This window comes from Cynocephalus volans, chromosome 4, assembly GCF_027409185.1.
Source record: "Cynocephalus volans isolate mCynVol1 chromosome 4, mCynVol1.pri, whole genome shotgun sequence".
Lineage (NCBI taxonomy): Eukaryota > Metazoa > Chordata > Mammalia > Dermoptera > Cynocephalidae > Cynocephalus > Cynocephalus volans.
The window spans coordinates 167281309-167351478 of record NC_084463.1 but is presented as its reverse complement, the minus strand read 5'-3'; the positions used below and the strand labels follow the sequence as shown (position 1 = coordinate 167351478).

General features: G+C 55.3%; 2 protein-coding genes across 3 annotated transcripts; both read right to left on the bottom strand.

The window, feature by feature from the left end:
* Positions 1-19519: 19519 nt before the first annotated feature.
* Positions 19520-39085, bottom strand: IFITM10 (interferon induced transmembrane protein 10). The gene is made up of 4 exons (XM_063095200.1): positions 39081-39085; positions 37921-38134; positions 36630-37076; positions 19520-20130 (listed from the first exon to the last, which is right to left on the bottom strand). Exons 1-4 carry the CDS (start codon positions 39083-39085, stop codon positions 19981-19983), a joined length of 816 nt encoding a protein of 271 aa, XP_062951270.1. The 3' UTR covers positions 19520-19980.
* Positions 39086-41616: 2531 nt separating this feature from the next.
* CTSD (cathepsin D) lies at positions 41617-52557 on the bottom strand. 2 transcript variants are annotated; one of them, XM_063093569.1, is made up of 9 exons: positions 52396-52557; positions 50056-50215; positions 48009-48132; positions 47146-47264; positions 45476-45693; positions 43312-43434; positions 42735-42879; positions 42562-42660; positions 41617-42461 (listed from the first exon to the last, which is right to left on the bottom strand). In XM_063093569.1, exons 1-9 carry the CDS (start codon positions 52461-52463, stop codon positions 42294-42296), a joined length of 1224 nt encoding a protein of 407 aa, XP_062949639.1. In that variant the 5' UTR covers positions 52464-52557; the 3' UTR covers positions 41617-42293. The 2 variants fall into 2 exon arrangements, with proteins under 2 accessions (XP_062949639.1, XP_062949638.1); XM_063093568.1 differs by lacking the exon at positions 52396-52557 and adding an exon at positions 52005-52150.
* Positions 52558-70170: the final 17613 nt, after the last annotated feature.

Genomic DNA, 70170 nt, shown 5'->3' with positions numbered 1-70170 from the left:
AAAAGACTCCAAATAGCCAAAGCAATCATGAGTAAAAAGAACAAAGCTGGAGGCATCACACTACCTGACTTCAAAATATACTACAAACCTATAGTAATCAAAACAGCATGGTGCTTGCATGAAAGCAGACACATAGACCAAAGGAACACAATAGAGAGCCCAGAAATAACTCCACACAGCAAAGCCAACTGATTTTCTACAAAGATGCTAAGAACACAAAATGGGGAAATGACAGTCTTCAACAAATGGTTCTGGGAAAACTGGATATCCACATGTAAAAGAATGAAACTACACTCTATCTCTCAGCATATATAAAAATCAACTCAAAATGGATTAAAGACTTCAACGTAAGACCAGAACTATAAAACTACTAGAAGAAAACATAGGGGAAGAGCTTCATGATACTGGTCTGGGCAAAGATTTTTTGGCTAAGTCCTCAAAACCACAGGCAACACAAGCAAAAATAGGCAAATGGGATTATATCAAACTAAAAATCTTCTGCACAACAAAGGAAACAATTGACAGAGTGAAGAGGCAACCAGCAGAATGGGAGAAAATATTTGCAAACTATTCATCTGACCAGGGGCTGATATCCAGAATGCACAAGGAACTCAAACAACTCAATAGCAAAAAAAAAAAAAAAAAAAAAAAAAAAAAAAAAAAAATCTGATTTAAAAATGGGCAAAAGACCTGAATAGACATTTCTCAAAAGAAGACATACAAATGGCCAGCAGGTATATGAAAAAAAATGCTGAACATCCTTGTAACACCAAGGTCAAGGATTTGGTTCCCTGTGCTGGCCAGCAGACAAAAATAAAAAATGCTTAACATCACTAATGATCATGGAAATGCAAATCAAAACCACAATGAGAAAAACTCACTCCACTTAGACTGGTTATTATCAGAAATATGGAAGATGACAAATGTCAACGAGGACGTAGAGAAGAGGAGCCCTTATACGCTGTCACACACTGGGACTGTAAACTAGCACAGCCACTAGGGAAAACAGTATGGAGGTCCCTCAAAAAATTAAAAATAGAACTGCCAAAGAATATATCCAAAGAAAACGAAATCAGCATGTCAAGGAGACGCCTGCACTCCCATGCTCATTGCAGCACTATTCACAATAGCCAAGAGATGGAATCAGCCTAAGTGTCCACCAGTGGACGAGTGGATAAGGAAAATGTGGTCTGTACACACACGGAATACTCTTGCATTAAAAAAAAAAAAGAAATCCTATCATTTGTGACCATATGGGGTGAACCTGGACGACTTAGGCAAAGTGAAGCAAGCCAGGCACAGAAAGACAACTACCACATGACCTCACACATAGGTGGGATCTAAACAAGGTGAACTTATACAGATAGAGAGTAGAACAGAAGTTACCAGGGGCTGGCAAGGGCAGGGGGGGGGGCAGGGGGAGGGTGGCCGACAGGTGCAAAGTCGCAGCGAGACAGGAGGAGTAAGTCCTGGGGCTTTACTGCACAACAGGGTGACTGTAGTTAACAACGGTGTATTGTATACTTCAAAATAGCTAGAAGCTTGGATTTTAAATGTTCTCAACACAAAAACACGATAAATGTTTGAGGTGATGAATCTGCTAATTACCCCGATTTGATCACTTTGTGATGTATACGTGTACCAAAACATCACATTGTGCCCCATAAATATGTACAATTGTTTGTGTCACTTAGAAATAAAATAAAAATTAAAAATTAAAAATATAAAACTATAAAATTTCTTCTTTAAAAAAACTTTTAAAGTTGGTGGAATGACATTACCTGACTTTAAGACTTTTTATAAAGCTCCAGTGACCTAGACGGTGTGGTACTGGCAAAGGGTAGACACATAGATCAAATGAAAGGAATGCGGCCTGGACGTCAACCCAGACTGAGGTGTCTGATGAGGGACCTTCTTGCTGAGTCCTCGCTTGGCAGAAGAGGGGAAGGGCGGAAAGGGCTACCCCAGCTCCTCCAGCACTTCCGTGAGGCACGCGCGAGGACAGAGCCTCACGGCTTAAACCGTGGTCCACCCGGCTTGTGGCTCACGACCAGCAACAGAAGGGAATGAACTATTGATACATGCGCACCCTGGACAATCTCCAGAGCATTATGCTTTGTGGAAAAGATCCAATCCCAAAAGTTTATGTACTATCTTACATCGTTTATATAACATTTTTGAAATGACAAAATTATAAAAATTAATAACATATTAGTGATTTCCAGGGTTTACCACCCAAAGTCCCTGTCGGGATGGAAATGGTCTGTGCTTTGGAATATCAGGGTCAGTACCCTATCCGTGATGTTGTACTACAGTTTCGCAAGGTGTTACCATTGGGGGAACTGGATAAAGTGTACATGGGATCTCCCTGTTTTATTTCTTACAACTGCATGCAAATCTATGGTTATTTCAAAACAAAAAGAGTAATATAAAAATGAATTAGGATACTTCTGCTTCTAGTCAAGATATGGTAACAGGGAATGAATTTACACTTATATATGGAACAACAACAATAAAAAAAGAAGGCAAAATTTTAAAAAAATTATTCTCAAGACAGAAGACAACAGGCCAGAAAGCACAGGGAGGTGAGCCCTCTAGTGCCCCCGGTTGCTGCCTTGAGCATGTCTCCAGGTCGTGGTGCAGGGAGAGGGAACCAAGGCAAAGCTCCCTGGATCCCTTGAGTTGGGCGTCTGGGAAGACCAAGGCAGACACAGCCTGCAGGACAGTATCAGAGAGTGGAGTGCTGCATAGAGAACTTGGGGATACGTGGAGAGTCCCTCCTGAGTATACAGCAGAGCAATGGGCGGCACGTACGTGGAGGAAACCGCCTGTAGCCAGGGAAAGAACCAACTGAGAGGACCGAAGGGAACTGGCCCAGCGCTCGCCCAGGGCTGGGAATAGGGACCAAACCAGCAGAAAGGCCAGAAAACCTCACAACTCATGAGGCATTGGGTAGATACTCCAGGGTCCTGTCTCCGTAGCGAAGAATTCTTCCCTTATACTAAGCGTCTTCCCTCGAATGATAGGATGAGTAGACAGAAACTGAGCAGGAATCCACAAGACTTGAAGGACGCTATTAATGAACATGATCCAGTCAGCATTTATAGAACACCCCACCAAGAGCAGCAAAATACATTCTTTTCCAGTGCATGTGGGACACTTACCAGGACAGACCACGTTCTGAGCAGAAAACAAGCCTCAACAGATTTTTAAAGTTCCAAGTGGTAAAAGCATATTATCTGACCTCGTGGAACTAAATTAGATATTCATGACAGAAAGGTATCTTTAAAATACCCAACATATTTGAAGACTAAATAGCACACTGCTAAATAACCCAAAGGACAAGCCAAAAAAGAGGTCAGACATTACTTCAAACTGAAAGAAAATGGAAGAAATCATGTCTGAATTTGTGTTCGCACAAGTTGATAGCATTAAATGCTCACATTTAAAAAGTTCTCAAATAAATTATCTCAGTTTCCGTGTTAAGTAACTAAATAAAGAGGGGCAAATTAAATTTTAAGAAAATAGAAAAAAAAATGAATTGAAAAGATCAGAGTGAAAAATCAGTAAAATAGAAAACAGAAGACGGATAGGGAAAATCAACAAAGCCGAAAGATCATTCTTTGAGAGCAATAAAATTGACAAACTCTTACTTAGCCAAGATAAAGAGGAAAAGAGACAAGACAAAAATTGCCATTGGAGGCCCGGCCCGTGGCTCACTCGGGAGAGCGTGGTGCTGACGACACCGAGTCAAGGGGTAAGATCCCCTCACCGGTCATCTTTAAAAAAAAGAAACTTGCCATTGGGGGAATGAAAAAGCACAATCACTGCAGATTCTACAGAGGCTAAAAGAACTTCAACGGACTAATGTGTTAATAAAGCTGACAACTTGATAAAATGGACAAAATTCATAGAATAACTTCCAAAGCTTGTACAAGAAGAGGCAGATAATCAAAATAGCCACCTATTCATTAAAGAAGTTAAATCTGACACAAAACGAAAACAAACCAACAAAAGACACTTCCCACAGAGGAAACTCCAGATGGCTTCATGGGTGAATCACACCAAATAGGCAAGGAAGGAATAATGCTGATTCTACATTGATGCTTCCAGAAAATTGAAGGGGAAGAAATGCTTTTAACTCATTCTAAAAGACCTAGAGTAGCCAAAATAACTTACGAGAAGGGGACTCACACTGCCTGATCTCAAGACTTATGAACCCACAGAAATAAAGTTAGTGTGGATCGACACCAAGATAGGCCAGTGGTTCTCACCTGGGGATGACGTTGTTCCACAGGGGACATTTGCACTCGGCAATTGTTATGGCTAAGCTGTGTCCCCCAAAATATATGTTGGAACCTTGAGCCCCAGTACCTCAGAAAGTGACTGTACATGCCCAGGGACCCAGGGCATGGAGAAGGGGACCGGACTACCCTCCCACAACCAGGCTCACCATGCCAGGGACCCAGGGCATGGAGACGGGGACCAGACCACCCTCCCACAACCAGGCACACTGTGCCAGCACCTCAGGGCCCACCCAAGGACCTGGGGCATGGAGAAGAGGACTGGACCCCCTGCCCCCAACCAGGCACATGGCGTCAGTGCCTTGGGGCCTGCCCAGGGAGCAGAGGCATGGAGTTGGGGACCAGACACACCCCACAACCAGGCACACCTCCAGTGCCAAGGAGCATGCCGAAAACAGCACCTCCATGTGGGTGGCCCACCGCAGCCTCCACAATAACTGTGGCTGCCATGAAAGCGACTAGACACCACAGCCACCATGCAGATGGTCCACCAGCCACTGGAGTGCATTGACACAAGGAGAGTCACCAGCAGGGACCAAAGGAAAGAACAGGATGTCCCTTTCCACAAAGCCCATTTCAGAGTGACAGAAGAAGCAGCTGCTCTGTGATAACATTGGGGGACCTGATCACAACTCTCAGCACTGGACAGATCATCTAGGCAACAAATCAACAGAGTAACCATTACTCTTTCAGAAGGAGAGAAGAAATCTAGGGTCATTAGAGGGGGGAGGGGGATGGAGAGGGGGGTGGGGAGAGATTGGACAAGGGGCATAAAGAATAAGTATGATTTGTAACAATATATATGCTAGTAATATTGATTTGATCAACGTATCTCAATGTTGAACCCCCAAAATATGTATAATCGATTTTGATTCAATAAATAAAATAAATTTTTTAAAAAAGTGACTGTACTTGGAGATGGAGTCTTTAAAAAGGTTATCAAGTTAAAATGGTGTCATCAGGGTGGGCCCTAATTCAATAGGACTGGTGTGCTTGTAAGAAGAGGAGATCAGGACACACACACACACAGAGGGACAGCCACATGAGGACACAGGGACAAGATGCCATCTGTAAGCCCAGGACAGAGGCCTCAAGAGGAACCAACCCTGTGACACTGGATCTCAGACCTCCAGCCTCAAGGACGGTGAGAAATAAATTTTTGTGGTTTAAGTCTCTCAGTCTGAGACACTTTGTTATGGTGGTCCTAGCTGACTGATAGATACAACGATGTCTCAAGATATTTTTGGTTGTACACTTGGGGGGAGGGGGTTCATGGCATCTGCACAGGGGCCATTGGTGCTGCTGAACACTTGACAGTCACAGAACAGATGACAGAGTTATCTGGTCGAAAGTGTTGGTAGTGTCAGAAACCATGAGATACATAAACAAATCAGTGAAACAGAACAGAGAGTCTGGAAATCAACCCACGCATAAGAGGACGACTGACTGCCCCACAAACGGCGCTGCAATACTTGGATGTCTGTGTGTAGAAGTGAACTCCAGACTCATACCTCACTCTGCACAGAAAGATCACGTCCGAATGGATCACAGATGTAACATAGAGTACGGGGGAGAGGCTGTGTGACTGTGCATTGGGCAAAAACGTCTTAGATATGGTGTCAAAAGCACAATTTATAAAAGATAAAAATTGGTAAATTGGACTTCATCAAAATTAAGAAGTTCTGTACTTGAAATACACCGATGGAGAGAAAATGTTTGAAAACATATATTTGATGAAGGATTTGTATCCAGACAACATAAAGAATTCTCAGAACTCAACAAAAAGAAAACTGATTATCAAAAATGGGCAAGAGATTAAAACAGACACTTCAGCAAAGGATGTCACAGATGGCACAGAAGCAGGTGACAAGATGCTCCACATCTCATCATCACCGTGATCAGGGAAACGTGGGTTAGAGTCACGATGAGATAACGCCATCCACTTTCAGAAAGGGAGCACCTGGAATGCTCATGTCCCACCGGTGGTGACGCAGAGTGGGACAGCCGCTCGGGGATCAGTGTGGGGTATCATCACATGACTCAGCAGTCCTGCTCAGACATGTATTCAAGTGAAATAAAGGTCTATGTTCACACAAAAACCTGCACACAGATGTCTATTCATAATGCAAAAGCCAGAGAAAGCGCAGGCCAGCCCGGCCTCGGGGACACAGAGGCAGCCACACAGGCTAGACGGGCGCCCACTCAGCTGCGGGCGTGGGCAGGGCAGCGTGGGCACGTCTCGAACCGTGAGTCCACTTGAGAGAAGCCAGACGCAGAAGGTTGTACGATCCTGTGTACAGGGCACTTTGGATAAAGCAATTCCATAAGAACAGAAGAAAGACCCGTGGTTGCCAGGGCCAGAGCTGCAGGGAGGGTGTGGGGGAGGCTTTCGTGGTGGTGAAGCTGTTCTACGTCTTAATTTCAGTGACAGTTACATGACTGTAGATTTGTCAAGAACTCAAAACTCAGAAATCACTTACGTGATTTACTGTCAATTGTACCTTATTATTTTAATGGGGAAAAATGTCCAATCCCAGGAGTGTCTTCCCGGCTCCTGCTGCACATGGCAGCTAGTCCTTGGGATCCTTTAGGTGTAGAGGACCTTTCCCACCTTATCAGGCCCCGCAGACCCCTGACCAGATCATGCTGGTATTTGGCAGTACTCACCTGGAGGTCAGGTGAAAAGACAAGGAGGAACCTGTCGCCTGTGTGAGAGGCGCCGACAGCTCCTTCCCCATGACGGCAGTGCCAGGTCCTCCCTGGCAGGAGCAGACCACGGCTACAAGCTCAGATCCAGGGGCTGCAGAGTCGACATCCTTGGGACATCCATCTACATGGCCCTGTCTCTGTTTCCAGGGTCCCAGGTTTCCCCTGTGCTCCACACACGGTCTTCCTTGGCTGAGCAGTCAGCGTCTCTGTAGCTCTGTGACCGTCACAGTCAGGTCCTCGGTCTGCCGTGCAGCTGGGTCTGCCTCCACTGAAGGAAGCAGGTGCCTCTCCGCGAGCTCCTGCCGAGCCCTCTGGCTTCCGTGCTCGGCCCCTAACTCCTCATTAGCAGCCCTCAGCATTTTTCACTGTCCTTCAACAGGGTGTCGGTGGAACTCAGAGGCAGCTGCAGATTCCGCCGTCTTTGTGGTCATTGCCCCCTATCTCTGCGTCGTCACACTGCCACAGGGCTCTGCTGCACCTGGACCTTCCCCACAGCATCACCAGGGAAAGCCGAGACAGTGGCGCCTCCACCTTGTTCCAGGGGCTGCTCACACCCACACAACAACCAGGAGGGTGACTTCCCAAATCCCCATCCTAAACCTGTTTTCTCATACACTCTCAGTACTGCTGCGCTCAGCTGGGTCCTCTGGGGAACAGACACCGAGACAGGATCCCATGCAGAGGAGTTTGTAGGAGAAGCGCCCATGTGGGAGAAACGGAGAAGACTCCTTGAGGGTTGGGGGAGCCACGAGGCCGTGGTGCAGGTCCGATCGTGCTATCTAGGGCAAGCTGGGCAGGGCTCAGGAAAGCCTCAGGGCAACGGCACTCATCAGAGCAGGGCCGGGTCTCCTGCACAGGGTCCCAGCCATCGCCTGGGGACAGCCCGTGACTTGGATGTAAGCGCAGGGTTGGATTTCAGAGCGCAGCTGCTGGGGCCTTTGGACAATGAATTACGCTCCCACAGCAAGGGCAGTGAGAATACAGAGGATTTGACATCACAATTAATAAACTTTACCTGCAAGTCATGTGAAGAATCTGGCACTGACATCGTAAACATTTCTTTCAAGGATGTGTGACGCATTAACAGAAGATTGACCATAAGTCGTGCTAAAACATTACAAAAGACTGAAATCACATTGCGAATACTCTCGCCCACAACGCGAATACTCTCGCCCACAACGCAATGATGCTACGATGCCACGAAAACAGTTTAACTGGAGAGTCACATAGGTGTGGATATGAAGAAATGTCATTTTAAATGTACTATGGCTGAAAAAACACACAATGTAATATGGAAAGTATGTTTAACTGAACTCTCAGGATGAAGGTTAGAAATTGCTAATATTTGACTATTTTTACCTAAGAAAGTAGCCATTGAAAGTGGTCTAACCAAATACGATAAAAACACTACATGTCAAAACTAGGGGAATGCTTTAAAGAATTGAGAGGAAAAAAGGGCTTAAATGCAAGTCGGTCTGACCCCGCAATAACTTTTTTTTTCCCCCAAAACACTGCCACTAGTGAAAAACCAGGGGACACCACGGTCAAAGATTAGGGTCTCTGTACCGGCCAGCCGCCCACCCTCCAAAAATTGTAAAACATAGAAACAAAACAACAAGGAGGCGAAATAATGTGTCCATTAACTTTAATATGAAAAATTATGATGCGGTCTGTTTCAACCCCAGGTACCAAAGCTATTTTAAGAAAGAGAAACGTGATGTAATCCAACAGTAGAAGCGACTGGCAATGAATAAAGCTTGTGCATAAAATGTCAGGTAATGCAGGTTTGTTTCAGCCGTTTCTTTTTCTACGCCATTTTCTTTACCAATTTGTCAAACAGCCAACTTTTTACCAATTTGTCACTGCTACTTTGCACTCAAGCTGGACTCAAAAAAATCATAGCAGAGAAAGACATCTAAAGGGTTACTTAGAGGCCAAGCACGAGCGCAATTTTAAACACAAATGTGATAGAGTTGTGGAAATGCTGCTGCTCCTGACTCGTTCCGTGCATGCACTTAAAGAGACCCATCAGGTTCGCGCACATGTGACACACGTGTCAACTGCGTGACATGATATTCTCCGATTAAACACTGCTGTGCCAGGTTAAAAAAGTGTATGTCTCGGGCCGGCCCTGTGGCTCACTGGGGAGAGTGTGGCGCTGGTAGCACCGAGGCCGCAGGTTCGGATCCTATATAGGGTTGGCCAATCTGCTCACTGGCTGAGCGTGGTGCAGACGACACTGTGCTGACGGTTGCGATCCCCTTACCACTCAAGAGAAAAAAACGTGTATCTCTCTCTGAAACCATAAGATAAAATATCACTTCTTATACTATATTTATCTAATGTATTTGGGGATGAAAAAGTTGATACATTAAACAAGAGGAAACTGTCCTAAAAGTAATGCAAACGTTCAATAGCCTTGATGGTGAAGAGTCATCAACTAGATAGTAGTAATGTCTTATTTGAAAATAAGAAAAGATAAAAATTCATGAGTGTAGTATTTAATGCAAGATATTGGAGATAGGAAAAAATAAAGACAACAAATAAATACTGAAAGAATTGAAACTAAAATTAAAATCTTCCTACAAAGAAAACTCTAGGGTCACATGGCCTCAACAGCTGTTATACAAAACATAAAGCATGAAGACAGAAACCTTCTAAATAATGTGAGACTAGCAAAGTTTTGACACCCAAACCTGACGCCAACGTCATGAAAAAGGAGCAGGTCTACCATGCTCCCTTGCATCTGAAGAAAAAACAACAACAACAACAACAAAAATAGCAGCATTTAAAAATACTATACAAAGTGAATGTTTTAGATTTAGTCCAGGCATGCACGGTTGTTTTGCTGTTAGGAAAAAATTGAATAATGTAATTTGCTTGATTTATTAAAGGAGGAAAACCACGTGATCAAATTAAAAATACAGAAACATTATTCAAAAATATTCAATAGTAATTTAATAAAACTGAGCCCTTTCTGCTAGAATGCATGTTCGTAAAATGCAAACTAGCTCAAAAGCAATTGGTTAGTAAAAGAATATCAGTATAACACAAGCATTAAGCTTTTTTAGACACACTCTCCCCAGCATATTAATGATATTAAATGATTGAGGCAAGCATTTTTTCAATCAAAGAGAAAGTCTTGGGATATATGAAGACCTTAAGAAAAAAGGTAGAAATCCTGTGGAAGGGGTTTCTTTTAGTAAAAGTAGTAGCTGGTTTAATGTCTTCAATGACTGATGCAACACCCACCACGAAAAACTCTCGGGAGAAGCTAATAGTACAAATGAAAAAGCTGGGAAGATATTTTCTGCTGGGTTAAAAAACATGACGAAAATGTCTACACTCTGGATGAGATGTTTAAATCTGGTGAAATTTGAAGAGGACGCCTGCTCGTTGAAAGAAGAATTACAGGCAGAGTTGAAGACTGAGAGGGGACGGTACAGGTCAGGTGGGCGGGACGGAGGGATTCGACTTGGCTATTTGATGTCATTTACTCCAGTTGCAAAGTTCCACAGGTTTTGAGCAGTCTGTCCCTAAAATCTGTTTTCCCACTAGCTCTGTTATTTTTTTAGTCCATGCTTTTGCAGAATCTAGTCTTTCATATTTATGGCATTATAGCAAGAACGTCAATATTATCACATTATGGACAATAGGAAGTTCCTCAAAATAATAAAGGATGACCACAGACACCTAGAACAAATACCACACAAAATGGTACAACCTGAAAGATTTATCTTTGAGATAGGGATTATTTTAAACAGCCTGCTACCTCAACTTCTACTTTACATTCTACTGAAGGTCACAGAAAATGCAGTAAGTCAAGGAAGACAAATAAAATGCATGTGGCTCAGAAAGGTAGAAATAAAACTCTAGTTGTTCATATGATAAAATGCTATAATTACTTATGTAGAAAATCCAGATGAAATTGCAAAAAAGATTATTGAAATAAAGAAATGCATTTGGTGAGGATGTTGGACACGCGATCACTCTTTAAAAGGCAGCTGTGTTTGTTTATTTCAGTAACAGACACTTCGAAAATAAAATTCAAGCTGTGACATTTACAGCAGCATAAAAATCAAATATCTACAAATAAACCCAGTCAGCCCTGTGTAAGTCTCTTCACAGAAAACTAGGAAGCATTTGCGGGGGAGTAAAGCGGGTTTAAATAAAAGAAAGAATATTGCAGGCTTAGAGGTTAGGGAAACTGAATATCATAAAAACATAAAATCTCCCAAATGTATTTATAGGTTTCATCGAAATGTCAATAGGCTTTTTTTAGTCGACAAGTTGATTCTAAAATTAAATGAACGTCACAGGCAGAATGGTCAGGAAATGCTTGCAGGACGACTTGGCCTTACTGCCAGGCTGCACTGACTGAGGGATGTGGTGCTGGGGCAAGGACACACGGAAGGCCCTGCAGACAGGCCCTGCACAGACCTGCACTCGATCCATGGCCAGGACAGCCCTGCAGAGCGAAGAGCTTTTCACAGAGGTGAGGCTCACCTGCCCCTCTCCAAGCGCAGGTGGGTTATACACCTAAACACGAAAAACAAATCAATAAAGGTCCTACGAGACAATAAAGGATTTTTTAAAATATAGGTAAGTTAAGAATTGTTAATGAAGAAGTCACCATTGAAGACGCCCACTTTGCTGAGATGTGATGCAGTGTATTACATTAGGTAAAAATGCTGGAACCTAGGAAACATATAGACTGCAGACGTGCACCGAAGAGCCATGAAAGCGGTGAGGACCAGGCAACTAAATTCCAAAGGCAATCATCATTTTTGTTGTTGTTTTTGGGCAGCGGGCTGGTACAGAGATCCAGACCCTTGACCTTGGTGTTATAGCAATGCGCTCTCCCCACTGAACTAACCAGCCAGCCCCGAGGATAACCTTTTCAGGTGGTTGATATAACGGGCCAGCGTGTTCTCGGGGGTCGACCTTGGGAGAGGGCCAAGGATCGGGCTTGGCCCAGGAGTTGGGATTCTCCAGTGGAGGTTTGCTGTTCTGCTGGGACTCTTGGGCGTTGTGAGGACAGGACTGCAGGGTGACGTGCAGGCTGGCTCTGGCCACTGGACACTGGCTGGGCTCTGGGGTGGCACAAGAGGTGGCTGTCGGGCTGAGGGAAATCTTGTGCCGTCTCATGATGCATAAGAGATTAAGTCCCACTGGAGAGATGGCCTGCCCCAAATGCATGAGTGGCCTGCCCCTCAGGACGTCCACCAAGACCGCCCCGTGTGGGGAGAGACCCAAAGAGCCAGGCTCAAACCCCTGAAGGGAAGAACGGTATCCGCCATACTTTAGTAGAAAGAGCTGCAGGACTTCCGAGCGCAGGCTCCAGAGGGTCCTGCCCCAAATCAGGAGCAAAGAGCGGAGAGAGTCTTACAAACCCTGGAACCCAAATCTCAACAAACTCAATCACACGAATTTCTCCAAAAGCTAACTGAGTTGAAGTTATCAACCCTTCACACTATCCACCTAACGGGAAAAGGAGAAAACATTCTCTAAAAGAAAACAACAATTTTAATTAACAAATTAATAAACAATTCTCAGCCTCTACAGTTCTTTTATGCACAACGTATGGAATGCAGACAAATAAATAAACAGCTGTGAAAAGAAGCAGGTAAATGTACCAATATCAAGAAAATAAGAGCTGATCTGCTGAGAATCTGCACACTGGAGATGTCATACATATACTAAAAGAACTACTGTAAATAAGTTAAAGAAAATAGAAAATAGAGGAAAAGATGAACGAGATGGATGAGAAGATAAATAATTTTACCAAAAAACTGGAATCTAAAAAACCAATCATATAAGCATTATTAAACTAAAAATTATGATATCTTAAATTAAAAATGCATTAGATGAGGGGGGCTGGCCACTTAGCTCCGCTGGTTAGAGCATAGCTTATAACAAAAAGGCCATGGGTTCAGACCCCCCTACTGGCCAGTTGCCCCCCAAAATAAATAAAATTAAATGATTTTTTAAAAAATGCATTAGATTAAAAAAACAATATAGCTGTGCTATTCCCAAATGCACTTTCTGAGAGTAGGTCCTGAAATATTTGCAGAAATTATATTCTAACGTAGCATTTCTCAAAGTGTTTGGGAATGACGAAGGCGTGATTAGATTTTGCTTAAAATGTACAATTTTTGGAAAATGGGTTTAGGAAATGTTGGACTAAGCAATACTTACTAGATTTCTAAACACCAGCCCTTTCAAGAATTTTATCAAGCTACTGTGCATTGTGAGTCTTCACTGAAGGGTTCTCAATATAGCCTTTTATTCCTTGACATCAGTCAGGGGCCCCAATCAGCATTTTCTGCAATAAACTATGATTCCACCCTTTAAAAACGGCACTGGGTACGTCAGCGACAGACTGCACACAACAGAAGACTGAGTCAGTGAATCCCAAGATGAACAGAAATACGAAAATTAAAGTGCAAAGGTAAAAATGTAAAAATCAGAAAAGAGCATAGTGCACAAGCAGAAATAAGTCAAAATGTTTATCACAAATATAATTAAAGTCCCAGCAAAAAAAAATTAAGTCCCAGGAAAGAGAGGCTTGAGCATGGAGCAGAACAATATTTAGAGAAAATGACCAAGTATCTTTCACATCTGATAAAAAAAATGTCAAGCCATAGATTCAAAAATGTAAGGAAAACTGGTTAGCGTTTATTGAAAACACCTCCACCAGCCTGGACCCATTATAGTTAAACTGCTGAAAACCAAAGACAAATCTTAAACGTAGCTAGAGAAAAAAAAAAAAAAAAAAAAAAGGAAAAAGACATCGTTTCAAGAGAATATCAATAAAAACTGACTGATCTCATCAGAAAGAACGGGAGCCATAAGGGAAGGTAATGACATCTTTAAATTTTTTAAAGAAAAAGATTGCCAACCTAGAATTCTAAAATCCTTGAAAATAACCTTAAAAATCAACGTAAAAGAAAGTCAATTTCACACCAGCAGGCCTGCTACAAGAAACACTTGAGGAAGATCTTTGGGCTGCAGAAAAATGATCCCAGATTGAATGCAGACCACCAGAAAGAATAAGTATGGGGGTAAATATGTGTAAAAAAAGAAAGAAAAAAGACTGGGTGTTTAAAACAATATATTACAGATGATTATAATATACATATTAGTAAAATATATGATAACAATAACACAAAGAACAGAGGGTAGATGTGGTTAAAATACTGTAAAATACTTAAATGCTTGTAAGGTTTGAGGAGTGGTAAAAGTACTATTTAATTGAGAATGTAATAAAGCAGTAATTCCTACCCTGAAAAGGTTAATACAAAAGTGTACGACTAAAAATCTAACAGAGATAAAAAGCATCGCAAAACAAGGTTGATCTAAATCCCACTGTGTTGGTCGTTTTATTAAGTGTTAAGTAGATTAGTCATTTTAATAGAAGCCCAGTATTGTCAATCTAGACTTTTCAAAAGGTGTTTATAAAAGACATAGTTAAAGGATATCGACAGGTTGGAATCAGTAAGGTGAGAGATTTAGCCGATGTAATTAGCCGCCTGAACAAAATAGAAATTTACGGAACACTATACCAGCAACTGGAAAATACATATTCCTTTCAAGTACGCATAGAAACCGTTACAAAAACAGACCAAATTCTGGTCCAAAGAGAAGTCTTATGAATTGTTAAATGATTAAAATCAAATAGTATATGTTCCTTGACAATTGTAAAATAAAACCAGATATTGAGAACGGAAAGATAACTAGAAAACACCCAAATGTTTGCAAATTAACAAAGTTTCTTTTTTTTTTCCCCTAAAAGATAACTGGTAAGGGGATCTTAACCCTTGACTTGGTGTTGTCAGCACCACGTACTCCCAACTGAGCTAACCAGCCATCCCTAAATGGGATCTGAACCCGTGGCCTTGGTGTTGTTAGCACCACGCTCTTCCCAGTGAGCCACGGGCCGGCCCCTCAAATTAACCAAGTTTCTATGTAATTGAAGATTCAAAAAAGAAATCACAATTGAAACCAGAAACTATTGAAACAAATGATAATAAAAAAATTATATCAAAACTTGTGGTATATGTGTGGCTTTAAATTCATTCTATTATGAAAGAAGAAAAGTTGAACATTATTGACCCAAAGGCTGGTGAAAGGCCCCATGTCCAAACACCCTCACACTGGGGATTAGAGCTTTGACATTTGAATTTGGAGGGACACAAACATTCAGTCCATCACAGCTGGAATATCACACAAGTGACATCCTATCAGGTGACATATGATTTCGTGTAGTCCCATTACTGATGACATCCACGTTGACTGTTTGGTCAGCATGGCGCCTGCCGGGCTTCTCCACCTGTGGAGTCACCCAGTTTTCCCTTTGTCATTACAGTTATTCTTCAGGGGACCTCGTGCTCATTAAACTCCTGGTGTATTTATTTATTAACCTCAGCGTGGCTGGTGGCTCCCTGTCTGTTCACTGGATCACGATCTTTACTGACACGTGATGCTCCATTCAATGCAGAGAAAAGTAGTAACCAAATGGAAGGCGTTGGTCACTGTGACTCTATCAAATTTGTAAACCTACATTTATGAAAAGATGCCACTCGGAGAGCAAGGACAGAAGCCTCAGAGTGGGAGAACTTGTCTGCAGCGCAAAGGACATGCACCAGCTGTAAGAGAACCAAAGCCACCAAGGCATCCACAGCCCTGTGGGACAGAGAGGCACCGAAACAGGCTTTTCACAAGGAGGAGCTCCGAGCTCGGTGGCCATCGGGGAGGCTGGCATGAAACCACCCAGAGACTCCACTGCACGCTCCTGAGCGGAGGCGCTGGGGACAGCAGGGGCACCGAGCTCGCCCCTCCCCATGTGGCGGAGGTGCAACGAGCTTCACCACCTGCAGCCGCACTCCAGGCCCACGCATGGGAGAAGCAGGTGCAGAGGCCTGGGGCCCGCATGCACCGCTGTGCCACCCTGAATGCCCAGCACGAAGCACCTGCGTCTGTAAACAGGAGAAGGACTGTGTGAATCGTGCTGGGACACAGCACAGGGTATTAGTCAGCATGGGGTTATAGGCTGTTTGGATCTGTTTCCCAAACAGGAACTTGTTTAGCAGGTGATGGTGCTAAGGGATGCACACTTAGATCATATAAACACGGGATTGGTTGCCGGGTGTTGACCGGTCAGGCTGGTGGGCTCCAGCTAGGGAGGGGTGGTCAGGAGGGTCAAGCAGGGTCTTCTGGGGGCCTCTCGCTGTACCCTTTCTTGATGCTTTATGGCTAACTCTCCGGATGACTGCTTTGTGAAAATTCACCATGCCGTAAATTTTTAAAATTTTTGTTTTTAATTGACTTTTCTGCACTTTCCTGCACGTTATAATTCACATTTAAGAAGATTTTTTTTAAGGGAATTTTTTTTTTTCACAAGGGTCATGAACACCTGGGTGTTCATTTTGGGTGAAAAGTCATCCGTCTGTTGCTGCTTTAAAATAATGTCTTCCCGCCTGCCAGCTGCCAAAAAAACAAAAACAAAAACAAAAAACTCTGTCTTTTCTCTCTGGCAGCTTTCAAGTCTTTACTCTCTTTTTCTCTGGTGTTTTGTAGTGTCACCGAGATCTGCGTGTTGTTTGTATCTCTTGGCCTTTGTTGGTCTTGAACCCGTGGACTGGTGTATCTTATCAGTGGTGGGAGCTTTTCAGCGTGTTTCTACGGCTTCCACTTCTGTCCCTCTCTAATCTCCCAGGACAGCATCTTTTCTGTCTTGGTTGTAAACCACCCTTGACCACCCCTCTGGAGTCTCCAGCTTAGCAGGTGGATATGGAGTGAGGGTTGGGGAGGCGATACCTGTCCTGGCGGGTTCTCTTGTTCTGAGGTCAAGTGGGACTGAGCGAGTCTCAGTGGCCCTGTGGCTTGTTGTGGTCAGAGTCTCCTGCCACTCCCTCACACCCCTGCCCATCTGAGCTAGTTGCCTCTGTTCTGTGGAGCAGGAAGGCCCCTGGGTCCACTTATCACCTCTCATTGAACCCCTGTGGCATCCCGAGAACACACGATTAAGAAAGAATAGTCTGGGTTTCCGGTGTCTGAAGAGAGGCATTGGGCTCCACTACCGGCTGCAGTGGGCAGCGGGTTTGGCAAGTTCATGGGGGCCATGGGAAATCCGGGCTGCTGCAGTCAAGGTGAGAGAGGCTGGGGGCTAGCTCCACAGTGCCCCCTCCCCAACACACACACACACACACGCAACACAATTGCACACATGCACACACACTGCACTCACACACACAAATGCACAGCCAAGCTTGACTTGCAGACCTCCTCCCCAATACACACACACAGCATACACACAGTCACACACAACACACACACACGCACACACACAGTCACACACAGGCACACACACACACAGGAACACACACACAGAGTCACACACAGGAACACACACACACAGAGTCACACACAGGCACACACACACAGGAACACACACACAGAGTCACACACAGGAACACACACACAGAGTCACACACAGGCACACACACACAGGAACACACACACAGAGTCACACACAGGAACACACACACACAGAGTCACACACAGGCACACACACACAGGAACACACACACTCAGAGTCACACACACACATACAGTCACACACAGGCACACACACGTACACACACAGCCAGTCTCGGCCACTGACCCACTCCCATTCAGCCACTGGGTTCTGATCCCTTTAGACTGGGCTGTGGGCTGCGTGTCACCAGGGCATGGCTAGGGCAGCATGGGAGAGAGGGCCAGCAGGGAAAGTCACCCAACCCATGCCCCAGGATACAGAAAAATACAGGACAGGGAGGGAGTGAGAGGGAGGTTCCCTCGTGCGCTCATACAAGCATTTATTGAGCGTCAGGTGCCAGGCACTGAGCAAAATCAAATAAAAACGGGGGCGTGGGGAGAGCGGAGGCCAGGAAGGCAGACACAGACCCCGAGGCCAGAGCCCCATGCAGGAGGCGTGCCCGCCTGCTGCCGAGGGACGTCGGTGAGTCTTCACTGTGGGCCCCACCACACGAACGCCGGCCCCTGTCCTGGTCCCAGTGGTGTGGCAGGCAGGAGTCTTGGTAGTGTGGCTGTCTGTCCACACTGCCCACGTGGAGGCAAACGTCTCTGGAGCGAGGGGCGCCTTTGCCCGCTGGAAGGTGACCTGTCCTGTGTCCCCGGCGTGAACCCAGAAAGCCTCTGCCAGGCCCCGCACATCCCAGAGAAAAGCTGCTGAGGACCTCTCCTGGTACCTGTCCCTGGCGGTCAGCTGGAGCTGGCATCAAAGGCTTAAGGAATAGAGCAAGGAAAGCATTTCTCCCTCCACTGTCTCCCGTTCCAGGCACAACAAAGAAGCCACTTGGAGGCTAGGGTCAGCCTGTGTCCTCCAAGTGCCCTGGGACCTAGACTCGGGACCCTCTTCCAAAGCCCAGAAGCCTCTACCTGTCATATTCCAGCCCCGTCTCTTCCAGGAAGCCCCCGGGCTTGGTGGGAGCCTCAGAGCCCCCGCCCTGCAGCCTGTCCCCCCACCCTCCAAGAGGCAGCAACCCAGCCCATCGCCTCCCTCCCTCCCATCCTGCCACTGCCTGGGGCCAGGGGTCAGCACCTCGAGAGCCCCCACCATGTCCCCACCATGCCCCCTCTCCCGACCCTGATGCCCTCTTCTCTCTGACCCCCGAATCCTGCTCTGAGGCCACACCCTCCCTTCCACTCTTCCCCGAGCACCCCCTCCGCCTCCTGCCTGGGCTGCAACCCACATCCAGGGCGTCCCCGCAGCAGGGGCTGACCGGCCGCCCTGCATCTCCTTTGCAGCCTTCTGGGTCAGGATGGAGACTGGATCCCGCTCACCGCAGCCCACCACCGTGGGGTCCCACCCCTGCACCAGGCCAGCGTGCTGCGAGCATTGACCCCCAGCACAGGCTTTCCCTTCCACAGCCAAGGCCCTATGTCCACGTGGACAGCGTCCAGCACCCCATGCTTGACATTCTCATCTGGAAAGAGCTGTTCCAGACCAGGCGTCCACAGCCTCCCAGAATTGCTGGTTCCGGAGGTCCGTGCCGCAACCTCCCATCTGTAGCATAAGTGCCCGTCCTTTCAGCTCAACACACAGCACTGGGACCCCTGGGACAAAGGCCATCTCTGCACTTTACAGACGAGGAGGCAGGAAGGAGCTGGGGAGGGAGCTGCGGGGGCCTAGACCCTCTCCCCACCCAGAGCTTCCTCCTGGGTGGATGGGAGGTTTCCCTCCTCTCACTTCCAGCCAGCGAGGACAGCTCACAGTGCTCCCCCTCTCCCTCCACAGAAGCTGCCTGATCCTGTAAGGGACTGTGCTTGGGGTGCCCAGAGCCTGCCTCGGCCAGCCCTGTTAGAAGACGGCCTGCGTCCCAGAGCAGATTTTCTCCTGCAAAATCAGCCGTGACACAGCACCGGGGGCCAGACCAGCAGGTGGTGCCCGAAGGAGGCTCCTGACTGTCCCATCGTGCCCTGCCTGGGGCGTGGGACAGAAGGCTGGGCAGATATTTTATTGAAAGGTCGCAAATACAAGAGCTCTTGAGCAAGGGCACGGTCTGGGGGAGGCAGGGGTCAGGGAGGACAGACTGAGTCCCCAGATGCTGGCAGCCCCATCCTGGCAAGCTCCCACATAGCCCTTCTGCTGGCTGTCAGGTCTGAGGGGCCCCAGGAGGCTGGGAAGGGCACGTGAGGGCCAGGGGCAGCGGCTGAAAGCCAGGGAGCAGCAGCTCAGGAGGACACCTGCGGCCTGGAGACACACGGGGTGGGGGGCTGGGTTGGACGAAGCTTGCTGCCACCTGCCGTGCACAGCTTCCGATGGCTTGGGGCTGGGTCACAGCCTGGGGAGCCCAGGGCAGGAGCCCTGCTCTGCCCAACCTCCCGGCATCCTGCGTTTCAGCGATCACAGAAGTAAACGTGTCTCAGTGCCTGTCTCCACGGCCAGGGGAGCCACCAGGCCTCAGTAGTCAGTGAGCGGGTACCGCAGGAAGATGAAGACGAGGATGATGCAGGAGGCGGCCAGGGCGGAGCTGGTGATGTTGAACAGCCGGGCTGTCTTGGCATCCTCCACCGCTCCGTTCAGGTCATTGAGAAGCTTCTTGTCCCGAACCTGAAGCCAGAAGGAGGAGACGAGATGCGGGGTGAGTGGGGGGATGGGGGCCAGCTGGGAGGGCATCAGAGCACAGGGTGCTGGCAGACAGCATGGCACCCGTGCCAGTTTCGAGTTTGACAACAGTGCTGTGTTCTGTAAGAGAATGTCCTTCCTTGCGGGAACTGTCCAAGTGCACTGAAGTGGTTAGGGGAATAGAGTCATCGTGTCTGAGACTCATGATCAAACACTTTATAAATAAACAATATGTATTTGTTAGAAGGAAGAAACAAGTACGGTAACATGTTAACATTTCAGACATCTGGGTGAAGGGTATATGGGGTTTTTCGCTTTGTATTGTTTTGAAACATTTTGGTAAGTCTGAAATTATTTAAAATAAAAGAGGAAGTGGGCCTCAGAGAGAGTACCATTGTTGGTGGGTGGGCTGATACAAGCATGTCCTAATTTGCTTGGTCTCGCCTAATTTAAAATCAGCTGGGATGCCCTGAGAACAGGTGCTATGAACAGGCTGGACAGGCAGCTGCCCCTGTGGGCTCTGGGAAGTGCCAGGAAGTCTTGGGGAGACAGTGGGCAGAGATGGACCCAGTTTCAAGATGCGACCCTAATCCAGGACGAGTCTCAGGATCTCCTCTCTGGAGCACTCTGTCCTCCTACAAAGTCCAATTACGTGCAGGTCTGAGCAAGCTGCAAGAAGAAACCGGAACCCAGCAGGAGAAGAGAAGAAGGGAGAGTGAGGGAGACAGAAAGGAACAGAAACTCTTTGCACTAACAGATTGTGGCTGGGTTAAAGGAAGGAAGGGGGGAAGATGGGTGATTGGACAGATGCCTGCATCACTCAGTGGGAGGAGTGGAGTGGAGAGGAATAGAGTAGAGGGGACTGAAGAGGAGTGGAGTAGAGAGGAGAGGAGAGGAGAGGAGTGGAATGGAGAGGAGTGGAGTGGAGAGGAGTGGAGAAGAATGGAGTGGAGTGGAGTGGAGTGGAGAGGAGTGCAGAGGAGTGGAGTGGAGTAGAGTGGAAAGGAGTGGAGTGGAGGGGAGAGGAGAGGAGTGGAGGGGAGAGGAGAGGAGAAGAGTGGAGTGGAGTGGAGAGGAGTGGAGAGGAGTGGAGTGGAGTGGAGAGGAGTGGAGTGGAGAGGAGAGGAGTGGAGTGGAGAGGAGTGGAGTGGAGTGGAGAGGAGTGGAGTGGAGAGGAGTGGAGTGGAGTGGAGAGGAGTGGAGTGGAGAGGAGTGGAGTGGAGTGGAGTGGAGTGGAGTGGAGTGGAGAGGAGTGGAGTGGAGTGCAGTGGAGTGGAGTGGAGAGCAGTGGAGTGGAGAGGAGTGGAGTGGAGTGGAGAGGAGTGGAGTGGAGTGCAGTGGAGTGGAGTGGAGAGGAGTGGAGTGGAGAGGAGTGGAGTGGAGAGGAGAGGAGTGGAGTGGAGAGGAGTGGAGTGGAGTGGAGTGGAGAGGAGTGGAGTGGAGAGGAGTGGAGTGGAGTGGAGTGGAGAGGGGAGGAGTGGAGTGGAGAGGAGTGAAGAGGAGTGGAGTGGAGTGGAGAGGAGTGGAGTGGAGTGCAGTGGAGTGGAGTGCAGTGGAGTGGAGTGGAGAGGAGTGGAGTGGAGAGGAGAGGAGAGGAGTGGAGGGGAGAGGAGGGGAGAAGAGTGGAGTGGAGTGGAGAAGAGAGGAGGGGAGGGGAGTGGAAAGGAGAGGAGTGGAGACAAGTGGAGTGGAGAGGAGTGGAGAGGAGTGGAGTGGAGTGGAGTGGAGAGGAGTGGAGTGGAGTGGAGTGGAGAGGAGTGGAGTGGAGTGGAGTGGAGTGGAGTGCAGTGGAGAGGAGTGGAGTAGAGTGGAGAGGAGTGGAGTGGAGTGGAGTGGAGAGGAGTGGAGAGGAGTGGAGTGGAGTGGAGTGGAGAGGAGTGGAGTGGAGTGGAGTGCAGTGGAGAGGAGTGGAGTGGAGTGGAGTGCAGTGGAGAGGAGTGGAGTGGAGTGCAGTGGAGAGGAGTGGAGTGGAGTGGAGAGGAGTGGAGTGGAGAGGAGTGGAGAGGAGTGGAGTGGAGTGGAGTGGAGAGGAGTGGAGTGGAGTGGAGTGGAGTGGAGTGGAGTGGAGAGGAGTGGAGTGGAGTGGAGAGGAGTGGAATGGAGTGGAGAGGAGTGGAGTGGAGAGGAGTGGAGTGGAGAGGAGTGGAGTGGAGTAGAGAGGAGTGGAATGGAGAGGAGTGGAGTGGAGTGGAGACAAGTGGAGTGGAGAGGAGTGGAGTGGAGTGGAGTGCAGTAGAGTGGAGAGGAGTGGAGTGGGGTGCAGTGGAGTGGAGTGGAGAGGAGTGGAGTGGAGAGGAGTGGAGTGAAGTGGAGTGCAGTGGAGAGGAGTGGAGTGGGGTGCAGTGGAGAGGAGTGGAGTGGAGTGGAGAGGAGTGGAGTGGAGAGGAGTGGAGAGGAGTGGAGTGGAGTGGAGTGGAGAGGAGTGGAGTGGAGTGCAGTGGAGAGGAGTGGAGTGGAGTGGAGTGCAGTGGAGAGGAGTGGAGTGGAGTGCAGTGGAGAGGAGTGGAGTGGAGTGGAGTGGAGAGGAGTGGAGAGGAGTGGAGTGGAGTGGAGTGGAGAGGAGTGGAGTGGAGTGGAGTGGAGTGGAGAGGAGTGGAGTGGAGAGGAGTGGAGTGGAGTGGAGAGGAGTGGAATGGAGTGGAGAGGAGTGGAGTGGAGAGGAGTGGAGTGGAGTAGAGAGGAGTGGAGTGGAGAGGAGTGGAGTGGAGTGGAGAGGAGTGGAGTGGAGTGGAGACGAGTGGAGTGGAGAGGAGTGGAGTGGAGTAGAGAGGAGTAGAGAGGAGTGGAGTGGAGTGCAGTGGAGTGGAGTGGAGAGGAGTGGAGTGGAGAGGAGTGGAGTGGAGAGGAGTGGAGTGGAGAGGAGTGGAGTGTAGTGGAGAGGGGTGGAGTGGAGTGGAGAGGAGTGGAGTGGAGTGGGGAGGAGTGGAGTGGAGTTGAGTGGAGAGGAGTGGAGTGGAGTGGAGTGGAGTGGAGAGGAGAGTAGAGGAGTGGAGTGGAGTGGAGTGGAGTGGAGAGGAGAGGAGTGGAGTGGAGTGGAGTGGAGTGGAGAGGAGTGGAGTGGAGTGGAGAGGAGTGGAGAGGAGTGGAGAGGAGTGGAGTGGAGTGGAGAGGAGAGGAGTGGCGTGGAGAGGAGAGGAGTGGTGTGGAGAGGAGAGGAGTGGCGTGGAGAGGAGAGGAGTGGAGTGGAGAGGAGTGGAGAGATAAATTGGAGGGCGAGGGGAAGGGAGGAGACAGGGTCCCTTTTGATCTCTTTTGATCAAAGGAGGGAGGAAGGACATTTATGCCTGGATGGAGTTCTTATTCTGGTGGTTTTGGAGGGAACTGACATGTTCACCGAATTTGCGTACCTTTCTAAGAGCAGCATGTGTCACTCACTTATTTAGGTCTTATTTGATGTTTTTGTTAAAATTAAGATCTTCAATTTTCTCCAGTAAGAGCTATTATATCTTTTGTGAAATCTATTCTTAGTCTATTTATTTTGGTTTTTCATTATATGTAAAATTACATTTCTGATTTTTGTTGATGTATAAACCTTCGATGCCCTCTTGTAGATTGATTTTGTACCCAGCTAAACTATCATATTGTGATAGCTCACAACGTTTTCTTCAGCATAAAGCATATCTCCTGCAAATAACAGCATTTCTACTTCCTCCTTCCAGTCTCCATTCCTGGGCTGTGCTGCCTAGTGGGTGAGGCCAGAGGCCGTGTCCACAGAGTCCAGAGATATGCTGACTAGATTTGAATCCTGATTGTGCCAGTCTCCAGGTGAGACCTCAGGCAAGTTCACGAACTTTTCTGCACGTCTGTCGTCTCATCTGTAACAGGAAGATAATAAAACGACCTGCCCCAGAGGGTTGTTGAAAGGACTTAATGAGTCAGTGGATATAAAGCATTTGCCCAGGTCTGGCCCAAAGTAAGCTCATATCATGGAGGCAGAGGAGAGTTCCAGAATAACACCAGCAGTGACGCTAACCAGCAGCCTAGTCTCATTCTTGATCTTAACATTCACCACTAAAGATAATGTTCATCGTATTAGCAGAGGCCTCTTATTGTGTTTAAAAATGTTCATGAGATGAACTTATGATTTTTTCCCTCTAACTCATTAATGTAGTTGATTACATTCATTCATTCTCTTCACGCACAGCTCTGCATTTCTTTTTTTTTTTTTTTTTTTTTTTTTTAAAGATGACTGGTAAGGGGATCTTAACCCTTGACTTGGTGTTGTCAGCACCACACTCAGCCAGTGAGCTAACCGGCCATCCGTATATGGGATCCAAACCCGGGGCATTGGTGTTATCAGCACCGCACTCTACCGAGTGAGCCACGGGCCGGCCCAGCTCTGCATTTCTAAAGTAAACCCTTGGTCGTGATTTATTTGTTGGATAATTGGAACGAGGAAACGAGGGATGTGAGTCATGGGATGTTTAAAGTGGGTGGATCCGTGGGGGGAAGAAAGCTGGAAGGAGATGGGTTACTGAGTCTGGTCGTGAAGGACGGTAAGAAAGAGGAAGGCTGGAGAGGTGACTCGACTGGGGACAGGCATGGCTGGATGGAAAGCAGAGTTTGTGGGTGTACGCTGGATGCATGCAACAGAGAAATGGATGTGGTAACGGGTGCCGGGTGGAAGGAGAAGCTGGATGGATGGTGAGTGTACGCTGGATGAGTGGGTAGGGAGGTGGATGAACTCATGAGTATATGCTGAATGGCTGGGACACGTGGTCAGATGGGCACGGGCACGTATGTCAGATGGGGGTGGGTGGACAATGGCTTGGCAAATGTATTGTTGGATGTGAGAGACACATGTGCAGATGACTTTATGAACATATGTTGGCTGGTTGGAGCACGTACACAGATGGATATAACAATGTACGCCGAATTGTTGGGACAGGTGCATAGGTGCGCATGCTGGATCGTCGGGGCAGGTAGGCAAATGGATTCATGGTTGTATGTTGGATGGGCGAGACAGGTGGATTAGAGGGAAAAAGGGAGCGTTGTTGGCTAAATAAGTTACAGTGTGGACCAATGGAAGGTAGATGGATAGACAGACTCGTTAACTCATCCAACCAACCCATCGATGCTCATTCAGTGTCTGCTCTGCTGTAGCGGCTGCTTTAGGGCCGGGGTGTATAACAAGAAACAAAACAAAGCCCTGTTCTCATGGAGTTTATACTCCACGGAGAGGATGCAGAAAATATATACAATAAATAATAAAATACATAACGTGTCAAATGTGCTAAAAAGAAAACTGAAGAGGATACGGGCAGCAGGGAATGCTGTAGGAGGTACGACGTTAGCTCTGGTGGCCAGGGAAGACCTAGCTCGGTAGGAGACGTTTGAGTAAAGGCCAGAGAAATGTGGCAGACTCAGTCACATGTTCGTCCTTGGGGAAAGTGTGTCCAGAGAGCACGCAGCTCGCAGGTGGGGTGTGCCCGGGCGCCTGGGAACCAGCCAGAGGCCCGAGTGCTGAGAGCCGAGCACGGCAGGGGAGGTGAGCAGGACTAGGGTCGGAGGGACACTGTCTACTGGCAGACGCCAGGGCTCCTGGGTGACGTCCAGAGGGATGTAGAGCCAAGAGAACGGCATGATCCCACATACCTTAACACTCTTTTCTTCTATTTACTTTAGATTTAATTCGTTCTTTATTTGGAAACTTAGGTAACTTATCTCAAATCTTTCTTTTTCTTCTTCTTTTTTTTTTGGGGGGCAGCTGGCCGGTAAGGGGACCCGAACCCTTGACCTTAGTGCTGTCAGCACCACGCTCTAACCAAGTGAACAAACCAGCCAGCCCCTATTTTTATGTAAACATTTAAAGCTATATGAAAAATCTCTTCTGTGTACTGATTTAGCTGCAGCCTACAAATTTTGGTGTTTTATTTTCATTCGATTCAAAATAGTTTCTCATCTCTCTGTGATTTTTAAAATTTGTCCTGTGGATTATTTAGAGATGTGTGCTCAGTTCCAGCTGCAGTGCCAGGAACAGACTGAGGGGAGGGCAGAGGCTGGGCAAATGCAGAGAAGAGGGTAATTTAATAGTCCAGGTGAGTAACCGGGGCAGGTAGCAGCAGCAACGATGGTGAGACCTATTCGGTTTCTGGATATATGTTGAAAGTAGGGAGCGGATGTGGACCGCGATAAAAAGAGTGACACTTGAGACCCCTTCAAGGCTTTTTGGTTGGATCAGCTGCAAGGGAGCTGTGGAAAATGGCAGGAGGCATAGGCCTGGGGGTCGTCAGGCAGCTCGGTTTCTGACTTGCTAAGTTAGAAATGCCTTGTGGACATACAGCTGGACATTCTGAGCAGGCAAACTTTATGAGTCTGCAGTTCAGGGATAAGGTCTAGGGCAGAGATACACCTGTGAGCGGCAGCCGTGAGATGAGACTGCACGGACCACGAAGGGAGAGTCAGCAAAGAAAAGGACAGGACCGGGGCTGAGCCCCGGAGCACCCAGCGTTAAAATACAATCAGAGGAAGGGCCCGAGAAGAGCGGGCAAAGCAGAAGGGACACGGGGCGTTGGAGGATGTTGGACGGTGGAACAGGCTGGGGACAAAGGCGGGACGCGCCCGGTGGGGAGGATGGATGGGTGCGCGGTGCTGCGGGTGAGGCAGTGGAGGGATGACTTGGGCACCTAAAAAGGAAAGAGGGAGAGAGCAGGAGAGTGGACAGGCTGACGGCCGGGTGGCTGGCTGAGTCTAAGCAAGGGAGGCAGGACAACGAGACTTCCACGAGACAGACAGACCGACGGGTGGACGGATGGGCAGTTCTCTCATGAGTGGGAACACGATTGACTGCACAGACTGGTGAGCACGTGAAAGAGAGTGGGGGACGGAGGGTGCGCGGACAGATGAACTGCCGCTGGCTCGATGGCTGGCTGCTCAGATGGCCCTGATGTGACCACAGGCACAGGAGAGGAGCGCAAAAGGACAAGCAACGTATGAGTGGATGGATGGGCCACGCTATGTTCTGAATGTTTGTGTCCCTCACGAATGGGGTCGGTGACCTCATAAAAGAGGCCCCAGGGAGACCCTTGCCCCTTCGGCCACATGAGGACGCAGGGAGAAGCCGACAGCCTACAACCCCGCGGAGGGTCTTCTTCAGAACCCACCTGCTGGCACCCAGACCTCGCAGTTCCAGCCTCCACAAACGTAAGAAATAAACGCGGCCTGTGTAGAGGCCACCTCGCCCAGGGCGATTTGTCACAGCAGGCTGAACTGACGGAAACAGGCCGCTCAATGTGGAGGCGAATGAACGGGAATCTTGAGTAAGGGAAAGGAAGGAACAGAGGGGTGGAAGCGGGTGAACGGTCAGACGGTGGCGGACGTTGGTGCGGCAGGTGGATACATCGCTGAGAAGGAAATGCAGGGCGGGAAAGGTCGCTGAACGCACGTGCTGGGCGCGGGTGATGAGGGACGCGGTAAGGAGGGCGGGCGGACGGCCAGAAGGAACGCAGGGCTGGAAGGAAGGACAGAGGGACGGACTAGAGGAAGCGCAGGGCAGTGACTGGAAGAAAGCGTGTGAGAAACTCGGTGGCGACCTCAAGGAGGCTACTTTGTGTCTCTGTGCCTCAGTTTCCCCATCTGCAAACAAGGACATGAATAGCGCCTATTCCACAGGGTTTTTGTGGTTATTCATTAAAATATAAATAAAGTTAAATAATGGGAACAGAGCCTAGAATAGACTAAGAGCTCAATAAACGTGTGTTATGGGCCGGCCTGTGGCTCACTTGGGAGCCTGGTATCAGGCTGGTCCCGATAACACCAAGGTCAAGGACTCGGATCCGGGTACTGGCCAGACACCCAAAAAACAAATAAACAAAGAACATATCTGCCATTGTGTTGTGGTTATTTGCTGCTGCTGCTGGTGTTGCTCCTACTGCTGCTGGGCGGGAGTGGGTGTCTCCAGGGGAGGCAAGAGCGTGGGACAGACGGCCGGGTGCACGGGTGGAAGAAGGGACAAGTGAGCAAGGCCATGGGGGGAAGGAAGGAGGAAGAGGCGGGTGACAAATGGGTGGGAACACGGATTCAAGGAGTAAGCGAGTGCATCAGGACGGTGCAGACTGTGAGGGTGGGACGGCGAGAGGGAAGCGGGCGGATGAGCCACGTCCGGAGGCACAGGCGGGCGGGCGGGCGGCTGCGGGTGGAGGCCCGAGTGCGTGAGCCACGGGGGACGAGCGGGTGCCGAGTGGGGTACGGGGCTCTCCTCCCAGCGCCTCTGCTGTGCCGTCCTGACCTGCGTGAGCCGCTGCTCGTTCTTCCAGCCGATCGGGTGGGGATCGTCCGAGTCATCTTTGGGTTTTCTCTAGTTTCCCTCACCCCTTGTCCAATTCATCAGGATAGTCTGTTGACTTTCCTTCAAAATATATTTGTGAGTGGCCAGTCTTCAGCTGTGCGCTCCTAGCACCCTGGCCCGAGCCGTGGCCACCACGGCTGCCTCGCTCCGGTCTCCCGGCGCCCCACCTCTGAGTCCGCAGCGTCTGTTCTGCACACAGCAGCACGAGTGGTGCCTTCACGCAGAAGCCACCTCACATTGACCCTCCGTTTAAAGTGCTTCAAAGATTCCTCTCACCCCCAGTAAAATCCCCGCTGTGGTTTGCAAGTGCGCCTGGCCTGACCCCTCAGCTCCTCTCGGGTCCCATCTCCTATGTCACTTCCCCATTCCAGCCACGCCGGCCACTGAATCCGACCCTGCTGCACGGCCTCTGCAGGACCTGTTCCTTCTTCCCGGACACTCTTCCTCGGATCCACGTGTGGCTACCGCGTGAGCAGCTCAGGCGTGCACTCAAATCTCATCTCAGCAGACAGGACTTCTTTGCCTACTCTATATGACATGGCACGCACCACCCCATCTCCCTGACGGTGCTTCAGTAGCCTTCACGGTTGACACTGCCACCTGACGCATGTCACTGTGAATTTTATTACTGCCCTGCTCCCTGCTGGAACGTCAGCTCCTTATGGCTAAGGACTGTGCATTGCTTGTAGCTTACCAGGCATTGGTCAATTAGTTGCCGCATGTGCAGCAAACGGATGGGTAGTGGAAGGTGCTGGGCGTTTGGATGAATCGATGATTAGGTGTTGAGTGACAGTTTGATGCACGGCTGTGATGTGGCATCACCAGCGAGAGTAGGGAGGGGGGATGAGGGAGGGCAGGCCTTGCGATCGACCTGAGGGAAGTGGGTAGATGATGGAGGGAGACGGGAGCGGGGAGAAGAGAAGGTGGCACAAATCCACGACAGGCGTGCGGATAATCTAGACAGAAGGAAGCGGTGGTGGGAGGGGGACAGGTGAGGAACAGCGGAAGGAAGGGACGGAGTGACGCTGCGGGAACAGAGGGACCGTCGGGGGCTGAAGGAATGTGCGGGGCAGGTAAATGGCAAGAAAAGGGGCAAGGAAAGGTGGGAAGGTGCGTGGCTGGGCGGGCAGGCGGTGGACGGGCTAACAAGGAGGGGCTGTTGATGGGTAAGACTGGTGGGCAGAAGAATCATTAATAAATACATGAGGGGAACAGTGGGGTACACAGTTGGAATATGAGATGTACAGGCAGGTAAGTGGCAAGAACGGGGAAGCTGGGAAGAAGAGAAGGTAGGTAGATGTATCCACATCAACGTGTAGCGGATGAACCGATGGACGGGGCACCTGGACAGGTAAAAGTGAGGAAGGGAGAAGGGAGGGGCAGGAAGAAGAAATAGGACAGGGATGGTTAGAGGGACACACAGCTGGGGAAAGGACAGATGTTTAAACAAAGCTGACGGATGCATGTGCTGATGGACGGATGACAGGGTCAAGTCACACATGGGGCAGGTGAATGGGCAGAGGTGGTGGTGGCAGAAATGGAGGAGGATGAACGTGTGACATGATGACGATCGGGGCAATGACGGGGGTTAGGAGAGGAAACGACCGGGGTCGGGCGCTGTGCCGATAGCGCCACCCGCTGACTTCTCGCAACAGCACGTGGAGGCGGGCACCTTCCCGTCGCACAGGAGGAGACTAAACGCAGGTAGACGCAGTTACTCATTCAAGGTCCCACCGCTGGTAAGTGATGTGGCCGGGACTCAAACCCTTGTGCTGAACCAGAGCCACCGTGAGCCACGGAGTGTGCGGCTGTGTGGGGTACACAGAGGTGAAGGAGACAGACAGACGGAGCGAGGGGAAGATAGAAAAAATGACGGACAGATAGTAGGTGGTTGGCCGGACGGATGAGTGATTGGTGTGGGCAGAATTGGAAGAGGGAAAACAGGAAGAAGGAAGAAAAGGCAGATTATAAAGAGACCAGTGGAGGGTGCAAAGATGAATGGGCTGGTGGGTGGGCGCGTTGGGGACAGATGAATGACTTGCTGTGTCGGTAGACAGCATTCAGGAATAAACTGAAGAGGCAAAGGCGATCAAAAGGGAGGCAGGCAGGGAAGGGAAGCAGAAGACAGGTGGAAAGACGGACACGTGGACAGATGCACGCACGAGTGAGTGTGTGGACAGGCCGGTGGACGGACGAATAACAGTGGATGTGGGGAGCAAAAATAGATGAATGATGGATGGATTCATGGACAGGTGGACGGACGGTGGGTGGATGGGTAAGTTAGCAAATTCAGCACGTGAGGTGAGAGAAAAGAGGGAAGGGACAAAGGGGAGGAAAAGCAAGAATGTGGGCAACGTAGGTAGCTGGGTGCACAGATGGTTGGATAGATGGATGGATGAGAACAGAGGGGAATAGGATAAAATGCTAGTGGACAGATGACACTGACGGGTGGCACGAGCTGAGGGTGAAGAGAAGAGATGAACAAGGATGCATGTGAGCAAAGGTACCTGCTGGATGGACGCAAGTGATGCAGCCAGAGCAGCAGTGGGAAGATGGGAGAGGACGGCGGGAAGGACGAATGGACATGTGCAGTGCATGGAATTACGCCCCCCCCCGAAACTCCCTGAAGCTTGAATTGTGTCCCCCAAGTTTTATGTATTAGAAACTTGGCCCCCACTGTGACTATTAAATAGGGTGGCAAATCCTATTATGGTGATTGAAAGCTGGGGCCTTGAAGAGGTGATTGGATTGCAGGACCATGCAGTAGTGAATGAATTAATAATGGTGGTCAGGGGCGTGGTTCTGAGGGCTTTAAAAGAGGAGGAGAGCCTGTCTTCCTCTCTTTCTGCTCTCTCTGCTTCCACCACCTTGCAACATGAGACCTCTAGGTCACTGTCGCCACCACCAGATGAACTTTGGATTTCCCAGCCTCAAAAACTGTAAGCAATAAATGTCGTTTTTCTTTATAAATCACCCAGTCTCAGGTATTTTGTTATAAGCAACACAAAATGGACTAATACAATGTGTCAACATGTCGGGCTAAAGGATGGATGAATGAGTATATTGACAGGTAGGGCTGGTAAGTAAAGCAGGGAAACTTACTGAGAAGTGGGGTCAGAAGATTAGTTTAGTGGATTGATGGATGAGGTTGGTGGGGGTAGGATAGGAGAGCAGGAGAAGGAGGAAGAATCATAAAAGACTGTGTACAAACATGGATGAGTGGAGGGTCAAGTGGCTCTTTGGATGGGCTGATGGGAATGAAAGAGGATGGATTGATGCATAAGGGTGGGTGGGTAGGTGGATGGATGGATGGATGGATGGATGGTGCTGTGGACTGGATGTCCCCCCCAAACTCACTGAAGCTTAAATTGTGTCCCCCAAAGTTCCAGGTATTGGCCCCCACTGTGACAGTATTGAGATGGTGGGAAATCCTATTATGGCGATTGAAAGCTGGGGCCCTGAAGAGGTGATTAAGTTAATGGTTTAATGGTGGGTGTGGTTCTGAGGGCTTTAAAAGGAGAGCACATGAGAGTCTCTCTGCTCTGCCATTTCTGCCATGTGAGACCCCTAGGTCACTGTTGCCACCACCAAGACCCTTACCAGATGTGTTCCATGGACTTTGGACTTCCCAGCTTATGAAACTGTAAGGAATAAATTCCATTTTCTTATAAATTACCTAGTTCCAGGTACGTCATTATAAGCAACAGAAACAAACTAATACAGATGGATGGATGGATGTATGGGTGAGTGGATAGATGGGTGGGTGGATGGGTGGATGGATGGATGGGTGGATGGGTGGGTGGATGGATGGTGGATGGGTGGATGGATGGGTGGATGGATGGATGGGTGGATGGATGGTGGATGGATGGGTGGATGGATGGATGGTGGATGGATGGGTGGATGGGTGGGTGGATGGATGGTGGATGGAATGGGTGGATGGGTGGGTGGATGGATGGTGGATGGGTGGGTGGATGGGTGGGTGGATGGATGGTGGATGGGTGGATGGATGGGTGGGTGGATGGATGGGTGGATGGATGGTGGATGGATGGGTGGATGGATGGATGGTGGATGGATGGGTGGATGGGGGGGTGGATGGATGGTGGATGGATGGGTGGATGGATGGGTAGATGGATGGTGGATGGATGGGTGGGTGGGTGGGTGGATGGATGGGTGGATGTATGGTGGATGGGTGGGTGGGTGGGTGGATGGGTGGATGGGTGGGTGGATGGGTGGGTGGGTGGATGGTGGATGGGTGGGTGGGTGGGTGGATGGATGGATGGTGGATGGATGGGTGGATGGGTGAGTGGATAGATGGGTGGGTGTATGGATGGATGGGTGGATGAGTGGGTAGATGGATGGTGAATGGATGGGTGGGTGGGTGGGTGGATGGATGGATGGGTGGATGGGTGGATCAATGGACAGATGGATGGATGGATGGGTGAGTGGACAGATTGGTGGGTGTATGGATGGACGGGTGGATGGGTGGGTGGGTGGGTGGATGGATGGTGGATGGATGGGTGGGTGGGTGGATGGATGGATGTTTACATGGATGGGCAGATGGATGTATGTACAGATGCAGGAAAAGTGCTGGTATCCTGAAAGAAGGGAGTGGGCACATATGGAAATATAAAAACTTATACAGACCTCCCGCTAATCTATTCTTTCTGACTTCTCCATCACTGAGAAGTCTAAAAGCCTGCTGGGCTCAGATCAAGCAGCTGCCACGACCTGGCTACATCTGCTGCCCCTCTCCTGACCTCCATCCCTGCCCTAGCTCAAGCCACACGCTCTTGCACTCAGGCCACCAAGCTGGGACCTAACTCCTTTCTGCCTCTAAGCTTTTCTTGTCTCCTTCCTCCACACTGGCTTCAGATTTTACAGCTCTGATCATATCTTTCTCTTCTGTGTCTTCCACATGATGAAATCCAAACCCCTCACTTGTTTTTCCAAATCCTTCACTGCATGGCTTCAGTCCGTCTTTCCAGGCCTGTTTCCTTCTCCCCACAGACGACGGGGCCCTGCTGATCTCCCCAAATTGCCCACTTTTGTGTCTTGGTTTGTCCTCTTTTCTCCATCTGGAGCCCCTCCCTCACCTGTGCTTCAATGCCCAGTGACAATGCCCCCTCCTCCCAGGAGTTTCCCACTCCTGACCCTCAACCGCACTCAAGCTGGGACTGAAGCTTTCCTTTCTTGAAACACCGAGATGCTTACTCCATCCAGGCACATGTCCTCTGTCCATCCACCCACTCGATCAACATTCTTAGAGCCCTACGTTGGTCAGCCTGCCTTGCTCACTGCCAACACCAAGATGAAAGGATGGTTCTGGGGGGCTAGGGAGACATAACTGGGGCAGCAGAGCCTTTGGAGGCTTCACAAAAGAGCACCACGTATCTCACAACCGCTCTCCAGGCTGAGGGAAGAGAATCCAGCTGTGCAGGTGGCTCACGGTGCACTGCAGGATGCCTGGGGCAAGGGTGCTGGGTGAGGCCAGGTAAAGGGTTGAAAGTGGATCTGAAAGGGCCCTGAATGCCAAGCTGAGAAGTCTGGAAATTCTCCTGCCAACAAGGGGGGCCAGCGCTCATCGCAAGGCAGCCTGTGGAGGCTGCATGAATGGGGAATTGATGAGCTGTCTCTGCCTGGCTCGGACACTGGGCCGAACAGAATAGGCTGCATTCTGTGCTGCAGACCCAGCCTGCGCTGGATGGAGCTGGCCATGTGGGTGAATGGACAGAGTGGGGTGGGCAGGGCACAGTGTGTCCCACTGAATGGCAGCCCTGCCCCACTCATGTGTACTAGATTGGATGTCATTTTGTTTCCATTTGTTTTGTGCACAGATGAGGGAGCAGGGCCCAGTGTGGTAAGGGAGCTCGCCTGTCCCCAAAGCTGAGATTTAGCCAAACCTTCTGACCCTCAGCCGTCCAGTGCCCTTGGAGGTGCCCCCGCCTGGTTGCACATGGTATGAAGTGCAGCCCGTCAGAAGACGTGCAGCTGGAGGGACAGGTGCATGGATGCCTGGCATGGGAGCTGGCGCCAGCCAGTTCTGTCCTTCTGGCTGTCTGGGACAGAGGCAGCTCACCTTGCACCCCCCTCCCAGGTAAGCCCCAAAGCCTTTCTGCCCTCACTGCCTCCAGGAAGGACACAGGAGGAGCAGCCCTGGAGAGAGGCGTAGTGAGTGTGCTCTGCGCCTCAGAAGCCCTAACCTCATACCACCCCCTGCCCAGCATGAATCCGTCACCATCCAGAAATGCCTGACCTACCTACAACCAGCACCAGATGGACCTGCCCATGCCAGCCTGCCACAGCCTGAGCCAAGGGGGAGGAGGGGACAGCTTTCGGGCAGGAGCCCAGGCAGCCAGACCACGTCTGCGGGTGTTGGCAGGGCCCAACAAGAGGGCACCAAGGAGGCAGAGCTCTGCCAGCACGGCTTCTGCTGCCCCCCAGCCACGCCCTCTGCTCGGCATTGACCTGCGGAGCTGAGGTAGAGGCTAGTCTGGATGCCTATGCCCCCCATCCCCAGGGACCCCTCCCTTTGCTCAGCACGTGCACACACACTCATGTACACACACACGTGCACACACTCATACACACATTTGCACTGCACACACGCACACTCACATGCACACATACGTGCACCCACGTGTGCACATTCACACACATTCAGTTACACACGTGTGCCTCCACACACAATACACTCATAACACTTAATCACATGCATGGCTCCACACCCACACGCACACACTTGCACATCTGTATATACACTCACGCACACACGCATTCACACACGTGATCGTTCACATGCATTCATGTAACGCACACATGCACATGTATGCAATTACATTCACACCCACACATCCACACTCATGCACACACCCCTGTACACATACACACGTGCACGCACACACAATACAATCACGTGCACACACTCAATTATACTCACCCACACCTTCACACATACGTACTCACACAAATGTAGAGAATCATGCTCACACATGCACACACATATGTACACACACTCACAAGCACACTCACAGACACAGGCCCCTCATGGGGGAGCCCAGGGCTCAGCATGCAGGCCTGAAGGAGGTGTGGAGGGGGGGACGAGGGTGCTGCTGAGTCAGGAGGGCTGGGAGCAGGTGGCCAGGTATGTGATGCTGGGCCAGGGTATGGAGCAGGGGTGGAGCTGTCCCCACGTCCTTCCTCTCAGGTCAGCCTCTGCCCCAGCTCCTTCTCTCTCTGCAGCCCCCGTATCCCCACCTGCCACCCCGTCCCTGGCTGGGCCGCTGTAATCAGTGGAGTGCATCTGGCCTTGGCCATTCAAGTCTGGGCTTGGGAGAAAAGTGATGATCTGGCTAAATGTGAGCTAGGCTCGTCCTTCCAGAGTGGCAGGGTGGGGAGGAGGGCACCGAGTCCCTCCCCCCTCATCCCCCCACCAGTTGGGCTCCAACAGCCCAGGGCTGTGCAGCCCTCCCACATTCACCCAGGGGACGCCCAGCCCAAAATGGAAACCCCCTCAGCCTCTCCCATGCAATCTCGGTCCACTTCTCTCTGCTTTGCCCTCAGGGAGAAATGGGGGTCTGCCTGCCTGGCACCCTGCTGTGCTCCCAGCCAGCTCCTCTCACAGCACTGAAGGGCTTCTAGAATTGTGCCCACCCAGGGCGCAGGGTGGGCCTCCCACTACGTGTATGGCTGTGCGTGCAAGAGCAGCTGGCACCGGGTTCCCGGAGAGAGGTTTAGATAAAGTCTCGGGGAGGGCCTGGCTTCACCTCCTGCAGGTACTTTCTACAGAAGAGTACCTAGCCTCTCCAGCACCAAACCGGCTCCACCCATATGCCTAGGGGTGGCTGCTGTCCAGGCCTAACTCCCACATCCCCTAGCCAGAAAACGGGACTCTGAGCCCTGAGTCTCCCCCCGTCCCATGACCCCTCCTAAGCTGATTGTGCAGAGCCCCTGGTCCTGATGACCCTGAGCCCTGCCAAGTCACCCAGAAGCATCCTCAGCTCAGGAAAGGGAAGGCCAGCCCTCCCCGCTGGCCCAGACCTAGCCAACACCCCTGTCTCTCTGGATCCCACACATATCCCTGAGCCCCTCAACTGCACCTGCTCTACCGTGGGCTGCTCTGAGAGGGAGGGGCAGAGCGACACCCACAGCACCCTCACCCCGGGCCCGGTCCCCACCCTCTGCCACTTCCCAGGCTCACCTTGAGGGAGTAGGCCAAGGCGATGAAGCCCAGGCAGCAGAAGTTGAGGTAGACAAAGTTGAAGATGGACCACAGGTAGTAGTCGTTCACCTCGGTGGTGTCCGGGTAGACCTCGATGACCGTTGTGGGGTTTGTCATAGTCTTCTTCTCGGCCAAGTGCTTGCAGGCTGGGGGGGCACCGGCAGCCCGCACGCTGTCTGTCTTGCTGCTCTTGGACTCCATGGGGAACAGAGTGGGCGCCATGGGGGGTGAGGCCGAGGGCTCAGGGGCCGCTGGCGCCTGCAGTGCCGGGGGTTTGGACACGCAGGCGAAGCAGCCCTTGGGCGAGCCTGCGGGGGGCCTCGGAATCCAGAAGGCCCCGTCCAGGGGGACTCGGGCTTCCTGGGTGCCGTCCGTGGTGCTGGCCGGGGCTCCCAGCAGGGCTGGGCACTGGCCGGGGCCCTGGGCCTGGAGGGAAGGAGACAGTACGAAAGAGCTGGGCTCTGCCCGCCCGGCAGCACCCACCACCCTCGCGCCCTGCTGCATCGCCCCCGCTGCCCCCGAAGCAGCCCCAGCAGGGATGGAAATCCCCACCCAGGCAGCCAGCTGCCAGCCTGCCACCTGCCTCCCCCACCCGCCCGGGCCGCCGCGCCACTGCCCATGCCAAATCCCTTTGCAGCCAGCCTTGGCAGGCACATGGGGCTTTTCATCACTTTGCCATCTGCGCACAAACATCCACCCACGGACACACACCACGGTACCCCCCCCATGCACACCCAGCCAACCCCGACTAGCACGCTGTCGCAATCAACGGGCGCCCCAGCACCCCGGCACCCTGGCGCGCGCACAGGGCGTGCAGACCCACAGCAGCCCAGCCCTAGCCCCCGCCTAGGCGAACCAGCAGCTCGCTGGGGCGCCCGCGCACACACACGCGCCGCCACACCAGACACACGCCCGGCACCACCCGCCGGCTCTCCAGACCCCAGGCTCACCCGCGCGCTCACGGTCACCGCCAGGTAAACAACGCCCCGCGCAGCCACCCAGGCTCAGACACAGCCAGAGGACGCTCACGGGTGCGGGGCTCCCAACCCCCGCGCATCGCCCTCACCCCACCCCCGGCCTCCGGAAAGCGGTGTCGGGGACCCCAAGCCGCCCCCTGTGCCACCAACAGACGCTCAGTGACACTCTGCGAAACGAACACTTCAACGGGGCACCGAGGCGCCCGCGCCCTGCGCCCTGCGCCACCCCGCGTGCCCAGCGCCCATGCGGCCCGGGCCGGGGCTGCCGCAGCCGCGGGACGGCGCGTCCTCACCTGCTGGCGACTCCTCCGCGCGCGTCCTTCCGCCGTCCCCCAGGCCGCGGTCCGTCCGGCGATCGCGCCCCGGCGGCCCGAGCGCCTCCGCCTCCCCGCGCCGCGCTCCCCCCGCAGCGGCCGCAGCCCGGGGCCTGACTCACGGCGGCGGCGGGCGCGACACCTCCCGCCCCTCCCGCCGGAGGGTGGGGCCGGCCGGCCGCAAGCCGCGACCCTGGCGCGGAGGGACCCCTACAGCGCCGCCGTCGCCTGCCCGAGACAGACCCTTCCTCGTCCCTCTCCAGCGCGGCGCTCCGCCCCGGCCCCCAGGATCCGCCGCCCCCTGAACCCCCTGTCCCCGAGTCCCTGCCCCTCCCGGCCTGTTGAATCTCCCCCATCAGACCCCTTGCCTCTGAGTCCCTCCCGGGTCCTGGTGACCCCCGGAAGCCTGTGCCCCTTACCAAGCCCCATCCTCACGCCCAGACCAGCCCCACTCTGCACTGTCCCGCCACAGCCCCCAGGCTCCCCAATCGCAGTGCCTCTCTGAGTGAGACACGCCTCACCGAGCCCTGCCTGAGCGCCCGTCTCTGCACAGTCCTGTCCCTAACCAAGTCCCCTGGAGGCCACCCTTCTGCCCCTTCCCTCCTGAGCCCGCCAAGTCCAGGCCCTTCACTAAGCTTCAGTGACCCCCACTCTGCCGCCTCCTCTCTGAACCCACTTCCCTAAGAATTCCTGCCCCCCTTTCCCCAAATCCGACTCCCACCAAGCCCAGGCCCAACCCTTGCTAACCCGCTTCACTCACCAAGTCGCTCTCAGAGCGTGTGGCCTCTGTGTTCGGCCTGTCCCTGCACAGGTGAGCCAGCAAGCTCCCCTCTGCCCACGGGGCCACAAGTCCAGCTCCAAGGCCCCGGTCCCTCGCTGAGGCCCTGGACACTAATGACTTTTTCCCTGTACCCCTGTCCACTCACCTGCCATGGCCTCTCTGAGCCCGATCCATTCCACCTGTGCCCCAGTCCCCTGAGGATGTCCTGCTCCCCGCCCCAAATCTACCGATGCCTCAGCCCTTCTCAGACCCCCCCACATGCTCACTTGTCCCCAGATGATCTTCCACCCTCATAAAAGTCCCGTGAGTCCTCTCCCCGCTTGGAGAAAACTCCAGCCCTCCCTCCGAGTTCCCTCACCTCATGTAGGTATCCTCTCTGAGCTGGGTCCTTTTCACGAATCTACCGGCCCCCACTGAGCCCCGGACCCTCTTCCAAAGCCCACCGGAAGCCCTGGTGGTGCACGGCAGCCGTGTTCCCCAGGCACCTCTCTCCAAGCCCCCAGCCTCCTGTCCAAGTCCGGCCCTTGCTCTGAGCTCCCTTCTCCTCTGACCCTCTCAGTCTGGTCTCTGTCAGGTCTGTCCTTGACCCTCCCACCTCTCTCTGAGCCAGGTTCTTCCCAGGGACCCCTTCCCAGCTCTGAGTGCTCGCTGGCCTGGGCCTGAGCCTCTGGTCCTCTCCAAACCCCTCTCCCTCTGAACTTCTGTGTTCTCTGAGCCCTGGGCCCTCCTCTGAACCCGTCACCAGGAGCCCTGCCCCCTGTCCAAGCCCCTCCCCAGCTGACCCCTGGCACACAGCCTTATCCGCGGAACATCAAGACCCGCAGCACGAAGCTGACCTGAACCATGCTGATAAAGTCCTCGCGGAGCAGGATTCCCAAACACCAGGAGCCCTCCCTCCCGTCTCCTTGGATACCCTGGCCACACCCCTCATGAAGCCCAGCCTAGGTCCAAGGGCCCACAGACAGATCGTGGGCGGATGGGGGTGGCCAGGAAACCAGGGTTCAGCCCTCCTCCCCCAACCCACTGTTCCATCCCCAGGGGCCTGGCACAGGGGAGCCCAGACCCCGTGTCCTCAGGCCAGGCCTGATCTAAGATGCCCTCCCTAGCTTGTATACGTGCTGGGCCACCTGCTTCCCTTGGCCAGACACCACCTCCTTCAGGCCCTCACCTACCACACAGCCTCTGCCTGGTGCTGCCCTGGGCAGGCAGGCCTCAGGGGCAGCCAGGGAAGCCCAGTCTGCACCGAGGGTCAGTGGGTCCTCAGGCAGCAGGGAGGCCTTGACGACTGGCAGGGGCTGCTCAAGGTCACCAGGCAAGGCGAGGGCAAAATCAGGCCCCTCTCCCTGCACCAGACCACCATGGGGCTGCCTCTTTCCAAAGCCCCCAGAGCCCACAGCAGGGAGGCCTCAGGAGCCCCTACCAGCCTTCACTGTGAGAGGGTGAGCACAAGGGCTGACCTGGGGAGGCTCCTGAGAGCCCAGCCTGCAACGAGCATCACTCCAGGCAAGGGGCGTGGCCCAGAAAACACCCAGAGAGGGAGCCAGGGCCCTGCGGAGGGAAGCCGAGCTGGTGCTGTCGCTGTGCTGGGCTCCCCTTATGGAGAAGCGTCTGCTATCGGGTCACCCAGCTAGAAAACCGGAGGCTGGATTTGAACTGAGTCGACTCCAGGATCAGGGGGCTCAGGACTGGCTGGCCAGACACCTTCTTGGGGCAACCCTGGGGCAGCCGCCCAGCCTGGGCTCTGGGGCAGGAGCAGGAGAGCACAGGAGCCTCAACGGAGCCAGCAGGCCAGGGCAGGGAGCGGGGTGGGAGTGAGAGTTGCCTCCTGGCGGCTCTGCCCTTCCGGCTTCTGTGCACAGAGCACGTGATGACACTGGTCTCCCCACATGCCCTGCCAGGCCCTGCAGAGCTCTGCCCAGCTCTCTGCTCGTATTTCAGACCAGGAACACCGGGCATATATGTTTCCAAGCCTCCTGGCAATTCTGGGTAGATGTTCCCCAGAGACTGTGCCTCTGGGGCTCAGTTCTGGAGCGCAGTACCTGGAGCCCGAGACAGCACCAGGATGATGACAAATATCACACTTGCCCTAACTGCTGCATCTGCTGGGGTGGAGGGAGCTCTGAATAAGACCCCAGGGCACTGACCTCCAAGGGAATCCCCCCCCCTCCCCACCAAATGCTCACACTCCTACTCATCCCTTTAAACCCCACTGGCTGCTGCTGCTCCCACCCATGCCCCCCCTGGAACAAGACCACCCCAGGAGCTGGCCTGGATATCAGCGACTGCAACCACTGTGGCCTGAGGGACCATGGCAGGCCTGCTCCAGTGGCGGCTTTGTTTGCACAGCATGAACCTACTTCCAAGGGCTGGCAAGGAGGCAGCCCAGGTGGGAGGCAGGCTGCCCACACTGCCCAACTCTGCGCAGGTGCCTTCTCCTTCCTAGGCCCAAGAGGGAGTGCAGGGAGAGCCAGAGATTGCATGGGGTTGCCATCTCGTCCCAGAGATGGAATGTTCTTTGGAAAAGCATAGTGGGCGCTCGCCTGGACCACCCCCATGAAAACCGCGCCTCGACGCAGGCGCTCACACTAGAAACCTGTGCTGAGTCCTCACCTTGCAGCCTCCAGCCAAGGCCACATCCTGCTGGTCACTGCACCAGACCTTGGAATGAGCCAGGCCCTGCCAGCTGACAATTTAGCCATGAGCCAGACAGCAAGCTACTCCCTCAAGTCCCTTGTGCATGGCAGGGAGGCCGGGTCTGAAAGCCAGGCCCAGGGCACCCCAAACAACCCTCCATGAGCCTAGCTGAGTCAGACTCTGCAGCACCGGCGTTGCACCAGCCTGTCCCAATTTAGAAGCACCCTCCCCACAGAGCACAAAACACGCCAACACAGAAAGAGGCCTAAGCAGCTGTATTTCCACGTTGACTTCAGCCCTCGGCCGCCCAAGAGGCCAGCAGAGATCAGCCACAGAGGAAGGCTGGCGCCTTTCCCCCGCTCTTCTGCCCCAACCCCCAAGTCAACAAATGTCACCCTCCCCCCACCCCCATGGGGTCAGGCACTGGAATGACCCTGCTGGCTTTTGTCCCCTCTCACTCTTTCCAGATCCTTCCTGCTTATCCTCAGGCCTTGGCAACCCCTTTCTCAACGGGTGGGACAAATGGACGGTGGGGGCAGCAGAGCCTGGCTTCAGCCTAGGCTGGGCAGAAGGGCCCTCGGGCAGGGCAGGTTTCTGGAGGAAGCTCCAAGAGGTGGCAGCTGCCTGGTGCAGCCCAGTGGACACCGGGGGATGGGGCTCCGGGGGTGCTCATCTGCTAGCAAGACCCAGCTGGGCCTTCCAAATGAGGGAAACAGATCCACACACCCCATCAGCCTCTGCCCTTCCAGAACACAGACAGGGAGGGGAAACCACAGAACAGAACAACGGGCCGGGCCACGGCCTCCAAGAGCCTGGGCAGTGGGCAGCCGTGCAAGTGTGAGTGAGTGGGGTTGGGGGGACCGGGCTGGGGACTGGCCGGCCTCCTCCTGCTGGACTTTGCTCCAATTCTCTGCCAGCGGGTAGGTAGGAGAGCATGCTAAAGCCTGGCGGCCTCGGCGAAGCCCACCCTGTTGTTGTCGCGGTCAAACACCGTGTAGTAACGGCCAATGAAGACATCACCCAGGATCCAGAGTGGGCCAGCAGGTGGGGGGATGTCCATGCCCATGAAGCCACTCAGGCAGATGGTCTTCCCGCCCTGTGACACCTGGAACAGCCATGGCAGTCACCACCGGGGCCCACCCCCACCCCCAGGCCCACTCCAGGGGCGCCCAGGCCACCCTCCCCCCAACCCGTGCCCCACGCACCTTGAGCGTGTAGTCCTCTGCGGACAGACTGTAGGCTTTGCCACCCAGCTTCAGGGTGATGGGGGGCAGGCTGGACACCTTCTCACAGGGGATCATGTACTGGGGGGAGGAAGCGGCTGTAAGGGCCACAGCCCTGGGCGCCCACCCCCTGCCCCAGCCCCGCCCGCACTCACCTCACCCTGGATCAGCGGTATGGCGCCAATGGCCTTCTGCAGCTCGCGCACCTCGTCCACAGGGCCCACCAGGAGGGAGGTGCCCGTGTCCACGATGGCCTCGCAGCCCCCCTGGCACAGGGTCAACCCGCTGCCCACGTCCATCCTGGGAGAGAGAGGGCATGAGTCCCCCACCTGGGCAGGGATGGGCCCTGGGGCGCAAGTCACCTGCAGTCCTTGCCCTGGCTGGGTCTCCTGCAGGAGCGTAGCCCAGATCAGCCAACGCAGCCCAGCTTAGCAGACATAGATGCCTTCCCTCCCCTCCTCAGGGCTGTCAGGCCCCTGTGGGCCATGAGTGGTTGGATGCAGGGTCAGAAGAAGAGACTTGGAGAGACAGAGCAGGCGTCAGACCTGCAAGTGGCATGAGGGGCACAGAGGGCTGGTGGGGTGCAGGGCCCACTGGGCCCCATCCTGATTCCCACCATGTTGTGCACCTGCTGGGTGGGCTGGCAGGTGCCACAGCCTGGGCAGGGCCCGGGGTCCCTGTGTGCTATACCCTCCTGCACAACCAAGGGGGCTGCCCACATCTACCACTCACTGGTCAAGGCGGACCTGCCAGTAGGCCTGGCGGGTGACGTTGACATAGGACAGGGAGCCCTTGTAGTACTTGGAATCGAAACCGCCTAGCATCAATTCACCTCCAGGCTGCACATTTGGGTCCCTGGGAGGAAAAGGAAGGAAGGGGTCAGTTGCCTCCCCATCCCCAAGCACAGGAGGCCAGGAGGTCAAAAGGCAGGCAGAGGGTGAGACAACCATGGAGAGCTTCCTGGAGAAGGAACCTTCCTAGACTGGCAAGGCTGGAAGACCCAGAAGGGAAAGGAGGAACAGAACTTCCTTCTGCCAGGGAGGGGCTCTGATCCCACACCCTATGTGGGCTGCTTGGTGCAGGCCCAGCTCATCCCCGCACAAGAGATCACACTCTGGCCGCCCTCGGGTTCTCCTGGTCCACCAGGAGCCAAGCTTCAGGCTGGGACAGCCAGAGTCAAGGCTGTGGGACTGATGGAACGAGTGCCAGGAGCCCAAGGAAGGTAGACCCTGTCTGCCTGGAAGAAAAACCGAGGCTTCCAGAAGGAGGCAATGCACGCCCTGAGCCGCTGAGAAGGCCTGATCCTGCCCCAGGGTCTTCGCACCCACTGCTCCAGGAGAAGCCCCCACCCGCATCCCCCAGCCCCGTTGGCTCCTCCTTCAGATCTGGGCTTCTCCCAGGGTGCCTCAGGTGGGAACACGACACATTTCCCTTACTGGGATCTGCAGCCCGTAAGGCCTGGGGTCCTTAAACTAAGGGCGAGCCAATTCCAGTGGGCACTGGGAAAGCTCTCCCCACCTGGAACTTTCTGCCGTCCTGCCAGGGTGTCCCCACACTCAGAAGAAGCAGGCCTGCCTGACTCTGTCCTGCCACCTCCACCAGGGCCTGCACCCCTCTCCAACCTTGGTCTTCTGTCCCCACCTCTGAAATCCCAAGTGTAGAAACCTGATCAGCACCCCCGGTCCCTCTGCACCTCACCCACGCCCCACCCACCAAACCTGCTCTTCCGAGCCTTCGGCCCAGAGCCCATCGACCCCGAGACCCCACCCGGCAGCCCCAACCTCAGGCCCTGCCAGCCTGCTGGGCCCTCCTGCCCAAGTGAGGAGACCCTCTTCACCTCACTTGCCTTGCCGGTGCCCCTGCCTCCCCTGTGGCTGTCCCTCTGCGTCCCAGCTGCCAACTGCTAAGAAGTAGTTACTGCCCAAGCAGGAGACGGGAGAGAGGCCACACCACAAATGCCTTGGGGTCAAGGGGAAGGCCCTGAGATGCCAGGTGCCCAGGGGGCATGTGAGAGGGAATCCCACCAAGGCAGCCCGGTCAGCCCCGGAGGGGAGAGTAGAGTGCGGGCTGTGACCAGGAGCAGCTTAGGGCAGGAGGCTGCCCGCTGACCCTGCGCCCGCATCTGGAAGCAGAGCTGGGCAGTGTCACTCCCTCCCCAACACCCGTCGCCCCTCATGTCTGCAGCTCCCACTGAGGACCTGCAGCACCAGCCTGGGAAGAGGAAGCCAAGTCTAGAGAGGGCCACCTGACCACGGGTCGCCTGTGCTTGGGCAGCAGCTGCTGGGGTGGGGTCACCCTGAAGGAAGGGGTCCCCAGCATTCTAGAGAACAGCCAGCACCTGCAGACGAGGACCACAAGACCACTCTCCGTGTGGCGACCAGTGCCCACAGTCTTCCCCCCAATAGCACCTAGCAGGCCCATCCAGGATCACCTCCCTGGGGAAGCCCCCAGCCCCTGGGCATATTCCCCCAGAGCACCTGTCACAGATCAGGATCACAGCCACATCCCCCCAAGGTCATTGGCAGCCTGTGGGGGCAGGACCCTGTCTGCCTGTCGCTAGACCCAGGGAGCATCAGGCAGAAAACACCAGGAGGAACTGCCATCACCCCACCCTGACCCCCAACCCCTGACCCAGGTCCAACTCCTACAGGAGGGAGGCCCCAGCAGACAGCACCTCCTCCTGGGAGACCCTGCTGGAACACAGCCCTCCTAGGGGCTACATGCCTCTCTGTCAGAGGGCAGCCCACTCCTGCCTCCCAGATGTCCTTAGGTCAGGGGTCAGGAGCGGCACCAGCGCCTGCAGGGAGGGCATGGGCAGGCAGCAGGGGCAGCACAGCAACTAGGGATGATGGGAGGCTCCTGGCCCAATGCCCCTCACCCTGACGCCAGCACCCACCTGTTCAGGTAGAAGGAGAAGATGTTGTTGTCCACTAGCTTCTGTCTCATCACGTTGTCGAAGACAGGCAGCACATCGTTGACCGAGATGCGGGGGTACGCCATGCCCAGAATGCCATCAAACTTGGCCGCAATGAAGGTGATGCCCGGCTGCTTGGTGGCCTCCCCAAAGACCTGCCACTGCACTCTGACACCACGCACAGCTGGATTGCAGGGCACCTGCGGGCCACAAAGCCAGCTCAGTGGACAGCCCCTGCCCCACGACGGCAGGAGATGCAGAGAGTGCCCCGAGGAAGGGCTGGAAACATGGAGCCGGATACTGCAGGGGACTAGCTGGGGATGGGATGCAGGGCATGGGTGGGTGGCATCTCCTGGGAGGGAGCACAGAGGGGCAGGCTCCTAGCTCTGCTCAGCTCCGGCCCCTTCCCCTCCCCTTCCCCTAGTGCCAGTCCAGTCTTGGTCCTGCCATGGGCTCTGGGACGAGAGTCTGGGCACCCTGCTGACCCTGCCCGGAGCGGCAGATTCCAACCACACTGCCCCCTGCCCCAGCCTGGGGCCGCAGCTGCAGAGAGGGAGGCCAGAGCAGGATGTGGGAAAGGGCAGGTTGGGGGAGGCTGGTGCCTGACAAGGGCCCGGGCTGAGCAACATCCTGTTGAGGACGAGCAGGGCCCAGAGCAGAGAGAACCCCAGGGAGACCCCAGCAGATAAACCTGGGCAGGAGGGCTCAGAGACAGGGGGACACGAGCGGCCTTCAGGGCAGGCCACTCCAGACAAACAGGACACGACCGAGCCCCTGGGCCACACCCAGCAAGGACTGTTAGAAATAGGCTGGAGAAAGGGGCCTTCCTCACGGACCCCCAGCCCTGCAGGAGGGCTTCGCTGCGGTCACCTCTGCTCAGCAGCCCCCAGAACTCCTGGACCCCTCCTGTGCCCAGCCCACCTGAGCAGCAGACAGCTCCATGGCAGGACCAACTCAGGCGGGGCCCCCAACAGCCACCCTTGTCACTTTCCACCTCCCTCCCACTTCCTCTGTGGCTGTCTCCCCGCCAGCAGCCCCTTTCCCCTCCACCCACTGACTGCAGGACCCCACCCATGCCTGGGCCTGGCCATGTACACCCTGCCGGCGCCTCAACCCAATGCGCCCAGAATGGAACCCAAGCCTCCCCACCGGCACCTCTGCCTGCAGCTGCCCAGCTGGCGGCTGGGGATGAGGCATACCACACCACTACCCAGGGCTGGGGCCTGGACCCACCTGTCGCCCAGGCTACGGTGACTTCTGTGTTGAAATCCTTACCCTATCGGCAGACCCCTGCCCCGGTCGTCTCTACCTGCTCATGGTACCCTGACTTCCAGAGAGTCCAAGCCCTTCCAGCCCTTCTGGGGTTTCTGGCTGTCCCTCGGCCTGCACTCATGCCAGTCCCGCTCCTAATCTCCTTCCTCACTCACTTCTTTACCACCGAGTGCACGAGGCTCTTCCTGCCCCGGGCCTTTGCTCGAGCCTTGCCTGCCTAGCAAGGCTGCCTCCTCCCCTCCAGCTCTCAGCTCACTGCTACAGGCCATCCCAGGAGCTGGGGTCGGGCTGGGGTGCCCACACATGAAAGGAGGGTGAATCCCTGACCAGGGTGAGCACCCCCGGGCCCCAGGAGTGGGCAGGCCCTGAGAGGGACTCACCGACACAGTGTCCTGGCTCAGGTACCCGGAGAGGCTGCCCGAGCCGTAGTGGATGTCAAAGGTGGTGCCGTTCTTCACGTAGGTGCTGGATTTCTTGCTGTTGTACTTGTTATGGATCCCTGCCCCAGGGAGGGAGGGGCTGGTCAGCCTGGGCCCTTGTCACAACCCAGGACCTACAACCCCCCCCAAACTGCCACAGAACCCAGCCCCCAAGATGCTTCCCAAGGTGTGATGTGGCAGTGCCTGGGGGCCCACCACACGAGGGGTCCCGGAACCATGGACTGTGACCGGAGAGCTTCAGTCTCAGTCCAGACCCCAGCTCATCCCGGCCTCAGCCACCACAGCCCCCGGCCCTATGAGGCAAGGCTGTGCTGGTATGAACAGGTTCACCCGGAAAGTAGCACTGTGGGGCAGGACAGGGGACCTGGCCCATCTGGTGTGGCTGAGGCAGGAGCAGCGTGTTGCCTAAGAGGGCCCCTGAGGCCGGGCCACCTCCAGGTGCCAGGCCCACCCCTGTGTTCCTGATGTATCCCTGCCCTCCAGCTATATCCCAGAGGGGCCAGACTTGAGACTGCAGGTGGCTGGCAGGCCCCAGCATCCCAGAGGGAAAGCGTATACATGTGCACGGCCTAGACGGTGGGCTGTGCGGGGGTCCCTCCCCAGAGTCTCCCCATCCCTGCCGCTCTGGCAGCCAGAGACCCCTGAGCATGACTGAGTGCACGGGGGAGGCAGGGTCAGGGCAGTGCAGAGCCTGGCCAGGCCCCCACGGCAGGTGGACATCCTAAAGGGTGCGGGGCCCTGGGCCTTCCCCCTGGCCACCCAGCAGAGGCGTGGGGGCAGTGGACAGGCAGGGGAGCACTCACAGCAGGCGATGTCCAGCAGTTTGCAGTTGACCGAGGGGACCCACAGGTTGGATGAGCCAGTGTCGAAGACAACTGTGAAACACTGGGGCGGGGTCCCGATGCCGATCTCCCCGTAGTACTGGGCCTGGGCAGGGACAAGGCCTGTCAGAGCCATAGGGAGGGTGCCCCGTCTCCTTGAAAAGGCCCCCGGCTGTCCCGGGAGCCAGGCCTTGAAGGCCGAATCTGGAGGGAGGGGCTCTGGGGTCCAGACCTCTGTTGTCATGGCCCAGGAGCTGTCCACTTCCACCCGCCCCCGCCGAGTCTGGTTGTGGCTCTTCCCAGGACCCAGCCCTCGGTCCTTATACCCACAGGTACTGGATGTCTCCAGAGCCCTTGCTACAGCTGCCCACCCCAGCCTGATGCATGGAGAGGTTGGGGAGGGACAACCACATTTGACAGATGAGACCAGTGGTCAAGCCAGTGTGGAGACAGACTTGGCCCTCAACCTGAACCCTGGGCGTGGGAAAGACCTGCCTGCAAGGCCCTTCTGCTGTCAGGGGTCCGAGGTCCAGGAAGAGAAGTGCCTTCCTCCTGGGGCCTCAGGCCTTGCCCTGACCTTGTCCCACAGGGCCACGCCTGGAAAGCTCCCAGGCAGAGGGGTCCAGCTGACTAACAGTCCTGGCTTGGGGTCAAACACCACGCCGCAACTCTGCCTTACCTGCCCTGGGCCTCAGTTGCCCCCTGAGGTCAGAGGATGTGGAGGTCCTGTAGTTCAGGGTCATTTGGGTCCTGGCTGCCTGGGCACCCCCTTCCCTGGGAGGGAGCCTGGGCCACTGGTTGGCTGCAGGGTTCTGGCTCCAGTCCCACCCAGTGTCTCTCCGGCCACTAAGCTCCAGGAAGCAGTGGTGGCTAACTCATGACCGGACAGAAGTGTCCAGATGGGGGGAGGGGGATGACTCAGCAAATCTCCTGGTGAGTGTGTATGTGTGAATGCGTGTGCATGTGTGTTGAGCATGTGAACACGTGTGGGTGTGTAGGTATGTGTTTATGCGCATGAACACATTTGTTTATGTGTGTGTAGGTGTGTTTATGCACATGTATGTGTGTGCGTGTATGGGGTGTATGCATATGCACTTACATGTGTGAATATATGCACGTGTGTGTATGAGTGAATTTATACCTGTGTGCATGCATGTGTGTGGTGGGGGATCAGGACTGGTCAGCCGGGCCCCAGGCACATGGTCCCCCTTTTCCCCCCCGTCAGGTCACATGCCTGTGAGTCTCAGGCTTCCTGTCACAGCCAGGCCTCAGCCCAAGCAGGACAAAGGGTATGGCTGCCCATCCCATCCCCAGCAGGCCATGGGCCCAGAGTGGGATGGCAGTGAGGGCTTCTCGAGGCTTAGGGCAGGGGTATGAGAATGGACAGCCGCAGAGATGCCAGGTTCTGGCCCAGAACCCAGCCCTGGAGCTGGGACCAGGCGGACCAAGCCCCAGCTTCCTACGTGGATTCCAGAATGTTCCACGACTGAGCCTGTTTCTCTACAACAGGGCTGCTGACTGAGGAGAAGACAGTGAGGGCTGGCAGGGTCACAAGGTCCCAGACTGTCCAGCTGGACAAGCAGGGAGACTGAAGCTCCAGGGCCATTCCTAACACCCAGGCAGGCAAGCCCAGATGATCCGAGCTCAAGGGCCCCCAGAGCCCCACTGTGCAGCCTCTCAGGGCCAGGCTTGGGTTTCATTCCAGGCCCCTCCATACCCTGCAGGAGGGTCATGAGGATTAGACCCCCATGCAGCTCTGAGCTGCTGGTCAGTGCTCGGGACATGTGGGGGAGACATCGCCAATGCCAGGCCACCGCCAACTGGCAGTTCCAGTGTGGGGTGTGGTGCTGCAGGGCATGGCTGAGCCTGGGAGCCCCGCCCCCTACGGAACAGGTGGATCTCAAAACCACTGGCTGCCCAGAGCAAGAGATGGGAGCATTTCACCAGATCGCTCAGAACCTTCCCTGAAGCCGGCTCTGCCTGAAGCAGGGCTTACCAAGAGCACCCCCTTCATGGCCCCCACACTCACATCCATGTAGTTCTTCAGCATCTCGGGAATAGGCCCCTGGCCCACGGCGGGCATCCCCTGGGAGTACTTTGAGATGGGGCCCGGAGCGATCAGCTTTTCCACGGGTCCGCCTGCCTCCGACATGGTCCGTCGGATGGACGTGAACTTGTACAGAGGAATTCTGTCAAAATGGGTCAGGCTGTCTTAGGGTGGGGGCTCTGGCAACCGCCCTCCTCCACCTCCCACCCTGGGCGCCCCTGGCAGGGTAAGGGTGGCTCCCCTGCATGCCGGCTGAGGGCCCGTCCGAGAGTGGTCTGCGCCGCACATCCACCTGAAGCAAACTCCTGCCTGTCGCCCAAAGCCTACAGGCCCACCTTCCCCCACATCAGCAGGGGGCAACCCATCACCACCCCCAGGTTGCTTGGGCCAAGTCCTGGAAGGCTCTGATCACCCATTCCCCCCACCTCCACCCAGCTGGGAGGCCAGTGTGCCCCTGTCCCTCCCCAGCCACCCTCGGCTACCCCAGAGGCTACAAAAGCCTGGCTGATCTTCCATCCTTCTTCTGCACTTGCTGTGGTCTCCTCTGGGACAGTGGCCCGTGGGGTCTGTTTAGGGTGTTGGCAGGTGCCTACCACCCCTGCTGTAGGAGTCCCGCTGTACCTGGCCTCCTGTTCACATGTGCTCTCCACCGAGACCCTGCACCCAGGTGGTCCCCACCTCCAGGCCAGCACTGGCAGCTCTGTCAACCCGGCCTCCCCAGGCAGCCTCCTCCGGACCATCAGAAGGGCCTTTAACACCACCTCCCCGCAGAAGCCCGCCTGAACTGCTGCACTCACTCCCACTCCCCACCGCAGCCCAGCCTCATGAGGCCCAGGAGTGACTGCACCTGGGGCACTCCGGGTTCCTGTGCTTCCTCGAAACGTGTCCCTTGGTACCCCTCCTCAGAATATCCCTCCAGAGGAGCCTGGCACCGCCCAGCCTAGGGTGGCCTCGGGGGAGTTAAAAACTGAGGTCAGATGTCCTAAGCTGTAACCCACAGGGCACACGGCAGAGAGAGGGGTCCCTGCCCCCCACCCCATGTGTCTGAGCTTGCTCCTGCTTTAGGAAGAGCTCGCCTGTGCTTTTAATCACTTGGATGAAACTTCCTCCCTACCCCAGGGATTTGAGAGTCCAAGGTCACAGCTGGCTTTTCCTAGCACGTCAAGGGCATGCTCCAGGAAGACGGGATTCTTGCCCCAGGCTCTGGCCTAGGGAGAAGACCACACCCTCTAGGGATCAAGGAAAAAGGTGCCATCATCCCACAGGACCTTGGGGTCAGGCCTGAGGGACTCTGGTCAGCTGCCCACCCCCAGGGAGCCCCCGGCTCCCTTCTCCACTGCTCTCTCTGCCCTTCTTGGGAGAGGGGAGGCCTATGGGTGGGGCTGGCAAGGCTGAGACAGGTTCTCTACAATGGCTCCATTAGAGCTACCTGCCCCCAGGCCGCAGCCCACGGCTCAGTCTCACCCAGCACCACAAACCCGTGCCCCTAGCCGGCCCAGCCAGCTCCCCAGCTCCTGCAACCCTATGACTTCACCCACCTGCCCACGAGTGGCAGGCCCACAGCACGTGGAAGGATGCCCAGGCCGCTCAAAAAGCTCTGGGGGCAGGGGCAGACTGCCTTGTGAGGGGGGCAAAGTGGGGGGATCGGGGGTCCTCGGCCTCGTGCCTCCTCTGCCTGGCTGGCACAACATACGCAGTTCCAGTCCAGGCCTGCCAGTTGATGGCCTCCCCTGGCAGAGGGGGAACAGGTTCCTAGGCCTGAAGAGAGCATAGTCCACACGGGGACAGAGCCCCAGCCCCAGGAGGGGTAAGCTGGACCACTTCCCCATACCTCCTCCTCTCTCCGGGACAAACAGGACTCTTAGGGTCCCCAGGAGGCTCCCCGCTCAGAACCTGTGGCAAGACCCCCTGCAGACGGCGCAAGGCCACACCTCAGTTCACAGCAGGCCAAGGGGACCCAGGGAGCGAAATGACTTGCCCAGGTCCAGGGGGCTCCAGGGCCAGCACTCCTGGGTCTCCCGACTTCCACACGCGGGCCCCGAGTACAGACATCCCAGTCCATCGTCCTGAATCAGCGCCACCTCCTCCCCACCTGCGACGCTGGGGACGCCGGGGGCAGCCCCGACACGGCCACCCCCTGCCTCCTCCCGTCCGACCCCGGTGGCGTGGAGAAGGGGCGTCCGGCGCCTCCACACGGGGTCGCGGAGCTGCGCCCCCGGAGCCCCGCGCCGGCAGGTGGAAGGCCCTGCGGAGGCGGCGCGGGTGCACCGCAGCGCGGCCGGGGCGCGGGGACCGTGGGGACGCGGGGGCGCCGGGCCTCACCTGACCAGGGCGCCGGCGGGCGCGGCCAGCAGGCCGAGGGCGAGCAGCAGGAGGCGGGGGGCCTGCATGGCGGCGGCGGCCTGTCCCAGCGGAGCGGGGGCTGCGCTTATAGCCGGGCTGGCGGCGCAGGAGCCGGGTCAGCTGACCGGCCTGTTTGCACCGGGCGGGTCACGTGGCCGGGGCGGGGCGGGGCGACCCGGGCCCGCGCACACTTGCGCGCCCGCGCACGGCGCTCGGGAGCGCGCCCGCCCTGCTCCCGCCCGTGCGCTCGCTCCGCGCCCGCGTCCCCGGGGCCGCCCCGGTCTGCAGAGTTCCTGGGCCGGGCCCGGGGCGCGGGGCTGAGCGTCGGGGTGGGGGGTGCGGTCCCGGCCGCCGCCGCTGCTTCCCCCGCTGCCAAGCGCGGGCCCTCCCGGGGATCCTCGCACCCGGGCACGCGGGGAACCCCAGCCCTTCCCGGGCTCGCTCGGCGACGCTCGGACTCGCGCTCGCCTCCCACCCGCGCTGTGCCCTGCAGGTGCTGGGCCTGCAGGTCCGGCGCCCACGTTCCACCTCTCCTGGCCCCTCACGGGCCGCCCTGCACCCTCCTCCTGCCTCAGACCCCAGCCTGCATCTATGGGGAATGTGTGGGAAGTGACCTCTGTAGGGGAAAGGCCTCTCTGAGGAGGTGGCGTGTGAGCAGGGACGGGGACCACGAGGGACCCTCCCGAGAGGCTCTCTCTGGGCTGTTTTCTCTTGACTGGTCCTCTCCAGTCCGGAGGCGGACGGGCCCTTGACCCCACTTGACAAACCGAGGTCGTGTGGCTCATGGTAGGGAGGACTGGCAGTCCCGTCTTTCCTTGAGCCGGATCAGGACCCTGGCCCTGGCTGAGTCCCGCCCCCCCAGCCCCATCTAGTCAGTCTGATGGCCTTGGGTTAGGGACCACCGCTTCAGGCTCTGCCTCCACACCCAGACGTTCCACGAATTTTTACTGGGCTTATCTCATATGGTTCTGGATGTGAGGGCAACAGCTAGGGACGAAAGGGTCAAACATCTTTGCCTTTGGAATCTCACCCCATCCCCTGAGGGTCCTCAGTCATCCTTGGTGCAGGCCCAGAAGAAGGACCCTGGAAACTGGGGTTATCACCTGCCTCCCACCGGGCTGGGCTGGCTGGACTTGTGAAGGTGGTCCCGGGTGGCATCCCCTGGGTCACCACCCTAGGTCCCAGGACCTCCAGGGCTGCAGATACCCTTCAGTGGCCTCACCACCTCTGTGGAACCTGTATGGGGCTACTGCAAGCCTCACGGCTCCAGTCAGGCACCTCGGGGGTATTTGTTCTGCTGAAGGACGGAGGGCCCCTCCAAATCAGTAACTCCACCAGAATCAACCCACGGTACAAGGGTCCCAGAGAGAGCCCTGTCCCCTGTGCCTGCTGAATGCAGAGCAAGGCCAGGAAAAGGTACTCCTGGACCAAAGGCCATGGACTCAGCACAGAACTGCAGGGCCTGGACAGCTCAGGCATCCATGGGCCAAGACACCCAGGAGGCAGGCCTGTTGGGAACAGGGTCTCCCAAGGCAGCTTGGCAGAGGCAGGAGTCCTGGGAGTTTGAGCCAGGGAAGGAGGCCAGGGTATGCTCCTGCATCTCTGGCTCCTAGCAGGGGCGGGCAAGGGCTGTAGACACCATTGCCTGATCCTTGACTCTTCAGGTGTGAGAGCCAGGCCCAGACAGGAAGGGGTCTGCCTGGGTGAGTCAGGGGCCAGAGAGGATTAGAAGCCACTCTGCTTGGCCTCCACTCTTGTGCCTCCCAGAGCCTCGTGGGTCAGTCCCTCCAGGACACTGAGCATCCAGGTGTTCATCCTACTCGTAATTATGGAGCACTTACTACCTGGCAGGCTCTGTGCTGCTGAGGGAACAGCATGGAAGTCCCTGCCCTGGTGGAGTGTGTGTTCTAGACAAGGGACAGACATAAAATGGAGCAGGTGGCTCACACAGGACGTTGGAGGCTGGTGCTGAGGAGATCTGTGCAGGGAAGGGTATAGGAGCAGCAGAGAGGAGGATGTGCAATCAGAGAAGCTGGGTTAGAGCAGAGGTTAAGGAGGTGACAGGTTAGAGAACTGGGCAGGAGCCACTGACACCAGGACAGCAGGAGCAGAGACCACAGGGGAGCAGGTCTGGCCTGGGGGTGAGTGAGAGGAAGAGGTCAGAGGTCAGAGAGCAGCAGTCTTGCCAGGTCACACAGACGTCCAGCTGCCAGGGCCACCACTCAGGTGGAAGGCAGTGGTGGCCTGGGCCAGGGCAGTGGCCAAGGGGGCAGTGAGAAAGAGGTAGATTCCAGACGCACTTTTATAGTTGGCCCAGCAAAATTACCTGATGGATCAGGCAGAGGGTGATATGCCGGGGCTCTACCCAAAATGACTGGAAGGATGGCATGGTGCAGCAGAAAAAGCAAGAGCTTAATTTTGGACGTGTGGGGCTGAGATCGTGACTATGGGACACACAGTGTCCTGTCGTGTGGCAGCAGCTGTTTGAGTTGGGAGTACAGGGGAGAGGTCCCAGTGAGAGACTTGAGGGTCACTGCACTCGAGGGTATTAAAATAATAAGACTGGATGCAATCAGGCCGAGGGTAGGTAGATAGAGAACAGAAGTCTGAGGATTGAGCCCTGGGGCCTCCTAGCTTTGGGAGGCTAGAGAATCAAGGGGGAACCAGCAAAGGAGAAAGAGAAAGAGCCACAGGGGACAGGAAGGAAGAAAGCAGCTCAAGGAGGGTGTGGCCTGTGTGTCAGCTGCCTCTGGACTGGGTGGAAGGCAGGAGCGAGCATTAACTGCGGGGTTTTGCAATACAACCTGGACCAGAGCTGTTTCGGTAAAAAGTGGGGGCAAAGTTTGAGAGAGAATGCCTGTTATACTCAATAATGAAGACACTGGGGTGTTGACATAAAGATAGACAAGTAGAAGTGGGGAAGGAGAGTGGAAAATGGAATCTGACACAGACGCAGTGTCTGCAGTGGGGAAAGGATGCTCTTCTCAATGCAGGGTGCCAGGCAATTGGATTGAAGGGTCTTGATCCCTCCCTCACACCATATGCAACAATCCTGATGGATTAGAGATACATGTTAAATGGTGAATCCTTTAGGGGGAAAAAAGACAAAGGAAATCCTCTTCATGATCTTGGACTCAGCAAGAATTTGTTGTTTAAATAGGTCACACGCCCACACATCAATCCTCCAGAAGACACGGCTAGGAGAATGAAAGGAAAAGTCACACACCGGAAGAAAATATTTGCAAAACACACATCTGATAGAGGCCTTGTATGCAAAATATACAATGAACTCTTAAAGATTAACAACAAGAAAACAAACAACCCAATTTTACACATGGACAAATGGTCCTCCGAGTAGACACCTCACCAGAGAAGAACTATAGGTGGCCAATAAGTGTATGAAAAGATGTGCCACATCATATGTCGTTGGGAAATGCAAATTAAAAACAACAGTGAGACTGCACACCTATTTGAATGGCCAAAATCCAGAACACTGACGACACTGGGTGCTGGCGAGGGGGCGGGGCAACAGGAAGTCTCAGCCTTGCAGGTGGAATGCGAGGTGCTGTAACCACCCTGGAGGTCAGCTTGGCAGTTGGTTACAAAACCAAACACACATCCCCTACTGGCCAGTCGCCAAAAAAAACCAAAACCAAGGGCCGGCCTGTGGCTCACTCGGGAGAGTGTGGTGCTGATAACACCAAGGCCCCGGGTTCGGATCCCATACAAGGATGGCTGGTTCGCTCACTGGCTGAGCGTGGTGCTGACAACACCAAGTCAAGGGTTAAGATCCCCTTACCGGTCATCTTTAAAAAAAAAAAAAAAAAAAAAACCAAAACCAAAACCAAAAAAACCAACCCTAAACGTACTCTTACTAATACCTCCAGCAGTCTCACTCCTTGGTGAGCTGAAAACACGTCCACACCAAAACCTGCACATGTGTGTTTAGGGTGGTTTTGTTCACCATCGCCCCAAACTGGACGCAGCCAAGATGTCCTTCAAGAGGTGAATGACAAACCGTGGTCCATCCAGACAGTGGAATATCATTCAGTGCTAAAAAAACGGTGAGTTGCAAGCCGTGAAAAGATGTGGAGGAATCTTAAACATGTATTACTAAGTGACAGAAGCCGGTCTGAAAAGACTACCTACTGTATGATTCCAACTCTACACATTCTAGGAAAGGGAGAACTCTGGAGACGTAAACTCAGCAGTCGTTGCCAGGGGTTGCGGGGAGGGAGTGATGAATAGGTGGAACACAAGGCATTTGGGGAAGTGACACTCTTCTGTAGGATACTGCAAAGGTGCACACAGGACATGATGCACTTGTCAAGACCCGTGGAATGTGTAACACAAAGAATAGACCCTAATGTGAACTGCGAACTTTAGTTAATAGTAATGTATCAATACTGGTTCGTCAATTCTAACAAATGTACCCCAGTAATCCAAGGTGTTGTGCATGTTGGGGGGTGGGTATGGGAACTTTGTACTGTCTGCTCAATTTTCCTGTGTATGTAAAACTGTTCTAAAAAATAAAGTCTAAGGGCTGGCCCGTGTCTCACTTGGGAGAGTGTGGTGCCGACAACACCAAGTCAAGGGTGAAGATCCCTTTACGGGTCATCTTTTTTTTTTTTTTTTAAATCTATTTGTAGAAAAACAGAGCACCAGCTTCTTTTAGGGGAAGGATGATAAATTGGACTGTACAAACGTCAATAATTCTGTTCCTCAAAATGCACTAATGAGAGAGTAGAAAGGCAATCCGCAGAGAGGGAACACATATTTTTCATTGCATATATCTATCTGACAAGGATCGAGTATCTGAAATGTTAAAAGAATGCCAACAAATAGATAAAAGGACAGACAACCAATAGGGAAAAAAAAAAAAGAAAAATGGGCAAATGATTCGACAGCTACTTCACACCTCCAAAAAGGAAATGTGCACGCCCAATAAATGTACAAAAGGCGCTTACCTTCATTAGTTATCAGAGAAATGCAAAATAAAACCCCAGGTTGATATCCCAGCACCCACCAGGAGTTAGCGAGAACGTGGAGCAATGGGAACGCGCCGGCCAGCAGGAGTGTGCATTGGTAAGCCCTTCGGAGGGCCGTGGGGTCCTGTCCACTGTAGCTGGTCCTGACTGTCCCCGGCCAGTGGCAGCACTTCTGGAGGTGCACAGCCAAGTCAGGCACAAGAATGTTCATGTGGCGCCGTTGACAAGAGCCCTGGCAGAATTTGGGTACGTTGTCCCCCTAAAGCCCATGTTGAAACCTCATCCTCTATGTGGCAGTGTTGGAGCTCTTTGGGTCATAGGGCAGATCTCTCATGAATAGATTTTGCCCTCCCTGGGGGTGGTGAGTGAGTTCTTGCTCTATTAGTTCCTGCAAGAGCTGGTTGTTTTAAAAGACCCTGGCACCTTCTCTCTCTCTCTTGCTTCCTGTCGCCATGTGATCTGCTTGTAACTGCTGGCCACCTGCTGCTTTCCGCCATGAGTAGGAGCAGCCTGAGGCCCGTGCCAGATGCAGCTGTCCCAGAATCATGAGCCACATAAACCTCTTTCCTTTATAAATTACCCAGTCTCAGGTGTTCTTTATAGCAACACAAAAACAGACATATGAGCCTGAAACTGGAAAGCTCCCCAATGCCCGATGGCTGTAGAAGGGATAGATAAGTGTGGCAAATTCACTCAGTGGGAAGCTAAGCTACAGCCACACGCAATGACAGAATGAACCCTACCAACACCTCATTGTGCAAAAGTAATCTGGTGGGAGAGGGCATCTGTGTAATTCTGTACACAGAGGCTGACTGGCCAATGGAATCCAGCGTCAGCAGCCAGAGGGTGGCCACCCTTGGGGAGTGCATGGGTCCTGCCCAGGTGGCAAGGGGTCTAGGCGCTGGCTGTTCAGAAACGTTCTATTTGTGGCACTTCACGGAGCTACCCATGAAGATGTGGGCACTTCTGTAGACAAACATCAGACGTCAGTGAAAAGTGCTTAAGGAGGAGAGAGGAGGCAGTAAGACAATCGTTCCAGGAATTGTGCCCTAAATCAGGGCACAACGTGGAGGGAAACTGGGGTCAACAGAGGTGTTTGGTTTTGCTTATTTTTTTCTTGAAATAGGGAAATAACACCGAGATTAATAACATCGAGATTATAGGCAAATGAGAATGATCCAGTAGAGAGGACAAAACTGATCACGTTGGAGAAGCAGGGCCAAGTGCCCGGCCTTAAGCCGCTGAGTGGGGCAGGACTCAGGACAGGAGCTGGGCTGGTCACCTGCTTGGAGGGACAGCACAGGCCATAAGACCAGAGGCGGGTGGTGGGGGCTGCACCTGGCCCCTAAATGGGGGTGCAGGGACAGAGGCTCACACTTGCCTGAGGACACAGAGCCAGGCCCCGGTGCTGTCCCCCTGCTTCCAGGCCTGAGTCCCACTCCTGGGACCCCTGTGGGCCCCACGCTTAGACTGAGATTCTGCTCCTCACTGTCTGTGCACCACCCAGGGCAAAGCTTAGCATGGACAGGGCCTGGGGGTAGGGGGCAGCTCTTCCCCCTCACTCTGCACTCTCCAGGTGACACCAGCTGCCCGCCTGTCCTCCCCACCCCCAGTTTCCATTTCCCAGGCCTGGGTTAGACACACCCTCTGCTGAGGTCCAGAAGGAGGAGGGGGCTGAGCGAGGGCTGTGGGGGCTTTCACAGATTTTTTTGCTTGGCCAAACTTCAGTCAGGCTCCTCCTAGGCCTATTGATGCACTTGCTTGTAAAATCCAGTTTTAGCTACCCCTGTGTAAACAAGTAACCCCCACCCTCGGTATCTGATCACCTTTGATATCTAATTGATATCTGATCACCCTCCATATCTAATCAGGTTCCTCCTTCTACACCAGCCCCCAGGTGCCTGCTCACCCTGGCCTGTCTGCAGCAAGAATCTTGTTGGGTCTGTTTAGCCAGAATCCCCCTCACCCCTGATGTTTCCACTTAGTTATTTTCCATCCATGGACCCTGCTCCTTGGCTATAAGTCCGCACTTTCCTGCTCTGTATTTGGTGTTAAGCCCATCTCTCAGCCCCGCTGCAGGACCCCGTGCAGTGACCCTGAATAAGGCCTTTCTAACCCGCTTTAACAAACATCGCTGAATAATTTTTTTTTTAACAGAGCATCAGGGCAGGGCAAGACCCCAGCCTCAACTGGCTGGCTAGTCTCTCCCCAGAGGCTGAGGGAGACCCCGGGTCCTCCCCTGGCAGCAGCCCCCAAGCCTTGCTGTCCTCACCTGGAGCTCACTTGGAGTTGGTCCCAAGGGCAATGCCCCCAGAAGCTCTGTGGAGTCTCCACTCCCCTGTACTCAAGCTCCAAACTGCAGGCTGGCTTCCTGCAGGCGTGGAACTGAAGGGAGGGACCCCGGGGCATGCCTGGGGTGGGGCAGCTGCTCCAGGTGCTGGGTGCTGAGCAGGGAAGTGGTTTCTTCCCAAGGCCCCATGAGGTGCTGGGGGGAGCAGCTGAGGTGCTGAGTCACCCCAGCTCTGGGCTCTGCTCCCTGCCCCTCCCTCTCTTAGGCCTGAGTCACCCTGGCCTAAGGCGGGGGGGGGGGGGGGGGGTGTAGCCCCCTGCAGCCCCAGCTGTAGGACAGTCTATTAGCTCTGCAAGAGCAGCCCATTGAGGGCATCAGCTTTGCATCAGCTGACCTTGGATCCACTGAAGCTGTGGGGGAGGGTGGGGCTGAGTGGCTGGCACAGGTAGGGCGGGGGGGGGGGGGGGGGGCGTGCCCAGGTGCAGGTGGGGGCTGCTGTGCTGGACAGGCCTGTGGTGGTGGCCGGGCTGGGTGTGTGGGGAGGGGGGAAGGCGCAGGCTTCCAGGAGGGAGGTGGCTGACAGGACAGAGGACAGAGAAGTGATAGGCCTGAACACAGAGTGGGCATTCCCTACAGTGTGACCAATGGCCCTGGGGTTCTCCTGGTGGGCGGGGATAATCCTGCACTTAGAGTGTGGCATTAAGCATGGGACAAAGGGCAGACAATGGGTCAAGGAAGAGGAAGATGAGGGTGGTGAGGAAGGGGGGACGGGGCCATCGGGGCTGAGTAGGAGGGATGGGGCCGTGGGGACTGAGTTGGTGGGACCGGGCCACCGGGGCTGAGTTGGTGGGACGGGGCCATCAGGTTCTTTGGGGGAGATGGGGCCTCTGGGGTGGTGGGAAGGGTGCGTTAGTTTAGCTGTGACAGTCCCGGTGGTTGGTGTTCTGCCCTGAGCTCAGCCAAGCTGGCTGGCCTAGGTTGCTTGTTTTTGGTATCGGGTTTGTGAGTGTCGGGAACAATTGAGCAATGCCTGTTGCTCGGAGACCACCCAAGTGTCTGCAGCACAAAGGCACAGCTCGTGCCTCGCTGGAGGCCTCGGGCGCTGCCTGCACGTCTGTGTTCACCTCCACCCGCACCGTGGCCAGTGACCACCCAGCAGGCGCTGCAGCTACACACTGGGCCGGCTACTCTTATAGGACCCTGACATCCCCACCAAGAAGGGGACTCAGGCCATCTGCCTCCCCACCACCTTAGGCACCATGAAAGGTCTTGGCTGCTCCATATTCCTGTGCCTGCCCTGTGAGATTGTGAGGTCGTGAGGTTGGGAGGTCTGGGCTGCCTCAACCCTGTCATGACCTCATTGTTGTGGGTGCACAGGGAGAAGGGAATGGGTCCTCATGGAGCCCAGGCATGGGCTCACCCTCCAATCCTGGGAGAACTTGTCCTGCCGTAGCCGGATCTGGTCCCACTCCAGGAAGAGACCTTATTGCCCTTCCTGTAACCCTCTCCACCCTCCTCCCACAGCCAGAGGCCTGTTCCCTAGAGTGGGCCGGTGGTGGTGGTCAATACCTGGCCACTATCGGGGATGCCAACCTCTCTGCGGTACCCTGCCCCTCCAGGCAACAGGACAAACGGGTCTGGGGCCACAATACCCCCTCTCTTTGAAGCAGTGACTCAGAAGGGCAGGGAGAGGTGGGCGTGGGCAGGTGGACTCTCTGTCCCATGAACAATGCCCTGATTCTTCCAGCTGGGGTGTGGGTGGTGGGGGGACTGTCCAGGGCCACTGTGTGTAGCCAGTCTGTAAGCTGGGGTGGGGGCAGGGCAAAGCAGAGGCAGGCCCAGCCCTGCCCAGAGCCAAATCCTAGGGCCTCTAGTTCCAACTCTGGAGGGACCCCGGGCTGCTCAGTGGGAGTTGTGGGTGCAGACCCCCATTCCTTGAGTGACCCAAGACGATCCCCGGGGCTTTCCCATTTCACTGCTGGCAGGAAAGATGGCTCTGGAGACAGACTTCCCCCTGTTGTGTGACTTCGGCAGGTCACTCCGCCTCTCTAAGCCTTGTCTCTTCTCTGTACAGTGGGTTCATGCCATTGGTTCTTGGGTGCAGAGAAGGAACGTGGTAGGAGGTGCTCAGCGTGTAACCCACGCCTCTCTCTGTTCCCTCTGGGCTGCTTGGCTGCTGGCAAGAAGCCGTGTCCTCTGTGTGCTCTCGGGTCACAGACTAGGCTAGGCTCAGGGGTACCACGGGGGACCAGGGAAGACAGCTGCAGGAGGAGGCCAGACAGCGGGTGGGGGTAGGTGGAGGCCCCGGAGAGAAGGGCACCTGGGCAGGGCCCCCAGGGTGAGCAGGGGCAGGTGCATTCCGCACGCAGCTCCCACTGGCTTGGCTAGAACTGAGGTGCCCAGATGGAGCTGGGGCTGTGGATCTGGGGCTGGGCAGGCAGGTCGAGGGAGACCGTGACAGCCTCCAATGCCATGGTAAGGGGTTCTGAGCAGGTTTTATAGGTGAGTGGGTCAGGTCACTGATAGTGTTAGTTAGTGGCCTCCCCCTCTTAGTCTCACCTGGGATGCTCTATAGCTCCTCATTGCCTTGTCCCCCAAAGTTTCCAGGGACTGCGCCCCATAGGTACTTTTCACAGCAGAACTGGAGGAAGGCAATGCTTAACGGCGGGAGGGTGCAGCTGAGCTGGGGGAGGAAGAGGGCTCTCTGGGCCCCATGGGGTCCACCTGCTCCTCCCCCTCACAGGCTGGGCCCTGGGGGGCCTCCCGAGGACCCGGTGCCGGACAGGAGGCAGCCTCTGCGCCTGGCTCTATACCATGTCCCCAAAGTCTCCATGGAGGCTGCCCAGTAGGGTCCTGCACCCAGGGATGGAGCGGCCTGCAGCAGGGCGGGGCCTCTCGCTTCACCACCAGGTGCCTGTTCACTTCACAAAGGTTGGCATCATACGTCCTGCGGCTGGAGCACCTGATTTGGGTCCTGGGGACATGGTGAGGAACACAATAGACAAGCATCCCTATCCTCCAGGGGCAGCGCAAGAGACGGAATGCAGTCAGAAGGTGAATGCAACCTCAACCACCGTGGGGAGTGGGGGGCCCGGGGCACACAGGGGTCAGGGGAGCCCTCCTGAGAGGCGCGAGAGGGCAAGGACGTGGACCCAGGGAGGAAGCTGCCTTCTGACCCCGGGGATGGGTGTCCAGGGCCAGGGACGGGAAGTGGGAAGACCCTAAAGTGACAGAGGAGGGGGCAGAGGAGGAAGGGGCCGGAACCCTGGGGGCTCCACCCTGAGTGTCAAAGTGGGGCCTTTGCAGGGCTGAGGGTGGAGGAGGGACGGGACCCCTCTCAGCAGGGTTGTCAGGGCTACTCCCGCCTGGTGAGAAGGTGAGAAGCTCACGTGGGAGGTGGGAGACCAGGCAGTAGGGGGTGCCCTGGAGGGAGGGGCGGCAGGATTTGCTGGTGGCCTGGATGGGTGGGGGGTGGGGGCCAGGATGCTTCCAGAAGTGGGGGGCATAGGAGGAGCACGTCTGAGGAGTAAGATCAGAACCCGTTGGGTTAGAGGTGCAGCTAGACCCCCCGCAGAAGGCCAATGAGCAGCTAGACACAGGGTCTAGGGGTCCAAGGAGACCCCTAGGCTGGGGTGTGCACTTGGGACCCATCAGCTCCAGTGGCTTCCCAGCCATGAGGCACGGTGGGGGCAGACACAGAGAGGGCCAAGGACGAGCCGGGAGAGGGGACTGGGGCTGGGAGCTGCTGCTGGACACAGCCTCACACGGCCCTTGGGGGCCCCGCCAAGAGCAGCGGAGGTGCAGAAGAGCAGGTGCATGTGGTTGGCCCTCGGGGAGCATGGCTGGGGTACAACAGCAGTGGGGTGGCAGCAAAGGCATGCTGGACGCTGCGGGAGGATCATACCTAGAGGGACAGCAGCAGTGCTGATGAGAGAATGGCAGCTGTGGCACAGGGGGTTTCCCCAGGCAGCCGGTGGGGACCCAGGGGTGGAGAAGGGGGACAGACGCCAGGCCTGACCCCAGGAACTCTGATATGTGGGAGAGACCCAGGGGTAACGGAAAGGCCACTCTGTTCCTGGGTGTCCTGCACCGGGTGACCGTTGAGGGCCCAGGACCTGCTGACCTCTGAGCACATGATGCGAGGTCCTTCCTGCCGTCTGCAGGCCGGCCAGAGATTTCCTTCCCTTTCTGGATGCGGCTCCTGCTGTCACTGCAGCAGGAGCTGTCATGTGAGCTGGCCTTGGTTTCCAGGCCACTGGGCTCCCCACCATGCACTGTCCCCAGCTCTCAGCCCCCGCAGCCCCATCCTCAGTGAGGCAGCCCCTCTCCCCGGCCACAGCCACCCACCCTGCACACGCAGGCCTGTGCCTCTCAGCCAGACGGAGGCTCTTCAAGGCCCATGAGAAGTGGCCCGGTCCCATCTGTCCTGCTGCCTGGACTCAGTCCACGGATGTTGCCCACACAGGTGGCACGCTCCTGCATCCTGACAGCTGCTGATGCAAGCATGGAACTCCCAGCGTGGGGCACAGACAACACGGGCTAGCCCGGACATGGAGCGCTTCATCCCGGGAAGCTGTTGGCTCCTGCAAGGGGGCTGCACACATCCAAATGGGGACTCCACAGAGAGCAAGGGAAGCCTGGGGCTGGGAGGGTAACTTCGCAGAGCTGGAGGGCCGGCCTGGACCGGGGTGCAATCAGAAGAAGGTCCTGGCAGCCAGGCAGGGAGGAGATGTGGGGAGGGGCAGTGGTCCCAGAAAGTCACCTGTAGGTGGCCACCAGCTCTACCTTCACACCAAGCCTTTCACACCCGCCATCCTATCTCATCCCACCGGTACCCGGGGGCAGTGGCGCCCTGTTGCCATGTCCCAGAAGAGCAGACGCAGACCCCATGGGAAGAAGATGCTTAAGTGCACGTGCAGCATCTCCTGATCCTGCTTTCTTGCCACCTCTGCAGTTTCACAGAAGTCACCACCCTGCCAGGGTGATGGTTAGGGTACCCCTTGCTGCGTCTAAGGGCAAGAAGTTCCCCTCCTCTGTGCCTGGACAGAGTTCCCAGTGGGCAGAGGGTCTGGGTGCCCACTCCCAGCACCCCCATGGGAAGGATGTCCTTCCAGCCAGCACCAACTAACAGGGGGCCACCAGCCCCCCACGGAGGGCTCAGCCACACACGCTGCCTACCCAGGAGACAAATCACTTGCCCCGAAGCCCGCTGAGGACAGGGGTTCCCTCCGGACCTGTGCGGGTCTGGCCGTGGAGCCAGGGCCCCTGCCACCACCGGGGAGCAAGGCAGGCCTGCCCCTTCCCCTCCTCGCCCTGTCTCTGGACCCTCAGTTGCACTCAGTCTCTGCCCTCCATCCCTACACTTCTCCGTCCCTTCCTGCCACCTACCCCTCTCTTCTTGGGCTGGGCTGAAAAGGGCCACCCCCGAGGGCAAGCACACCCTAATCCTCAGAACCTGCTGGCAAAGCGGCCCTTCAGACGGGATTAAGTTAAGGAGCTCCAGAGGGGAGGCTGTTCTGGATTAGCGGGTGGGCCCCGGACAGTCACAGGGTCCTCGTGAGGGGAAGCAGGAGCTTGGAGTCAGAGAGAGCTCGGAAGGGGCCACGCTGCTGGCTGTGAAGGTGGAGGATGGGGCCGCGAGCCAGGGAGCTGGCCACCTCCGGGACTGGAAAAGACAAGAGGCTGCGGAAAGGACCGGCCCTGCGGACACCCGGTGTCAGCCCCACGAGAGCCAGTGGGACTTCTAAGCTCCCGAACTGTGAGAGGATGAGTGTGGATGTTGGAAGCCACTGAGTTGGTGGTGATTTGTCAGAGCAGTTAACTAGCCAGACACTAGTAGTACAGTCCTCACGCAGGGTGGCCCACCACCCCGGGTCACCCAGGACCTTCCCTGCTGTGAAATAGAAAGTCCTGCCCCGGGAAGCCTCTCGTCCTCAGGCCAGCCAGGATGTGCAGTCACCCACTTGTCCCGCTGCTCGTCCTGCTTGTCCTAATCCTGACTTGCTGCCACAAGGCCCACGGAACACCTGTGTCCCTGTGAGCTCACTGTGTCACGCAGCAATGTCACGAGAGGACGCTACGGACGCATCCATTCAGCCTTCCCTTGAGAGACGGAAGTGTCACCCCACTTCACAGGTGGGAAGACAGAGGCCAGGACAAGCTAAGCAGCTATGAAGTGGCAGGGTCAGGATTTTAACCCTGGGGTCTGGCTCCTGAGCCTGAGCTTCCCCCTACGCCAGGGACGTGGGTGAGCAGGTGACCCCTGCCCCAGTGGGAGCCCCACCACTAGCTGAGCCCCGGCTGTCCCTGGCCCGTCCCAGCCCCTGTGGCTCCTTTTCTTGTCCTCCTTGCTGGGTCCCTAAGCACAGATCCCAGAGTGAGACGCAGGAGCCCTTTGGGGTTGAGGGTGAAGGAGCTCAGCCTGGTGTGGACAGGGAAGCCCTGGGCACATCTGAAGGGCAGGGTGGAGGCACAATCTTCCCCTCCCCACCCCACTCCCCTGTGGCAGGGACAAAGGGCAGGGCTGCTCCCCCGGGGCCTGAGCCCTGCCCTCCCAGATGAGGCCTGTGAAGGTGCCCAGAAGGCGTCTCCACCTCAGCCCCACCCCTGCCTCCCAGCCTCTGGGGAGGAGATAAGAGGTGACCACGTCCCTTCCCAGCTGCTCCAGGCCCTGACTGGCTTCCACCTGCTCCCTGCGCTGTCAGAGCAGAGCTGGGCTGGCGCTCTGGGGCCCCCAGTGTGAGCAGGGTTCCTCCCAGCACCCCCACATTCACTGCCAGACTCCCCGGTCTGGGACGGGATGGAACAGCACACCAAAGGCCTTCCCTGGGCACCCTGAGATGCTCAGAGTGTCTGCCAGGGCCTGAGGGCAGCCCTGCCCGACGTGCACGAACCCCACTTCTTCCAGCCAACCGAGCTCTGCGGCCCGCTCAGGGCTGGTCCCTGTGTGCTGTCCCTCCTCCCTGTGTGCTGTCCCTCCTCCCTGTCTGCCTCTCCTGGCCATCTCTGCATCACGGTCAGCCTCCCAGGGTCAGCAGGGCCCTCCGACGGCCCCATGGTGGAGTTGCACATGTCCACAGAGAAGCCCCCTAAGCCCCGACAAGGCTGGGTGTACCCCAGCCCAGATCAACACCTGGCACACTCCTTCTGAGCCATCTGCCTCTATTTTCATGTTTTCTGCTTATGAACATTCGAATGGTTATAACTTTTTTTTAGCCACTTTATTTTATGTGACGTATGTGCGGTTGATATACATCACATGTGTTTAAAGTGTGCCATTTGGCGAGTTTTGAGATACATGTGCAGTGAGACTGAGTCTCTAAAGTCACATAAAGCATCTCACCTCTCTGCCCCGCCCCTGCCACACTGGGTCCTGAGCACCACAATCTGCTTTCCGTCACTGTAGACAGATTGCCATTTCTAGAATTTTACATAGATGGAGTCAGACAGCACATGCTTGATTTTATCTGGTTTCTTTCACTCAGCCTGAATATTTTGAGACTTACCCACGTTACTGCGTGTGTCAGTGTATCAGCTGCTCTAACAAATTGCCGCACACTTAGTGGCTTAAAACAACACAACTCTATTCTCATACAGTTCTGGAGGTCAGATTTCCAAAACGGGTCTGACTGGGCCCAAATCAAGGTGTCAGCAGGCCCATTCTCTGAGGCCCCCCACGTTTCCTTGGCTGCGGTTCACTTCCACATTCAGAGCCACTGTGGCTGCAGAGGCTGCTCCCATCACGCACACTTGTGACCAGGCACAGGTCCCCCTTTCGAAAGCAAACCACTCAAGTCAAATGTTGGTGAAAATGGAAGTCAGCTCTTATTCAGGAATCCCAGTGACCTGAGGAGAGATGTCAGGCTAACGCATCTCTCCAGACTTCCTGAAGGACAATGGTCAGACCAAAGCCACCTCAAAGACTCATTTACTGATGGGCTCTTAGAGAGGAGGCTGGGGGAATGGAACGTGGGAGGTGAAAGGCAGGAGGGAGAGGGTGACGCTCTGTCTCTCAAGGGAAGGCTGAGTGGACACGTCCGTAGCCTTCTCCACGTGACACTGCTGAGTGACACAGCGAGCTTGCGGGGAGACTGGTGTTCCGCGGGCCTTGTGGCAGCAAGTCGGGATTAGGACATCTTGCCCTTAGACACAGCAAGGGGTACCCTGACCATCACCCCAGCAGGGTGGTGACTTCTGTGAAACTGCAGAGGTGGCAAGAAAGCAGGATCAGGAGATGCTGTACATGCACTTAAGCATCTTCCTCCTGTGGGGTCCGTGTCTCCTCATCTGGGACATGGCAATGGGGCCCCACGCCGCCTGGGGACCGGTGGGATGAGATAGGATGGCGGGTGTGAAGGGCTTGGTGCAAAGGTAGAGCGGGTGGCCACCTACAGGTGACTTGCTGGGACCACTGCCTCTCCCCACATCTCCTCCCTGCCTGGCTGCCGGGACCTCCTTCTGATCTCACCCCGGTCCAGGCCGGCCCTCCAGCTCTGCGAAGTTACCCTCCCAGCCCCAGGCCTCCCTTGCTCTCTGTGGAGTCCCCATTTGGATGTGTGCAGCCCCCCTGCAGGAGCCAACAGCTCCCAGGGATGAAACGCTCCATGTCGGGGCTCCCCCATGTTGTCTGTGCCCCAGTATGGGAGATCCATGCTGGCTGAGGGTGGATGCAGTTTGCCGTGGCCTCAGCAGGTGTCAGGACACAGGAGCGTGCCACCTGTGTGGGCAAAACCCGTGGACAGGGGCCATGTGGCAAGACAGATGGGACCGGGCCACTTCTCATGGGCCTTGAAGAGCCTCCGTCTGGCTGAGAGGCACAGGCCTGTGTGTGTAGGGTGGGTGGCTGTGGCCGGGGAGAGGGGCTGCCTCACTGAGGATGGGGCTGCGGGGGCTGAGAGCTGGGGACAGTGCGTGGTGGGGAGCCCGGTGGCCTGGAAACCAAGGCCAGCTCGCATGACAGCTCCTGCTGCAGTGACAGCAGGAGCCGCGTCCAGAAAGGGAAGGAAATCTCTGGCTGGCCTGCAGACGGCAGGAAGGACCTCGCATCATGTGCTCAGAGGTCAGCAGGTCCTGGGCCCTCAGCAATCACACGGCGCAGGACACCCAGGAACGGAGTGGCCTTTCCACTGCCCCATGGGTCTGAGGTCAGGCCCCCAGGGATCCTCCTCTGCCTGGTGGGACGAGCAGCGGGACAAGTGGGTGACTGTACATCCCAACTGGCCTGAGGACGAGAGGCTTCCCGGGGCAGGACTTTCTATTTCACAGCAGGGAAGGTCCTGGGTGACCCGGGGTGGTGAGCCACCCTGCGTGAGGACTGTACTACTAGTGTCTGGCTAGTTAACTGCTCTGACAAATCACCACCAACTTAGTGGCTTCCAACATCCACACTCATCCTCTCACAGTTCGGGAGGTTAGAAGTCCCACTGGCTCTCGTGGGGCTGACACCGGGTGTCCGCAGGGCCGGTCCTTTCCGCAGCCTCTTGTCTTTTCCAGTCCCGGAGGTGGCCAGCTCCCTGGCTCGCGGCCCCATCCTCCACCTTCACAGCCAGCAGCGTGGCCCCTTCCGAGCTCTCTCTGACTCCAAGCTCCTGCTTCCCCTCACGAGGACCCTGTGACTGTCCGGGGCCCACCCGCTAATCCAGAACAGCCTCCCCTCTGGAGCTCCTTAACTTAATCCCGTCTGAAGGGCCGCTTTGCCAGCAGGTTCTGAGGATTAGGGTGTGCATGCCCTCGGGGGTGGCCCTTTTCAGCCCAGCCCAAGAAGAGAGTGGTAGGTGGCAGGAAGGGACAGAGAAGTGTAGGGATGGAGGGCAGAGACCGAGTGCAACTGAGGGTCCAGAGACAGGGTGAGGAGGGGAAGGGGCAGGGGGCCCTGCTCCCTGGTGGTGGCAGGGGGCCCTGCTCCACGGCCAGACCCGCACAGGTCCAGAGGGAACCCCTGTCCTCAGCGGGCTTCGGGGCAAGTGATTTGTCTCCCGGGTAGGCAGCGTGTGTGGCTGAGCCCTCCGTGGGGGTGCTGGTGTACTTGCAGCCCTGGACCTGGCCTGCATGTGGCCCCCTGTTAGGTGGTGCTGGCTGGAAGGACATCCTTCCCATGGGGGTGCTGGGAGTGGGCACCCGGACCCTCTGCCCACCGGGAACTCTGTCCAGGCCTAGTGGAGGGGGACGTCACTTCACAGGTGGGAAGACAGAGGCCAGGACAGGCTAAGCAACTATGAAGTGGCAGGGTCAGGATTTTAACCCTGGGGTCTGGCTCCTGAGCTTGAGCTCCCCCCACCCCAGGGAAGCGGTGGGCAGGCGACCCCCTCCCCAGCGGGAGCTGCTCCACTCTGGCCCTCTGCTCCCTCAGCCCCACCACTAGCTGGGCCCTGGTGGTCACTGTCCCTGGCCCCTCCCAGACCCTGTGGCTCCTTTTCTTGTACTCCTTTGTCATCTGTTTGCTGGGAACTTTTATCAGGAATGGATCTTGGATTTTGT

Coding starts and splice junctions, on each gene's coding strand:
- IFITM10 (XM_063095200.1), bottom strand. Junction 37,077..37,920: donor CGCGGAGGAGTCGCCAGCAG/GTGAGGACGCGC, acceptor CCTTCCCTCCAG/GCCCAGGGCCCCGGCCAGTG. Junction 20,131..36,629: donor CCTTGGCCTACTCCCTCAAG/GTGAGCCTGGGA, acceptor TTCTGGCTTCAG/GTTCGGGACAAGAAGCTTCT.
- CTSD (XM_063093568.1), bottom strand. CDS start 52,135: ATGGACTGGGATGTCTGTACTCGGGGCCCGCGTGTGGAAGTCGGGAGA. Junction 48,133..50,055: donor TGCTGAAGAACTACATGGAT/GTGAGTGTGGGG, acceptor GTCCCTGCCCAG/GCCCAGTACTACGGGGAGAT. Junction 42,661..42,734: donor TACCGCTGATCCAGGGTGAG/GTGAGTGCGGGC, acceptor TCCTCCCCCCAG/TACATGATCCCCTGTGAGAA.